At 43.2% G+C, this 61,870-nt stretch overlaps 4 protein-coding genes across 12 annotated transcripts; 2 read left to right on the top strand and 2 right to left on the bottom strand.

Moving 5' to 3' along the window:
* Positions 1-1,905: 1,905 nt before the first annotated feature.
* On the bottom strand, positions 1,906-17,100 carry matk (megakaryocyte-associated tyrosine kinase). Of its 2 annotated transcripts, XM_026157872.1 has the most exons (13): positions 16,887-17,100; positions 16,649-16,746; positions 14,193-14,306; positions 13,975-14,090; positions 13,409-13,628; positions 11,983-12,076; positions 11,775-11,840; positions 11,572-11,671; positions 11,325-11,409; positions 10,481-10,554; positions 10,138-10,333; positions 9,868-9,954; positions 2,257-3,782 (listed from the first exon to the last, which is right to left on the bottom strand). In XM_026157872.1, exons 2-13 carry the CDS (start codon positions 16,655-16,657, stop codon positions 3,567-3,569), a joined length of 1,377 nt encoding a protein of 458 aa, XP_026013657.1. In that variant the 5' UTR covers positions 16,658-16,746; positions 16,887-17,100; the 3' UTR covers positions 2,257-3,566. The 2 variants fall into 2 exon arrangements, with proteins under 2 accessions (XP_026013656.1, XP_026013657.1); XM_026157871.1 differs by lacking the exons at positions 16,649-16,746; positions 16,887-17,100 and adding an exon at positions 16,059-16,310 and having other exon boundaries at positions 1,906-3,782.
* Positions 17,101-17,168: 68 nt separating this feature from the next.
* On the bottom strand, positions 17,169-40,651 carry zfr2 (zinc finger RNA binding protein 2). 6 transcript variants are annotated; one of them, XM_026157864.1, is made up of 19 exons: positions 40,482-40,651; positions 35,511-35,757; positions 35,194-35,311; positions 33,838-34,065; positions 32,950-33,296; positions 31,239-31,427; positions 30,736-30,991; positions 29,324-29,517; positions 28,911-29,030; positions 28,227-28,372; positions 27,696-27,822; positions 27,388-27,590; positions 27,079-27,247; positions 24,713-24,887; positions 21,629-21,717; positions 20,135-20,230; positions 19,762-19,873; positions 19,539-19,636; positions 17,169-18,547 (listed from the first exon to the last, which is right to left on the bottom strand). In XM_026157864.1, the coding sequence occupies exons 1-19, from the start codon at positions 40,532-40,534 to the stop codon at positions 18,374-18,376; spliced, it is 3,141 nt and encodes a 1,046-aa protein (XP_026013649.1). In that variant the 5' UTR covers positions 40,535-40,651; the 3' UTR covers positions 17,169-18,373. The 6 variants fall into 6 exon arrangements, with proteins under 6 accessions (XP_026013649.1, XP_026013650.1, XP_026013651.1 ...); XM_026157865.1 differs by having other exon boundaries at positions 33,838-34,062; XM_026157866.1 differs by having other exon boundaries at positions 35,194-35,308.
* A 966-nt stretch (positions 40,652-41,617) lies between these two features.
* Positions 41,618-53,510, top strand: atcaya (ATCAY kinesin light chain interacting caytaxin a). Of its 2 annotated transcripts, XM_026159689.1 has the most exons (13): positions 41,618-42,750; positions 43,855-43,954; positions 45,548-45,606; positions 45,720-45,974; positions 46,310-46,483; positions 47,022-47,124; positions 47,229-47,360; positions 47,690-47,776; positions 48,280-48,378; positions 48,604-48,639; positions 48,877-48,945; positions 49,048-49,100; positions 51,620-53,510. In XM_026159689.1, the coding sequence occupies exons 2-12, from the start codon at positions 43,878-43,880 to the stop codon at positions 49,079-49,081; spliced, it is 1,125 nt and encodes a 374-aa protein (XP_026015474.1). In that variant the 5' UTR covers positions 41,618-42,750; positions 43,855-43,877; the 3' UTR covers positions 49,082-49,100; positions 51,620-53,510. The 2 variants fall into 2 exon arrangements, with proteins under 2 accessions (XP_026015474.1, XP_026015475.1); XM_026159690.1 differs by lacking the exons at positions 41,618-42,750; positions 43,855-43,954 and adding an exon at positions 43,984-44,568.
* Positions 53,511-56,404: 2,894 nt separating this feature from the next.
* mibp (muscle-specific beta 1 integrin binding protein) lies at positions 56,405-59,869 on the top strand. Of its 2 annotated transcripts, XM_026159845.1 has the most exons (8): positions 56,405-56,624; positions 57,323-57,413; positions 57,992-58,040; positions 58,301-58,475; positions 58,908-58,979; positions 59,059-59,165; positions 59,261-59,346; positions 59,575-59,869. In XM_026159845.1, the coding sequence occupies exons 1-7, from the start codon at positions 56,599-56,601 to the stop codon at positions 59,344-59,346; spliced, it is 606 nt and encodes a 201-aa protein (XP_026015630.1). In that variant the 5' UTR covers positions 56,405-56,598; the 3' UTR covers positions 59,575-59,869. The 2 variants fall into 2 exon arrangements, with proteins under 2 accessions (XP_026015630.1, XP_026015631.1); XM_026159846.1 differs by lacking the exons at positions 56,405-56,624; positions 57,992-58,040 and having other exon boundaries at positions 57,350-57,413.
* The last annotated feature ends 2,001 nt before the right edge of the window (positions 59,870-61,870 follow it).

Genomic DNA, 61,870 nt, shown 5'->3' with positions numbered 1-61,870 from the left:
TTTTGTTGTACAGTTATTTTATTTTCAACTTTAATTTATATATTTTATCTTATTCTTTCCCAGTTACATTTACCCTTCATTCTAATTTGTGTTGTACAGTTATTTCATTTTTTAACCTTAATTTTTTATATTTTATTCCTTCCTAGTTAAATTTACCCTTTTTAATTTTTCATATTTATTTCCTATCTTATTCATAGCCTTTTCCTTTTTTTTTTCTTTAGGTCACGAGCAGTTGTCTAAGCATTTCACTGCATATCGTACTGTGTATGACTGTGTACGTGACAAATAAAATTTGAATTTGAATTTGAACCGGCAACCTTCCGATTACAAGACGAACTGCCAACTCTTGAGCCACGATCGCCCCCAGTTTAAATGTTAATGATCTAACACACAGAACCACAAACAAAATATTTTCACTTTATAAGCATATCACTGAGCCCGATGGCACACGGTTGGATGGGGTTATAGTTAATTGCAGAGAAAAGTGGTTTTCCTGGAATTTGTAGCTGCGAGGATGATAGCTTTTTCTATGAAGAGCATCTTATGTCTAATACCTCAATTGGTTCAAGGAGCTTGGTTGGTGCTTCGATTCTGACCTTAGACCATCTGAACTGACCACAATCCACTTAAATCACTCCAAGATAAACCCTCTTAGGTCAGTCCCCATGATCCCTTTTCACACTGCTGAACCTATACAGATTGTTGGGTGGGGCAGAAACCGGGGATTGTTCACTAACACATGCACGGCGAATTAAAGTCCACATGGAAAAGTACCAGTGGATTCACCAAACGTCCATATAAGTTATTAGTGTATTAGGAGCCGCAGGGACACCGGCAACCAAAGCAGTGAATGTTGTCTCTGGTTGATGCAAAGTAATAATAACAATAATCATTATTAATATTATTCAATAAGACCACTGGACTAACGTTCACACAGTTTCCAGGACAACAGCAAGACATTAAACTATTACTAATAACAATGTAACTATTTGTGTTGTATGATTCATTCATTTATCATTTGCATGACTTTGAGCCAGCTCTACGTGTATGTTAGAAAGCAGATATGGCTTCAGCTCCCTTTGATGTTAACGCATCACACATGACAAAACATTATGTATACGCAACAAATCTGATGCCCCCAGAAATGTTTGTAGTGCGACTGTTAATACACGTGTCTCGTTTTTGATGTACATTCCAGCAAATTATATTCTGAAAGGAAGCAATGATGACACCGGAGCTTTAATCTTTATGTTGAGGGTTCAGGAAAAAGTTGATTCCGTTCATCTGGACGTAGCGTATTCAGTGGGAGAAACTTCATCATTTATCCAGCTTTTTTGTGATTTGGATGATTTGTCATGTGTCAAGACATTTAATTTGACGGTTGTTACAGCCATATTTAACACTATAGCTTAAAAACTGTTTTTTTGTTTTGTTTTAGAAATTCTTAATGAAGCTGGAAAATTCAAATACAATACAAATACAAACAAAATTTAGACTACAGACAAAAAGGCTCTGCAAACAGAAATATGAGGGCGTTACAGCTAATTTGCCCAATATGAGATGGTTACGTTTTAATTGGAGGACTGCAGCCTGTGCAAAGCTGAAAGTCAATGCTTCAAGCTCTCATGTGAGGTCAGAGAGTTAGGAACAAAAATGTGGGACTGCATGGTATTGTGCGCCTAACTTTCCCTATCCTGGAACAGCTGAAGCCAACAGCTGAGTCCCTATCAATTCTGCTTCAGCAGATTAGCTGTTGGCTAAGTGTTACTAGAACGTGCACCTTAGAAAGCTTTAGGTTCTCTGAGAAAAACGTATCAGCTCACCCAGCGACATATGGACACCTGGATGAAAGCTCAGTCACACCTAAACACACACGAGCAGAAAAACATGTGATGCTCGTGAAAAAACCTTTCAATTATGTTTAAATCATTCTCAGCAGAGGAAGCACATTTCAACATTTGCTTCTTTTATAAATCCTTTCGCAGAAAATTGCTGCTCATCCTGTTACACAGAGCAGATTGAACAAATCGCAGAGGATAACAAGGATAACAAGAGATGGAGGATCAAGCCTCAATTTGCGATTCGTCTCTTGGGACAGTACCAGGCTTACCAAGACTTAAATCAAATGACATCTTAAATTTGGTCGTGTGACACAACAATAATCCAAAAAGAGGCTGCATTTTGCTCCAAGATTTGCTTTTAGTAATACCAAGAAATCTCTAAACTAAAAAAAAAAAATCACAGCTGACAATCACGTGGTGAAAAACAGGTCATATGTGCACTTTAATAAATAGAACATGAAAGAAACACATGCAGTTGTTCCATAGATTTAAAAATATGATTTTTCTGAATTTAGGGTCTAATTTCTGTTTGCTGATTTAAATTCTTGAGTCCCTTTGAAAAGAAATGTAATGAGTTCCTCGTGTTGTGAAGGTTTCCTGTTGTTACTCTGTAATCACACGTTATTTTGGGGATTTCTCTTTAATATGCTTGAGTTGTGTTTACAGGTTTGGCATGCACTCCCAGTTAGAAGAGATGCTTCTGACCTGAAATGGCTGATGAGTAATGCACAAAGGCCTAAAAGACAAAAATCAACAAGAATGAAAGAAAAAAATTACTCTGACCAATTAAGTGGTGTTTCAGGAGTTATCTTAAAAGATAAGATGGATAAGATTATATTATAAGATTATAGGATTATAAATAAGAGAGCTGCTTTTGAAAGCTAGCTTAGCCCGTAACAATAATTGACTATAACAGCATTTGTCCAAGATATTATTTGGTCCCTAAGTAGAATTTCTTAAATATCTCTAAAGGCACCCATTAAAAAAAATCTTAAAGTTGTTATTTTCTTTTTCTACTGGAAGTAAATGCTCGTGTATTTCAAATACTGAAAATTTGACCCTAATTTCAGGAAAAAATGACAAATTTGGGGAAATTGCACCATAAATCAGTGCCTGTATAATGAAGAGCAACCAAATGAGCTCCTTACAGGTACATCAGAGTCACAGTCTCGTCCCTGCGCAGATATTTTGTTCTCTGTTTGTGTCCTCTTAGACATGTGACCTGAAAGCTCCTGTCCTCTTTCTGTGGACAGTGAAAGCTGCTTAATCTGGACTCGGAGTACACATATTCTTTCAAAACCCCTAAAACTGACAACCGGCTATAAAAGAAGCAGAAACTCAGACAGGCTGAATCCTGTAAACACCACTCTGTTGTTACTGCTCTGAAAAATGTACATAGTGTTGCTTTAAGGGTTTACCAAAATTATAACAATCCATCCTGAGAGGAACATAAATATCTGCACTAAATATTATTGCAATCCATTCAACAGCTGTCGTGACAAAAGTCAAGCGTTTCACGGTTTATTCCGTAGTTTATCAGGTTAGGTAGGCCATCGAGACCCAAAAGGTGAAGTTTGGTGTAGTCATGGCTCCAACCATTTTGCATCACATACATTCATGATCAGAGTTCATGGTCTTTTCTCTCAGTAAAACTCTTGTGGCTCTAAAACTCAACGGTCCAACAGCTTGTATTTGTATCCCAGACTGCAGGGCAATAATTCAGGATCAAGATCCGGTCTGATCTTGAGACTTTGACCCAGAGCCCGGGCTGAGTTTTTCCATCTCTCGGTCCAGTTTCTCCCTCAGCTTGTGAAATCCGGGTCTTTTCCGAGGTTCCTGCTCCCAGCAAACCCTCATCAGGGAGTAAACACTTGGAGGACAGTCTTCTGGAGCTTCCATGCGATAGCCTTGTTCCACTTTGTCTTTCACCTCCTGCAGAGACTAAAGCAGAGGAGCAATGGGAAAATGTTTGACATAGGAAGTGATTACCTCAGAAGATTAATACATTAAATGTGTTAAACGGGTTTTCATGGTGACTAAAATCAATTGCAGAGTATTAAGAAACAATCCAAACTTAAACAATGATAGCTGCACTTTATGCAGAACTGCAATCATTGTCTGTTGTATTTAAAGCACTGAGGGACGGACACCTGCACTGTTGATGTGAAGCAACAACAAAACCACTGTGGGGGTGGAGTGCAGGTTTTGGCCAGGCTGTCAGGGAAGAGGTGAGGCAGAAGGATTTAGGGAGTAGGGTCGGCTGAGGTAAGTGACACACCTCAAGTGCATCAGCCAATTAACCACATCTTGATATAGTGCAGGTCAGAGAGGACAAACAACCACATGCTTGCCCTTCCTCCAAGGAGAAGCCAAAAGCCGAAAGAAGCTTGAGTTTCTATTTACGTTGCATGTCAGGAACCCGCAAAGGCGCCGTGGGATGTACAGTGTGCGTAAGTCAACACTGTAAATCAGCGGTTCCCAAACTTTTTCGCTGGCCCCCCTTTGTTTTACAGAAAAATGTTCGCGCCCCCCCCCCCCTCGCGCGCGCACACACACACAAACACATCCTCCAACCACACACACCCACATTTACTCAATTGCGGTTTATTTCACACCTCAAACATTTAGTGAACAATTAAGCAAATACAAGTAACCTGCAGGTAGTAAGAAAATAAACTACAAACTCTTTTACGCTGCGTCCGCACCTACACGGGTATTTTTGAAAACGCAGCTGTGTCGTCCACGTAAACGATGTTTCGAATCACCGAAAACAGATTTTTTAAAAACTCCTTTTTTTGCGTTTACGTGTGGACGAGGAACACAGAGTTCGTCAGGCAACGTCAAAGGTACGTGCCTTTATTCGGGTCACGCTGTGGCCACGTCATTGTTTACATGAGAGGAATTGCAGAATAGCAGATTAACAGTATTTTGTCTCTATCTTCAGGTTTTACACGCTTACATATAAACACTCAGTTACTGTCCCTCTATTTACAAAGGCAGAGGCGTCACGGTGTCATTATTTTACATGTAGTTGTTTTTTCCTGTGTAATAATGTTCAACATTGCTATCAATAATTTTTTTTTTGAAAAAATGTCTCTCTGTGCAAAATGGGTTTAAAAACATAAACAGCTGTGGGATCCTGTTTGTCTGTGATTTAGACAGGGGGAACAAATCGTGGCAGGATCAGCCTGATGTTATTTGTATCCCGCTGTAACTTTACTGTATAAAGAGCAAACATCTCCAAACTGTCAGGAGTAGTTAGTCATTACAACAAGTGTTTGTGAACTAAAAATCAAGAATGTGGGATCCTGTTTGTCTGTGATTTGGAGAACCCAGGGAAAACCAACCCTGCAGGGAGACCTACCTCGGCACCTGTGCAGGTGAAGCCAAAGGGCAGATTTGCTTCACCATTAGGGCTGCCACGATTAGTCGACTAGTCACGATTACGTCGACTATCAAAATCGTCGACGACTAATTTAATAGTCGACGCATCGTTTGAAGCTTTGTAAGATCACAAAAGACGCAGGAATCAGTAGCAGGATTTAAGACTGTAATAACGGACTGAAACAGAAGATGGCAGCACTGCATGTCCAAGGATGCCAGCTGCCGTTAAACCCCGAAGAAGAAGAAACTGTGTCCCAGAATTCATAGCGCGGCCCTGCTCAGTTTCCAACAATGGCGGCAGCTAGTTAGTTTTAATGTTACTCTTATTATTCTTTCTGGGTCACAAAAGAAACATTTAACATATTTTCAGGCGAGAATGTAGCTGTGTAAACCTCAAATATCTGCTCAGTTTATCAGGACACCACATATTTTCAAAAGCGCCCCGACGTTTTCGGAGACATCTGTTACCCACTAGCTCGATAGCTAGCCGGGGGCTAGGTCACTAGAGCCGTGAGAACACCGGACTCCCGGCAAATCGTTTTCAAACCCACCGCCGTCTTTCGCTACTCCGGTTAAACATGATATATGAGTCACTTAGATAACTTCAAAATGTTGTTTGGCTTTTTTCAGTGTTTTATTTGTTCCTGAGTAAATCGGTTTGGCTGAGATTAAAGTTATAGTTTTTACACAGCTGAATAAACGTCAAGCAGACAGCTGATTATCAGAAGTGTGAGATGCTCCAGAATTTACTCTGGTGTCCTGTTAGATTTTAGATAGCAAGGAGTTTATTAAACTCCACCGAAACAATCTGCAAATTTCATTAAAATTTAATAAACTATCATCTTGTCTTTATTTTTAGTTAGCACCGTAAACACTTAAAGCTGTAAGCTAATGATAGTTATATAAGAGCAGATGCTGCTGGTGCAATAAGCTGCTGGTGCAATAAGCTGCTGGTGCAATAAGCTGCTGGTGCAATAAGCTGTACGCTGTATGTTCAATGGATGATGATCTGATTAGTCGACTAATCGCAAAAGTAATCGCTGACTAGTCGACTATCAAAATAATCGTTTGTGGCAGCCCTATTCACCATATTTTCTCGTCTTTGGCTTAGAATGAAGTTGGTTTGGAAACATATTCAGCGACGCTTCATCTCCTGCTTTGCGTTTCTGTGGGCGCCCGTGCTAGCAGAGTCCAAGCGTTGTTGTCCCCCCCCCAGCAATAGCTCTGCGCCCCCCCTAGGGGGCGGGCCCCACACTTTGGGAAGGTCTGCTGTAAATGAAAGACCTGTTGTTGACCAAGTTTGAAGCCATGAGCGCTGTGGAGCAGGTTTTCGGGTTTTGACCACTCGGCTTTCCCCTTCAGATGTTCCTCAGCCCATGGGCTTGTGCTCCTTCTACCTAATGTTTCTGTTCACTGGGATTCTCAACAACCACTATGTCTGCTTGGCTGACCAGCAGCTGCTTGTTTGTCTGGAACATTAGGTCCCAATACCTTAACCCTGTTGTTCTCAACCACCTCATCAGGACTTTGGGACTTCTAATCCGTATGTGACACAGACGTTCCTGTACACTGTCCCAGCTTGTATCTGAAATTCCACTATTATACGTTCAATATCTCCAAAGCACCTTTGCACAGCCTGTAACTTGGGTCCTGTCAGTTGTGGTAGACTCCTGCCTCCGTGGATCTGGTGTCTTGGGCCCGTCCTGGCACCGGCTGTGTTGTCCATTAGGCCAGCTTTTTCTAGCCACTGGTAGATTTCTTGAGCTACCTCTCTCTGTCGCTGCCTTTTTTTCAGCTGCCCGAGGTACTCTTGGAGCAGCCGATCTCTTGGGGACAGATTCCTGATGTACTCATGGATGTTTCCTCCTGCATTGTGGTTCTGGTTTCTGTGGCAGTGGTAAATATTAGTTTGACTGAATCTGGTGTTGATGATAGTGAGTTGAGCTGTGCGCTCATGTCTGCAAGCATCTGTGAGTTCATCTGTAAGCTGGGGCAGTGGTGCCCTTGGTTGTGTGGATGCTTTGAGTCTGGCCACAATCTCCATCCTGTAGTTCAGCTGCATCTTCTACCAGAGGCGACTCATTACTCATTATTATTATTCCCATTGTGGCGTAGCCTCTGGATCTCCAGATGTTACTGCGCGAGGCAACCAAGTACTTCATAGTCAGTGTAAATGTGGGTCTTCTGCTTATCCATAGTTCCCATATGCACTGGCTATAACAGCTCTTACTGGGTCAGCTGGTATTACATCAATTCCCTGTCTTGTTACAGACACATACATGGAAAATGAGATGTTCTCGGTTGGGGAACAATGACGTACTTCTCATCAGTATGTCCTGACATCGAGCTTGTTAAGGCAGAAGATGTCCGAGCCAGTATGGCAATAGTTAACAACTTCAACAACTACTGGACTAAAAAGAGGGAATATATGTAGGGCTGTGCGATATGACCAAAACCTCATATCCCGATATGAGACATCTATCGTCCGATAACCATATAAATCACAACAATGGAACATTTTCTGTAAATTCTGTGAATCTCGGGCAGCTCGACTTGCGTGAAGTGTTTCCAGCTGCGCGTCGTGTAGCTGGAGTCGAGTGTTTTAACCGATGCATGAAACGATAGATTTTTAGACATAAGTTGTAACGGCGCCGTTTTCTTTGTGAGTATTTATTACATGGCGTGCTGCTGGCGGCTCTTTTTTAATTCTCATCCGTAAATAATCTGCATCTTTCACGTGATTCAGTTTATTTTGAAAAGTCTCAACAGGATCTTGAGCTTTATTGTGAAAGGTTTACGTGGAACATAAACAAGCGGACACGCGATGCTGTTACTGTAGTTGTTGCTAACGACAACGCATAAAAACAGGCGCTTGTCCGTCTGTAGTGTGGTTATATCAAATATAAGAGAAAGAGAGAACTTTAATAAATTAATATAAACACTACAGTGACATCAGAACCATGAACAAATATTGCTGTAAACAGTTTATTTTGTGACACCACGAAACAAACGACAGCATAAAATGAAACGATGGACGTTTTTATATCGTCATCCGATATATATGGTTATATCGAACAGCCCTAAATATATGAACAATCTTCAGGCTTTCTTCTTTGCTTTTATCCTTGAATTCAACTGAAGGAGCTAGAAAAGAGCCGCTCAGATAACACAGCATAGCCAAAACACCAAACCTGTAACCTCAATAGTCATATTTAAGTCAAACACATGCTCCTCCCAGCAGTGCCAATGTGCTTCACATCAACTGTGAAGGAAGCTGCTCACCCTGCATGCTAAATGGTGTTTACTAATTTAGCAAAGACTGAAGTCTTCAACCATTTAATGCACGTAGGTAAACGTAGCCTTTGTGTCAGAGCTCATGTATTTCTACTCTATAAATACAGATACAGTTATCACAACAAACAAAGTTCTGGTTCCTTCAGTGTCAGACACATTATAGTGAGGTTCACCATGAACATGACCACTGCTGATATCAATCTGACCCTAACCCACCCGTGGGTAAACCAGCCTTAAATATAACAATTTACAACCTGCAATGAAGACTTGTCATTCTCTCAGTGGAGGCTGTCTTCAAGATAACGTGAGCAGAGTTTTGTCTGTACTGCATAGTGGAGTTCACACAGACACAATTACACTCTCGTTGTTAGTTTGTGCTCTTTGCCAAGTGTTAACTAATTAGATGTAGTGTTTAATTGAAGCTAAAACAAACTTACTTAAATAATCAACCCGTGTATTTGTTAAACAAGCTGTAATTGGTAGGTAATCATGTTCGTTTAAAAAGACACCACCTGAAGTACGATGGAAAAGAGATGGAGGACTCTGTGTTTAATTCTGCCTGATCCTACTGATCCCGTCTTCCTCACTAAACTGCTAAGATGCAAATCACCTTGGAGGTCGGGGATCAAATATTACCTGACGGGGATTAGAGTGATAAACAAGGCTGTGTTTAAGCAGCGTGGTTCCTCCCTTTCACAATCTGTCTGTTTGCTCTTTGCAGCTTCCTGTACTGCACAAGTTCAGAGAGCAGGTTTTTCTCTACATGCTGTAAAGTTAGAGCAATCAAATTCAATTTTTTTGTAACACAGTAACACAACAATCAGCTGATTTGAAATTGTGCGCTCAGAGGAGGAACTGGTGGACTGATCTACACAGCAACATAGACATTACACTTTTACTGCACAAAAAGACAAGAGCACGAAATACAAACTGTCCGTAACCAAACCAGTCCCATTATGCTGCTAACACAGCTTTGACTATTTGCTAGCATCTGCACAGACAGCATGCTAACGCTAAGGCATGCTGTTTCTACATATTCACGTTTCTAAAGTAGAATCACCTTTAAAGTGTCTTTGTGGGCTGGATTTCATCTTTGCTTTGTGTTTACATGTAAAACTGGTGCATCCTGATTCTGACAGGGGTTTGTGTTGGTGTGTAAAACTGTAGTCTCAGGTTTATCGTGTTCATTGGTGAGTACGGCGAAAGTAAAGTAATGCTTTTAAGAAAATTAACAAGTAATGTGTAGCACTTTTGTTTTTTGAGTAATGACCACAACTAACATGCGTGTAAAGCACCACTGTAAACACACACATATACACTGATAGCAGACTGCACTGGTGCTACTTACCATCTTGGGGTAAGGCTGACGACCGTATGAGAAGATCTCCCACAGAAGAATGCCGTAACTCCAAACATCTGACTTTGTGCTGAATTTCTGCCGGATGAGGACAAAAATGTGCAAAATGTAAAGCAGCTTTCTATTAGGACATACTTTTTAAATCAGTTTAGTCCTTCCTGTCTTTAATTTGATTGATTCTTTAATTTGAAAAGTAATATTTTAGAATTTATCCAAAAAACATGTAAAAGACGAGCATAGTGCATTCCTTCTTAAACTGACCTCTTTCTTTAGCGCTTCAGGTGCCGTCCATTTCACCGGCAGTTTGGCTTTATCTGACACCTTGGAATCCACTTTGGTTAGGCCGAAGTCGCTCACCTTGGCTACATTGTCATCAGAAATTAGGACATTACGAGCTGCCAGATCTCTGTGAACCAGCTTCTTTGACTCCAGGTAATCCATCCCCTCACACACATCACTAACAACAGACACACACATATAAAAAAATATTAAAAATACACTATTAAACACACACGCTGTACAGCAGACTGATTAACAATCTGTGCACTGATGCACACACTATAGATTTTGCTAATGAAAGGCCATTTTTGATGTTCGCACTCACAGAGAAAAGCGAAGCAGCTGAACAGAGTTTACAACCGAACGCCCCCGTGTCCTGAGAAAGTTAACGAGGTTTCCCTGCAACAGACAAACACGCAGCGCTCAAAAAAGTCAAATCAAACAAAGTGTGTAATGTTCAAACATACATATTAAATATGGGAGAAAGGCTGAGGCTGTCAAAGTAGACCCAACGTTGCAAACGATGACGTTTTCATGTTTCCTCACCACCTGCTGCACAAAAGCTTTTTGCACCACATTTATCTTTAGTTGCTTAGCCCAGCTGTTTATTTACACCAGCACAGCCTGAAAATGAACTTTCAGCGTAACAATCAATGAAACGATCTGTGAGAAAACAACCTGAAGCTCCCCACCGGTGACTCACATACTAGTTTTACTTCCTCTATGTTTCACAGTTATGCTGACTTTAGCTTTATCGTTGCCTAATATTTATTTACACGTTATTCATGCCTTTGGTTCATCTACGCTTGACTTTTGTAATTCACTGTTTTTCACTCTCTAGTTCAAAATGCTGGAGCTAGACTTTTAACTGGTGCTAGAACCAAGATTGTATCACTGATACTGGTTTCCTGTTCATATTAGAATTCAGTTTAAGATTTTCTATCATTGGTTTTTAAAGCTCTCAGTGGTCGGACCCCACCAATACCATCTCTCTTATTCACTTTCTCAAACGCAGCTGCAAAACGGTGGAACCAGCTCTACGTGTCAAATATCGCTGTTTATAAATCTTGCTTGGTAATCTATTGACTAAAACTGCGACCGGTGGTTGTTGTCTTCCTTCATATATGGGGCCAATGATAAACTGCTAATTGTAAACATGTTGGCTGTACCTTAGTCATGAGCTCTGTGACAATGTGAAGCCCTTTGTGAAGGATGACTCCCAACAGCCGCACCAGATTTTTATGCTGCAGCTTCCTGGAAGAAGTGAGTCCACGTTAAAAATAAGAATTTAGCAGCATAACGGGAAATGCAGGCTTACAGATGCATTACATTTAAAACAAGATCACAATGCATTCATTCTTTTTCACTCGTGTTGTTTTCAATATTGTCAGAATTTGCAGAAATCTTGGGACTCACGTCATAACTGTGGTCTCCTGCAGGAACGCCTGAGCTGTGACATCACATTTAATGGTCTTCACTGCCACCCTCTGGCCCATGTACACCCCTTCATAAACAGCTGGAGGTTGAATCACACACTCGCCGTTTAACCAACCTATTGCATCTTTAACTATCTGCCGTTCCTGATGCTTTTTAAAGGGAAATTAAAACCGAAAACTCACCACCAAACTCCCCTTCGCCGATATTCTCTCCCAGAGTGAGCTTCTCAATGTCCAACAGCCATCCACCTAAAATGAGCACATACGTAAAGAAGATAACCTCTCACGCATGTTTCCATTATCATTGCTATAAATACTTCACATACATGACTCATCCCCACACAGCAGCTCACCTCTTTTCTTAGGAAGCACATACTGATGTTAAACTTACTTTTAGACAGCTCCAACTCAGCTGACTTGGTTCCCTGTTTCTGTTTGGGTTTCAGAAGAGTCGTAGCGATCGAGCCTTTATTCTTTGAATAGAACTGCAAAGATGGAAGATTCAGTCAACACAATTTCAGCTTTTTATCTTATTTTCCACCCCATGTGATCATGCTTGGTTTACCTGTGAATTACTGACTCATTAAGATCAAGTACATTTTTGGGGGGGGTTAAGATGGAAAAATCTCACTTAAACTTGAACAGAGAGCTGTGAAAAAATAACTCATCTTAGTAATTCAGGAAACCTAAATGTGGCCACAGCTGTAGGTTTAAGTGCAAACACATAAAGGGTAGTCCTATGAATAGACTGCACTCCACAAAGAGCAATACTGAATTAAATCCAGCACTGAACTCGATGTATTATACAAATATAATAGATTATGTGACATACTGCTCTATGAGCACCGGACAAACAATCCAGCTCAAATATTTGGCCGTTCTTCCTTTTCCTGCAGGAGTAAGTCAGCTGGTCTGACTCAGGCCTGGAGCCATCTGTAGCTCTCTGATAAGCTGCTGAACGAGCGCTGCCATCTCTGTGGAGTCTCCAAACTCTGACTGCACCCTCACACAAAGACCGGCTCAATGCTGATAAACCATAAAAGGGCTGAATTTGATTATCTCATCCTGATTTTGACACGAGAACTAAATATATTTTTCCTCTGCTGTCACTGATGATACACTGATGAGGCTTCAGGCTGACAAACAGCTTGAATACAGCAGGCCTGCAGTGTCTATTAAACGGAGACTGAGACAATAATACTGAAATGAATTTTGGTGCACACGTTCTTCTCATCTTAGGGGATTTTGATAGCACTCCTCTTTCTCTTCCTTTCTTGCCAGCATTCCCATCGCCCTTATTTTATGGTCAAAGCTAATTAGCTGGTGCTAACTAGGAACACTGGCAGTGCCACATTACTGTTTCCCTCAAGTGCAGGCTCTTTATTTTGGAAAGGCTGGAGTGAGGAAATCATCCAATTTTTTATTTAAAAAAAAAGCTGAACAGAAAGCCAGTCAGGTGACTTTCCCCTGGGGAGAAGGAGGATACGCATGAATTGAATTATGAGTGGACGGTTAAGCTTGTGTCCTCCTTCCAGATAATTTCATAAGCATTACTAGCTGAACCCCCAAGGCAATTTTAATTCTGCATGCACTTTAGGGCGGCTGGATCTGCACCTCCAGCTGTGCAATCTTGCATTGCATAATGATAATTAAATGATCTTGAATGTTGTAAATCGATAAACGGTGCAGAGAGTGCAGGCGGATCTGTCAGAAGGTGGACTTAATAAACTACATGTAGCTCTTTCACATATAGAGTCGTATCCACGTTAAACAGAATCTGTAACAGAAACGTGTCCAGTGAGCTCATTTCCTCCTACCTCTATCATATCGATGAGGTTGTAGAAATACTGGGTTTTATCGATGGTCAGCTTGTTGTCCTGATAAATGACCCTGTAGTGAATGACCTCTCCGGAGATGCTCACGCACAGGACGTAGTCGCCAGGATGACGGATGCTCTCTCGCACCAGGAACAGGCCATCCTCGGCTGGCTGTAGCTTAGACACAGCTTCTGGACCGGAGATCTTTCCGTGAAACCAGCTGAGGAAAGACAACGCACGCTGAGTCGCATAAACTAATCGTTCCTCGTGAACGTAATGCCAAATATGACATTTTTTAAATCACTCAACAGGCAGGAAGTGGTTACATACATTTATCAAGCATTCAGGTATTAACATCTCTGAAAAAGGAACTTGGGGTGAATACTCCAGAGACCATGTTTGTTTGCATGTCTAAGATGTGTGATCACGAGTTAAGGGCTGACCACAATGGAAACTAAATAAAGAGACGAGCATCACACTGCATGTGATCGCTGTGAAAACAAGAGGGAAACACACCCACGTGAGCCCTCAGTACCTTCATGTGAGAGAAAAACAAGGTGACTTACGGCATGAGGCTGAGGCTGGGGTCGACTCGCAGAGCCTCTCTTTCACGCACATTGGTGGCGTTGATGATTCCTTCTTCTCCTGTGGTGTTGTGTCTGGCTCTGTAGCATCCCTTCTTCTAGAAAAGAGCAACGTTCGCTTTATCAGTTTCAGTTTCTTCCAAATAAAAATCCTCTAAAGCTCTGCAGCATCTGTAAAACATGACGGTGAGTGACGGTACCGTGGTTGTGTCAACAATAGTGAGGATGTCTCCTTTGCGGTACAGCAGTTCTCCAGGTTTGGGTTTTTTGTGATCCCCCTTGGCTACACACTGAGTACCGGCAGCCCAACTCATCTAAGGAGGCAAAGGAAAATTATGAGAAGGGCACGGACCCATGACTGTGAGTCACACTTTGAGTTTGCTTTGCTAAACTTGCTGTTTTAGGACTCACAAGTGTTATTGTACGTTTTTACTTGTCGTGTATCGTAGTGATGATTTGTGAGACCACTGAACAACCAGCATAAAACCAAAGCATTTGAACATATCTCTTTTGGACACCCACAGCCCGTCTTGGTTTGGTGGTTGGTTGTCGACTTTATTCTGGTCGGCGTAAAAAATACACCAACAAAATGAGAATTTCCTTTTTTTGGAGGTCGGATCTTTTGGCCAAGAATTTTAGTAAATATATCTACCGGCGACAAATATTGGACCTTCATGAAATGATCAACTGATTTCCTTTTATTGACCAATGACCTTTGCCTGATTTCCATCAGAATTAAATGTTATTATCTGCTACTGGTATCTGCAAAATCTGAGAACGATATCTTGAAAACTGTGGACAGACTGCGAACAAACAGACAGAGAAACAAATGGAAACGATGACAGACTCCCTCCGTTTGGGGGAGAATGATAGCCTACGCATCAAGTTCTCAAAGAGTTTGTGACATATGAGCATCATTTTTGAAACACTGCATGGTAAGGTAGAGAAAACATGAGTTAAGAAATTTAAGTTTTCTCGGTTGACGTCATCTCAGGATGAGATGAGAAGTCTTGTTCGTAGCATTCCCAGAATATTTAATTTTGTCTAATAAAATATTAACATTTAGTGTCCCTGTATTGATACAATATTGCCACATTATGATGTATCATTTCTGTCCCCACACTGAATAAATATGAACTCTGACATTTTGCACTGCCAGTATTTCCATCCTGCCTTTGTTCATTTGTTCAAATAAGGTTAAAATCATGACTATTGAAGTGCTTTAATGGCAGTATTGTTAATGTAAAAGGACACATGTGATTCTCTGTTCCTTCATGCAAGTTCCTGATATTTCCAAAGGTTTTACATCGATTAATGCTGTTTAATACATTAAAGCCAAAAGATTCCTGGACACATTTGGCTTGACAAAGCCAACGTCCTAATTCAAAGCAAACTAATGGCTCAGTCATACAAGCAAAAACAGGACAACACCTTGCATAAACAATTAGACAGATTAATTAATTTAAAAAAAATAGATATCTGTGGCTGTGTGCTGATTGTACTTAAATTTGTCACATTCATCCAGTTGATCGCAAGATAACTGCACAGGTCGCCTGACAGGAGGAAACCTTTCTGCAAACAGTCGCAGTCTGACTTGGACTCATTCTCTGGGAGACTGTTGAATAACTGCTGTTTAAATTATAAATGCAGACAGATTCTCAACATGTTGCGGTCAGTTTGAATGAGTCAGCGACTGAGTGCCAGCTGGTTGTATTCAGGTTGTATCCCTACAGAACAGGAAGGATGCTGAGAAACTTTTCTGTGTACGTAGACAGTAACAGATATGTGATTTCTGACAGTCTGTCACAGTTTACGGCTGTATTACCAGGAACGCATTGCGTGTGATTGCCAACTTGACCTCATTCAAACGGAGATTGATATCAGACTGACTCGATGTTATGGCAGATTTAGTGACAGAGTCGGCGGTGAGCTGGTGCCAGCTCTGATATTTATCATCTGTTTCTGTGAAACACAATAAAGTCCATAACATTATTTGTAACGGAACTGCATGTTACATTTTTAAAAAATATATATCAAAAATTAGAAAAATCTCATATGAAACTCACTGAGAAAATTGCCCGTGGAGCAATACCGCAGAACTCTATCTGCAGCAGTATCAGAATCATCAGGACTACTTCAGCTCGTCCTGAATCCTTACACGCACATATAGAATTCAAAATAGTGCTGAAGTCACTTTATTGGGGAAAAAACCCTTTTATTAGTTCATAACGCACTCAAAGGGTTTGGCCACCAGTTCATCTCTGAGTTGCGCAGTCAGACCTGAGCAGGTTGAGATCTTTTAACTGTCCCGAGAATCAGATCTCAGCTGAGGGCGCTTTCGGTAATTTGGCGCAAGCTGCCTGCTGATCTGAGGTCAGTTACATCTGTGTTTACGGTTCAAAAGATTTAAATTCTGACAGGCTTACAGTTCATAACTGTGTGTTTGTGTTGACTTGTATCCTACTTGTTTGGTTTATTGCCTGACTACACGGTTTGTGGTTTTATGGTTTACGTGTAATTAAATGTGCCGTATAAATAAAGCCGACACTCGGGTGTAAATTTGGATTAAGACATGAGTACTTAGTACATACTTTATCAATCACATTAGCGTTAGCCTATAATCTGAAATACAGCTGCACACATCTGCAGTACGTACCTTTGCCATCAGCAGGGCTGGCTGGATAATTCTTTGAACACCTGGCCGAGCAAACAAGGTCTCCGAACAGCCAGGAAAGATAAAAAGCGCCGTCTGTCCTGTAATAAAACGCAAACAGATGCAGTACAATTCAAAGCTGCTGTTCGATAAATCCGCCTCTGTCGAAGTCAAAGCCAGAAGATGAACGCCCAGACAGCGCCGTCCGTCCGAGTCCTCGTCGGCATAAATGTTTCAGTACCTGCGGCTCTTTGGGGAGAGCCTGTCAGCAGGAGAAACCACCAGGCTCCAGGCCTCCTCAGCGGGCACTCTCCGTCAAACTTATTTTCGGCTGAATTTCTTCATCGTCTCCAGCCCGTCCGCAGCCGCTCCTCGTCTTTATTCACATCTCAGAGCCTTGTGAGCGCTCGCGGTGGCGCGCGCTCAATGTCCGCGTGAACCACTTCCTCAATATTTAGGAAAGCGCAGTTTGAGACACAGCGACGCTTTTTATTACATCACAAGACAGAAAAAGCCCGAAGAGTGTTTTTTTCCTCTTTATTTTTAGTATCTCCCCTCAACTTTAGGCAACACTACAAAGACATTCAAATAATAGGACAGAGAGGTTCACGCTTCCCGTTTCAACAATACAAAAAACAGACCGCAGCATCCCTCGGAAATAAAATAAGCAAGTAGCATACTGTGATGCTGTTGGTAAATGAAGATAAAACTAAAAATGCGCATCAACTCTGAGCCAGAGGTGCGTAAAACGTCGGCTCCTTTGTCTCTGTGACATACCGCTCATCAAGATTCAAACCAGACAAAACCCATAATTGTTCCTCTTAATCAGTAATACATAACATGAGGCAGGCACAAGGAAGAAAGTCAAAAGGACTATAACGATTTAGTCATTTCAGTAAGTATTCAGTCTCATTTTCTCTCTTCTTCTAACCATACTCTGGAAGAAAAAAGATTACTAGGTAATATTATTTAAATTATACAATTATGGCTGCATACAGTGCTTCAGTCCCTCAGCATGCTACTGAACTGCACCAAGGAAGATTTCTCCCTTCAGAGGCAGATTAACTATCACCAGAGAAAGCCACCTTTGGTGGGCCGGTTATTTTAGACTTATTTGGAAACAGGGGGATTTTTTTTGTGTGTTACCCTTAAGCAAAGTAAAGATCACTTCATGTACTGTGCTCGCTCACTCTTATCTGACCTCCCTCACAGTTTCAAAGCTTCCTGCCCACTTTTCACAATCTTAGAAACCAGTTTCAGCAGCAAGTATTCTGCACCAGTGTTAATTCAAGAGTCGGGATGATAAAACTGAACTCGCCCGAAGAGCAGCAGCGTCCAGCTTTTTCTTCACGGAGAAAAGCTGCAAATAAAGTTTAAGGTGCTGATGTTTAAACTGCACTGGAGGCTTTAACATCATAGCAAACAACACAACGGCACACAAATTAGTGGTGGTTCGTATACTGCGTGTAAAAAAAGGAGTTTACTCCCTTTATTCACTCCGCACACTGAAATCAGAAGGAATTGCAACCAATCGTCAGTCCCTTCCCTCCTTCCGAAGCTTCATCCCCCACAGTTTAAGGGTAGATGTGTAACATGTAGAGTCAAAGTTATATTTGTACGTGTATAGCTGCGTGTTAAGATTGTTTTTCGAGAAAAGAAAGAACGTTTAATGTTGTGACATTCTACCAGTCTCTAAACTAGTAAATGCCTCTGCTCCGGAGGCAGAGGTCAAGCACTCGCCGCCTCTTCCTTCTTGTCTTTTTTGCCTTCCCCCTCGCCTTCGCCCGTCTCGCTGACATCCCGTCGACGCTTGCGGTTACGTGCGCTGGCCTTGGATGCTGGCAGGGACTCCATGCCCAGGACCTTGTGGATCTGACGGAAAGCAAGCAGCCGCAGAGCATGCTGGGAACAGAGAGGATACAATCGATAGATAGACAAAGTTAAAGTGCTTACTAAGAGCCTCATACTATGAGAGATGCTTATACATAATTAACAGTGATAAAACAGAAAATTGAGTAAAAATTACGTTTAAAAAGTGAGACTGATACTGTGTGAGAGTCGTGCAAATTGCATTAATATATAATATGCACAATAAGAAAGCATGAAGGTATAATAGAGAAACACAGGTGTGTTCACCTGTCACAGAACGAGAAGTTATTAGTTTTACAGAGGATGTTATGAACAACTTCCTGAATGTTCTTTATGGCAGTGGGGTTGAACATGAGAAGTCTGAGCAGGAATGGGAATCCAGTACTCTACTTCCTTGGACTTATTAGCCTGCCTGCCTGTGAATCCTGCTCACTGGTTCCAGTTGTGCTACAATCAGTCGATTTCAGACGCATCAGAGGAGAAAAATATGGACATTACTTTTATTTTTACTGCACAAAGGGACGACAGCACAATGGCAAACTGAACCCAGGACAGAAACAACTGCATCGTACTGCTAACACACACAACGTTGGCTCTTTGCAAGCATCTGCACAGACGGCATGCTAACGCTAAGCTAGCCAAGAACCCAGAGTAAAAGCTGAGCGAACGCCGACCCCGGGCTGCAGCTCAGCTTCTACCTGTTGGTGTTGCTAAAGTAGAATCGCCATGGCGATCGCATTAAAGCGTCTTTGTGCTGGTTCTTATTTTTGCTTTACGTTTTCCCACCTAAATGCTAAGACAAAGGTCACACGTGTGTCCTCATTAGGACAGGGATTTGTGTTAATCTGCATGAATGATGAACGCAACGTCTTTTTGATATGTTGCTTAGCAACGGTGACTCTCAAAGCGGAGCGATAAGACAACGAGAAGGGACTGAATCAATATTGGAATCGGGTTCGCTAAATTCCCATCCCTACTTGTTAGTGCCTATGATGGTCTCAGGTGTACAGCTGTGTGTGGGTACCTGTGCACTGGCAGTGACGTCCTCTCTCGCTTGAAGTTCCATGCTTTCCAAAGCATCTGTTGGCTCCTTCTCACAGGGGTCCATCAGACCTGGTCCATCTGAGTGAAGGGAGGAGAAAGAGAGTTAATCGCTATTTTGTAGCAGCTCAAAGGGAAGCAAATGCGACTAAGTTCTGCACGTGGCATTCATCGACTGCTTTCCTTAGCGCGCGTGTGTGTGTGACCTGGCAGCAGGATGCCGGTGGAGATGCACTCCAGGACTCTGCGCATTGCCTCCCCTGGACTAAGTGGGCCTGTGGCACTGCTGATAACCTTCTCCACCAGCAGCTCCATCGCCTGGAAGAAGAAACAGTCAAATGGAAGAAGACATCACATGTCACGTGTATACTGTCGTACTGCCTGTCCATTAAACACCAGCTTAGGACATTTGAAACTATCGCCTCCCACACAGTCCAATCGAGTCTGACCGAGTTATGAATGCTCAGCATGCTTTGCATAATGTTCCTTCGTAGATCGACCAAGCAGACAAACAACAAGACAAATGAAAGAGAGAAAACCTCATCAATAAGCAAAAACAGGATAAACGAAGCCACTTACCCAGCAGGGGATCTTCCCCCAGGTGGGAACCCGCTGACATAAATCTCTCAACACCCGAATGATGATCACACAGGACTGCAGACCGTTGGCACGAGCCTCCAGAAACAAAGCAGACAAAAAAGCCTATGCAGTCATGTTCAAAAGGATGTCTGAGGATATAATAAAAATATCAGCTTCTAAATTATTTACATGCAACCTGAGATGGACAACAACGCGACATATTGCACAGTCATCACTTATTTAACAAAAAAAACTAAAAGCAATGACTCAGTAGATTGTAGAAATATATTTAGCTTCAATAAATAGAAGTGGTGGCTTTCTGTATGACTTTGTAAGTCTGCTGCGTGGGAATTTTTGGTGCAACGTATCTCGATGTTCGCTGGTCTGCAACGCTGCAAAGCTAAGCTCGTGTTCTCTCTGCAGAGAAGAAATGTTCTCGAAACAAGCCGTACCACACTTTTTCTAACTGTACGGTCATGAACGTTAACGTCTCACATGCTGAGTGAGGCCTGCAGAGTCTGAGGTGTGGCTTATGGGTTTTCTGCAATTTCTGAGCATTGTACGTCTGAATGCTTCCATTACAGTTCAGTTATCTCGGTAAAGCTCTGAATCGCAACAACAGCCTCTTGCAGCCGTTTGTAGAGAATCACCTTCCCTTCTTATACTGGACCAAGTGTACCTGTTCATCTGTTGCAGACACCGAGCGTGCTCAGACGCTGCACCCTGCATTTGTTTTTCTTTTCTTTCTGCAACTACAGCTGCTGTGATAAAGGAAGGATGGGACTTTTGCCCAAAGATACAGTCTGTCAAACCAAGAAAATGTCTCATCATGGTAAAGTTATCTGGTTAAACAGAATTACTCCTGTGATGAAACAGAAATTAGAACACTTATCACTGCAGAGGAACAACACAGAGCGATGTGAAGCACCTGAGAAGTAACGAAACAGCAGCACAAACCACAGAGAGAGCAGCCAGTGGGCTGGCAGCATCTTCCTCTTATCAGAAACCACCGGTGAAACAAAATCTCACAATCTGTTTCACCAGCACCTTTATGAACATAGCTCAGAGATAACGGCATGTCATGGGAAAAGCCTGGGTGGCAGCCTCGCGTGCTTGAAAACAAAAACAGGCGATTCAATCCCGGCTCGTAGCTCCGCTCATGTGACCTCAGCAGCTTACAAACAGCGTGGGGAAACGTCTCACACACCTTGACCGCCGCAACCGGAAATGACCCAGATTTTGTTTCATGCACCGGCTCATCATGTGACGACTCACATGATTAACTGTGGATCAACGACTCTCAGAGGGGACCGCTCGGGAGCCGCTCGGATGACACGTGAAAATCTCTTCGCGAATCAAAAAATAAGTCCAACTGCCTTAATTTCAAACACTCACCACGGCCATAATCACTAAAAGCTGCTTTAAGTGTCTTTCATTTAACTGCACAGCTTATCAGAACAGTTAAAGGGAAACTGAACGTACACACACACATACCTGAAACCATTTAGCATGGCGCAGAGCAGCTAGATATTCCAGGCATTTCTTCTTATTCAGGAGATCAGGAGGATCCTTCTCAGCCACATCTGTAGGAGATAACGTACTGACTTCATGACTTACAGCCAAACCAGCGCAAAGCCCACATACTGACTGCACTACCTAAGTGTAGGTGTTGTATCTCTTGACGTACAGTCACTGATCAGAGATGTAAGAGTGAGAGTACCTCACAAGGAGAAACATTTCCATCAGTCCTTAAATTCTCTGGTTTGAAGTTGATGGATGAGAAAATGAATGAGGGGGAAAGATGAATGAGAAGGGAGGCATCGAATAAGAATACAGGCACGTGTAAACCAGGAGGAAATCCAAAGGATGCTTTTTACATGACGACTAATTCCCGCTCAGTTTAATGCCGACTTGTGTACGCTCACAGTCCGAGTGCTGCTGTCTTTGGTGAAACTCTGGTGGACTTTGAGGCATGGAGAATTAAAAAAACCTGTATGCTACAAAGCCCACCGAAGCTGGTTTTCCTCCCCCTGCACATACACTCATGCCACTTTATTAGGTATACCTCAGCAGTACTGCGCTGGAGCCCTTTTGCTCAGCCGCGACTCTTCATAGCATAGATTGACTAATGTGCTGGAAACATTGCTACAGTTGCTGCAGATTATCAGGTGCACATTTACGAGGTGGCTCCCTTTGCACCACATCCTCAAGGTGCCCTACTTCTACTGCAATCTGATGGTTATGGAGGTTATTTGAGTACCATGCACTCGCTGTCATGTTCTGCTGAAAGCAGCAATCAAAGCGCGCCCACAAAATATCCCCTACCCCATTACACCACCAGCCTAATGGGGTGGGGGCGTAATGTGCACTGAGAGGTGCTCTTCTGCACACCGTGTTTTGGTTTTCGTTTGTTTTTTTAAATTTAGCGTTGGCTTCCTGTTAGCTCGAGGCAGTCTGGCCATTTCTCTGAGAACCCAGAGAACTGCTGAATCCCAGCAGATCAACACTTTGTGAAATGCCCAAACCAGTAAAACCATTTCCTGTTCAAAAGTCACTTAAGTCACCTGTCTTCCCCGTTCTTGAGTTTCTAAATATGATTGGCTAATTAGATATTTGTATCGTTGAGCAGCAGAAAAGGTGTACCTAATGAAGTGGCCAGTGAGTGTAATTCTGTCTCGCTACAATTACAAGAAAAAGAAAATATTTAAACACAAATCTGTGTCTTTCTTCGAGTCCTGATCAGACAGCGGTCTTATTATTCAGTAATATTAATAAGTATTAACAATCTTCCAAACTGAGGAAGTGAGAGAAACTGGCACAAAGTGAAAAACAGCAAAATCCAGTCAAAGTGCAGCACACTCCCACCAGTGATCACCAGACTTTTAGAAGTTTTCCATGATGGACTCGGAGCTGTGACTGCTGGATTTCCCCTGTTTGCCTTTGACGTTGGATGACTAACAAAAAGTTACTAAAAAAAAGTGTCTGATTATATCTTTTTGAACTTTTTAACTCAAACTTTAGTTTGGAAAGTTTATCATTCTGTAACAAATGTCTCAACTTTGGTTCCGCACTGCTTGGTTTCCTTTAATCTGTCCTAATTGTCTTTATAGCTAAGTAATCAAGCAGCCATAGGGACAAAAGTAAGGACTGTCACTTCACTTCATATTTTAGGACAATATCAACGTCAATAAGCAAACAACAACAACAACAAAAACAAGAAGATGAACGTAATTAGTTGTGGAGTGACGGAGCCTGTGTCTGTGGTGGATTTAGATCGTGAAGAAAGAAAAAGGACAAAAAAGGTGGAGAAATTTTGAGGACATTTTTAAGACTAGCCATCTAAAAATGACACATGGTGGTCTTCTCCAGAGCACTCCAGATGAGGTTACTGATGGCTGTAATGAAGTAATACTGGGGCTTTCCACACTTCCATGTTCACTAGAACTGTAGCAACAACAAAGGAGATTAGCTTTCTCACAGGGCAAATGCAGAACATAAAGCAAGCAACTTTTATTTTGAAGTCTACACTCGCATACCACCTCGAAAGACAGACCCACATTTATCACAGCTCTCAGAGTGGGAGCTCAGTGTCAGTGAACAGGAGGGCGATCCTCCTCTGAGAAGCTTCATAAAAGTGGGTGAACTTCTCAGTGGTATGTGTACTCCAGTGTGGCTTCAGACGAGCCTTCGGCTTGCCCAGGTCTGCTGATACAGAATCGGATGCACTGATCAACAAACCCAAACAAAAAAACAAAAGACAGCGGCCACAGAAAACATCTCTAACATGTTTTCCAAATGTGAAAAAACACATTGCAATGCTGACATTTACTGGAGCGGGTGGAGGAGTGTTTGCAACACAATGATCTTAGACAACTTTGTTGTTTTGTGGGGGGAAATAAATGCAACGCTTCGCTAATGTCAGCTTAAAATTCCTCGATCATTGTGAGGCGGCGAAAGGACACTCCAGCACCGTATCATCGATAATGCCACACGATGATGCAAGGATGAGACGCGAGGGAACGGGAAGTCGCTGGACCTCAAAATCCCCTCAGTGGTATCGTCGCAAAGACGGCGAGAGAAGCAGAACTGCACCGGTGTGTATACGTGAGGCTTTTTGTAAACGTTTATTTGAACCGTTTCCATCCTTGGGCATTATCTGGACAGCTCCCTGAAGGTTTTATCTGAGCATGTGTTCACAGGATAAACACACAGCTCAGTGGCACAGAAAGGTCGGAGAGCCCGGCTTTTGGTTCCCATGTTGTGGAAAAGAAATAAAGAAGTTGGGGACTATTGCAGCTGCAAAAATAAAAAATAAAAAAATGGGGAAATGAAAGGCGTGGGACAAATGAATGCGTGATTTAATTCTTATTTCAGGGGCTGAGAAAAGACAGAAAAAAGGAGAAATCTCGACTGTGGGCTTAGTTAAAAGTCCCACATGAATTCTTGTGTAATTTTTAAGCCTAAAAATTCAGGCTGCTATTGGGTGGAAAGGGAGGGGGCGGGGTCTCTATATATAAGTGTATTACACACATAGCCAACATTTGGTCGTCTGGTACTGAAAGCTTTGGCTTCTCTAACCTTTCTCAGCCGCTTTTCCTCCTGCCTGCTTGTCCTTCTCAGCAGCAGGGTCCTCCCTCATCAGCGGCGAGGTGAGAGATATGGTCACCTGCATTTTGGGCTCCTTGCTTGAAAATATCACGATGTTCGCCTCCTCGGGGTGAGCCTGCACCTCATACTGATCTTCAGAAAAAGTCTGCCGGTTAAAAGGACACTTGGGATTACTCACTACAGAGGAGAAGTGGCGTAGGGACAATGAATAGCCTTGTTTGGCAGTAATACAGGGACGGACTGAAATATTTTAACTCGACTTCTTTCTTTCTTTTTTGTCCCCTTCAAGACAATTTAGTTCCCTTATTTAGCTCAAAAGCTGTTCATCGACAGTAACTTTGTAGCCATAATGCTTATTAAAAGAAAGGGGCTGCTAAGGAAGAAAAGTCCCATCTCACTCTGTAGGGTTCAGGTGTCATAACCAGGCAGTAAGTCTAAAGATCAGTGAAAAGCACCTGCAGTCAAACACTCGTGGCAGCTACAGCAGGAGGAAGAAATGGTGAATAATTACAACACATCGCAACCTCGTTTCCTCTGTCTTGCGAACGTTACTCTGAAAGCAGCAACAATTTAAAAATGCACACTGGTCTTCCCGCTCGGCCTCTGGCAGCTCGGCCGTGAACATGAAAGGACCTCCCCCAAAGCCACAAATCACACAGTATCCCCACAAAGTTGTGTCTCTGAAATTGAACGAATTGAAAGCTTTACTCTTTAACGCGACATTCGTTAAATTCTCGCTGCAAAGACGTTTTTAATTTCGTGCAGTCACGTTAAAAATAAAAGCACACTTTCTTTAGCTTATACAGCTTCACTTATCAGGACTTAATCTGGTCATTAGGTCTTAATTTAAACACAATCTCAGAATGACATCACATATTACTCAGTGTCAGTATTTATTTAACAAAACATTTATCCAAATGCAGAAGCTGTGCGTGGAAATCTTACTCCACCCTCGCTGCTTTCACAATAATTAGCCAAGTATGAAGCATTCATACGCGTCATCACAGTCCTCCCAGGAGCTCGAATACATTCATACGTCAAGACTCTACGGGCTTGAGTCAGCTTGTGAAATGTTAAAGTCTGTGTCAGTATAATTATAAGAAGACTGAGTGCAGGTTGCCAGGAGACTCTTATCTCTAAAATCTTTTTGCAACGCTGCGTCTGAGGAAACCACATGACTTGGAACGAATTATCTCAGAGGCGTTTGACCACAATGCACAGCACCGTGTTTGATGAAAACCAAACGTATCAGCGAAAGCCCCTCAAACCAGCTGTTAAACGCAGCTGATGATTTGGGCTTGTTTCGCAGCCACAGCACCCAGGAAACCATGAGGGCAGATATACGTCCCCACAAAGGTTTCTCAGATCAGCTGTCCTGTCCCTCCTTGCTGTCCCCAAACTGAGAGTGTGGGTGTTAATATTGTTTACGGTACTGTTACTTTCCTTCTTGGTTAAGATGTCTTTTTGTATTTTATTACAGTCTTTTAACTGGACCGCACCTCGGTCGGCTGTGTTGGATTGGCGCCGTCTGCCTGACCGCCAAAGCTTGCCCAAATATTGGAGTCGTGCAACAGGACAGTGACCCAAAGAGCAGAATGACCGACAAGAGAAGGTGCACAGACGTTAGCCTTAAGAGAGCTGTGCACAAACCTCAATGAGGTGAAGCGATGCTGGAAAGACGAGTGAACCAAAATGCCTCTACAATGACGTAAAGGACTGACAGTCATACAGAAATGATTGAATCATAGGGTGTCCTACATGTTTCCACACTCTGCTTCTGCATTTTAATTTCATTTTTGTTAAACAGACGAACACGCAATGCACTACGACACGCTTTGTTGCTCATCCCTCTAAGGACACGAGGATTTTTATTACGTCCTGACAAGTATAACCGCGGCCCGGGTGTACTTTCCTCTTATCACGACTGTACGTGTGGATGACAAACTGCTCTTTTTTCTGGCTCTGGGGGACACGTGCATACAGTCACCTGCTCTGTACCTGATGAGCTGCAGTGGGATTGGTATTCGAGTTGCTAAAACCTCGTTTCCTCTTGTATAACAAAAACTATTACAAGTGAAAACTTCCGGTTTTCTGTCTTTTTCTTGCACAACCGTGAAACCTCAGGGTCCAGGCCTTATGACTAAAGTCATAAGTCAGTGATGACAAACAATAAAATATCCACAGCGCCTGATAACTCGACTGCATATCGAAATATTTCTGTTCTGCTTTTTAATCCCACATACAGTAACTGTCAAAATAACTCAGGATCAAAGTCCCACGCATCACAGAAAGATGAAACCGTTGCCTAAAGCGTGTCTTTTGTGAGATTTGCTTACCGCCAGCTCCTTTGGCAGCTGCTTGGCGATGCTCTTCAGTAACGAGATGGTGGGTTTCTTTGCAGTCAGCAGGATGAGCTCCACATTTCTGTCTCCGCGAAGCAGCAAGCCTTTGGCCAGGATTCCCACCCTCATCACGCCTTTCAGCAGCCGGGCCGGGCTCTCGGTCCTGCCAGGCAGACACACAGACACAGGCTTTGATTTGTTTCTGTTCTTCTGCTTTGGGAACTATTAGAAACACGCAGCACGTAAAATAAATAAATAAAAATCACATGCTGGATAAATGGGAATTATCTGCCAGGTTTTTACCCTTTTTCATCTCCTCCTTCAGCAGCACCATCATCAGTCAGTGCTTCCTTCTCCAGCAGAGAGTCTGACACCAGTTTCAGGGCTCTCTCCGAGTGGGAGACGATCCTCTGAACAGCCTGCAGCTCCTCTTCCACTGGGTAAATAGTGGAGTGCTTGGCCATGATGTGGCGGTCGTCGAGCGAGTCAGGACGACGCACACAAGACTGAAGCGAGACGGGAGGAGGAAGTGGAATCAGATCTTGTTTTTCTTGTTGTTGTTGTTTTTCCAGGTAACAGATGAACAAGAAAGATGCTGTTTCAATGCTCACCAGTAGAGGGGGCACTGGCATCCCGGGGCGGCTCATCAGAGGTGGAGGTGCCATCCTGCGTCTCTGCTCCCCCCAGTACATCTGCTCCTCCTCCACTCTCCTCCAGTACAAGTCCTCCTCATATCGCCTGCAGGAGGAGGAAAGGATTCGAATGCCATTCGTCAAGAATAATTTTTTCCAGCGGACAGAGGCGCACGCTCTGTCTGCCATTAATAATACATCAGACTTATAAAAAGTCCTGCACCAAAATCTAGAGCATCGCCTAAGATTCAGCTGAAGTGAACCTGAGAATGTGAACAGGGAACTTTTTAATCGGGTGAAACGATGAAATCTGAAAAAGTCTGATTTCACTGTAACGTTTCTCTGGGGGTCAGTGATATCAGAAACTTAATACGAGTGTAAAAATAAGATGAAAAAATTACATTTTTCCACGCATTCATGCAAATCTGCCAGTCAGCTACTCAAATTTGGCACATCCTCTTTGGTTTTACCTGTACGCGTGCCCCCCCCAGGCTAACGTCTGACTCTGACCTCATCTCCATGTGCCAGCGCTGCTCGTCATCTCTCTGCCGCTTCAGCACCGCCTTCTGCTTCTGCTTCTTCAGCTTGCTCTCCTGTAGCTTCCTGGCCCGGTTACTGGGTTTGATCTCCACAGGAAGCTCCGGGTTCACTTTCTTCTACAGAGGGACAGAAAGCATGTGATGAACATGTTCTCTTCTACTCTGTCTCTTCACAGATTACCCGACAGCGTTTTTCTTTCCATTTCAAGTTTCCATAACGGACTTAAACCTCCGTTTGGTTCTGGACAGCTGAGATGGAACGACTCCGCTTAGAACCAGATTTCATACAAATACATTTGAAAATGATCCTCATTTGATTTCATACCTCAGCGCTCTCTCTTTAGCACCACCCCATGTCCACTTTGTAAACGACGGTCCGTTATAATAGCAGAGACAGCAGGGTATGCTACTTTGTGGCTGACAAGATTAGATTACAGTCTCGCTCAGTCGGAATCCATCACATCATATTTGGTGCTCAAAAACATCCATAAAGAAAATTCCCTGGCATATCTCAGCGGAGCTGGTTGGGAATCACAGCTAAACTGTCATTTAAGCGTGTGCTATTACTTCACAACAGACACATGGTTTCAGTGAGGATTGTCAAACTCTGTTCCAGAATATGCAGCTTTGGCTCAGCAATGCTCTTTATTTCTACCTTGTATTGCAGCCTGTGCCTTCTTCCCTTCAGGTGCATGTCTTTCGCGTTGGGGTCATTGAAGCTGCACTCGCACAGTTTACAGTGGAATCGAATCACTTTTCCATCATCATTACGAACCTGAAAACGAAGAGAACTGGCATGAGTTTGAAACAGTAATGAAACCTTTATAAATGCAGCTCATAACAACGGGAAATGACGTGTAATGTTGTCACAATTAGGCTCCATGTCAGTCCTGATAACTGCTACAACAATCACCTTCACTAATATTAGAGATCTCTTGGTTAACCCGAATGCTGCTGTGTCCCATGATGACTGGAAACTGCCGGCAGGATAAAGCTGGTAAATATAACCTCAGCATTTCACAGCTGCCGTCCGTCACTGGACTGCCATCAAACCCTTTTGCCGCCTACCTCTTCTACATAGTCGTGTCCCACTGGCTGGATGTCTCCCTGGCCTCCAGCTCTGTCTCCATCCTCATCCTCGCTCTGCGGTTCCATCTTCTGGACTGACGGCTGCGCAGGCTCCTCGACCTTGGCTGCAGCCACCACCACCGGCGCCGCTGCTGTTGCTGCTGCTGCAGCGGCAGTGCTGGCTGGCTTATTGGCTGTGAAGCAGGGCAAATGTTAACACTTTCAGGAGGTCGCTGAAGGCATACTCGAGGCTCGTTTAATGGAAGACGCAGCTCTTCTACTTCCAGTTTGATCCCCAAGTTTAACAACAGTTTCACAACTACAGGAATTACTAAGAAAGGATATCCAAGAAGCAAGCGTTAAATGAAACGGCTATGGAGAGATACACGACTGACTAATAAACACTAAACATCGTTCAATGTGAACTAATTTAACGCAACCACAAAGAGAACACAGAATTAGCCTTTTCTGTCCTTGCAGGTGACATTTCTCTGCAAACCGTTAAAGAGCTGTTAAATCTTCCTCATCTTATCGTTTTTATTCTCATCGTTTATTTTTACAGGTTCTAGTCATCGTATTGTTTGCATAGCGTGCCTTTGTCATGTGCGCAGCGCTGTGCGCCGTCTAAGTCAAGTTGCTTAAAACAAATAGTCCCCACAGCTGCATGAATAGACTGCACTTCATTTTACTGATTTATAGAAACTAAACACTACAGTTGCAGCTGCACTGCAAACGTGTTCAGTGTGAAATTGCATTTCAGTTTATTTTGTTTACGCTGGTACGATCTGCCTGCAGAGAGGAGACCACCCTGACCTATGGCTCCTGGTGCGATGTTGGTTTTTAGTTCTAGTTTTATTTTAGTTGATTTTATCTTATTTGTAAATAAAGCGCTGTTTTAATTTTTATGTATTATGTGTTTTATTTAATGCCGTCAGCGTTAATCTCGTTAAAATGACGTTAACACCATAACTGCATTAAAGCGGCAAATCTCCGTTAGCGAGTTAGCGCGGATCGCCCCATGCGTGGGGCTGCACGGCGTCAACGCCTTAGCACGGTTAGCTCGTTGACGGCGTGCAGCACTAGTTTTATTTTTTACTGTTTTGTTTTATTCTGTCGGTCTTAACGTATTTCCTGTAGAGCTCGTTGGTCCTGTGCTGGGGTGTTAAAGTAATAAAGATGGATCAGATATGCTGTCGATGAAGAGGCGCTACTTAGATCATCTGTGAAATCACCCAAAACATAAATATAGATTTAAACCAGACAAACCTGCTAAAGCAAATGTTTTTCCTTTGAATTATTTTTATTATGGTTGTTATTATTATCATTCTTAAGGTAAGTGTGCACTGTTCATCTGAATTAGTGAACACTGAATATTAAAGATCCAACATTTTATAACAGCTGAACAAACTTACAAATGACAGTTATTCTGGAAGGCGGGGGCTTCTTGACTGGTGTTGCTGTTTTAGCCGTGCTGTTTGCAGCCACCGGTTTGGGAGCTGCAGCAGGAGTTGCAGTGGTCGATGCAGAAGTGGAGGAGGACAAGGAGGAGGAGGAGGAGGGGACTGAAGGCTTCCCGGCTGTCGTGGTTGTGACAACTGGAGTAGAATTCACTAACACTGGCTCAGTGGAAGGTATAGGTTTCCCCAGCTTGGTGTGAAGTTTCACCACCTTTCCGAGGTCGACAAAGACAGACACAAGGAGACAGACCCATTTAAGGCTGCTGATACTTAATCCCACCCCAAATCCCTCTGGGAGGTTTTGTTCCAGGACTTGGCAGGTCAAGTGGAACATCACATGTGTACGCCACAGTCACGATCACTACTGAAAGCATGTCAGCTGCTTATTTTATTCCTTTAATAACAGCAAATATGGACAGACAGAAAGATGGGGAGAAAAGCCCCACAGGGATGCGTACCTTCTGATGTTTGGACCCACGGATATGAGCAGCATAAGCATCCACTCCTGTGCAGGAGACGTCACATAACTCACAGCGTAACTGCGTCTGGACCCCTCTGGGGCCGTTGCTGGGCCCCGTCTGCCCTCCAGACTTTAGGGCTGCTTCCTTTTTCTTGTGCTTCTGGCCCTCCAGATGCTCCCGGTACGTCTAATGCAGTAAATAAAGATGAAGCCAGTCAACAACACGAAGCATCTAAAACAGTCGTGGACGCTTTCATTGATATACACCTTTGAAGCAAACGCTAATATTCTAACGTCTTTTTTTGCTTGTATTTTAGTGATTTAATACAAGGCATTATATAAATTAGAATTACCGTAATTGTCGGGCTATAAGCCGCTACTTTTTGCACAAGCCTTGAAGCTTTTAGTCAGGTGCGGCTTTTCTATGGATTGTCCGTGATTTTTGTCATATCGTAAGACGATTTGTTTTGTTTGTTCCGCTGTTGTACGGCACTACGTTGCCTGGCGGAAGGATCGGGGTTCAAGAGTGGTATGTTGGTCACATGTCCATCCGCCAGGCAACGTAGTGCCGTACGAAGTAGCGCGAAAAACAAACTTCAAAGTAGCGCTACGCGTTCAGCGGGAGGCGTGGATGACGAGTGGCAATAAACTTGCGAAAAGCAAGTTATGCCCAACTCCACCGGTGGATTCTGACAGCGTGGAAAAGTGTGAAAACATCCACGATCACCAACGGGTTTCGAAGGGCTGGACTGCTGCATGATGGAGAGGAGGACACCGCCACGGCCCTTCAGAGGGTGTTTGACTCTGACAACGAGGATTTGTTTGGTTTTGAAAGTGACAACGAAGGAGAGAAGCTGAGAGTGGATGACGAAGCCATCCTGAGCCTGTTCGTTTCTGACACTGGAGGAGAGGACTTTGGTGGTTTTAGTGGCAGGAAGAAGAGGAAGATGGTGAATGACTGACTTTTCTTCTTGTTAAAGCCGTGTCACTGCACCTGAGCCTAAAAGGTAGTCTGAATCTATTTTTCTGGTGTGCTGCAGGTTATTGTTATGTACTACATTTGTTACTCATTTATGAAGCACAGTACATGTTTCCTACTTGTAATTACCGCTACTTGTACATATACCTAAAAAGTTATGCAAATATGTACCCATAACTTGTTTTTCAAAATATTAATAAAAGGGGTGTGTCTCCAAACAGCCGTCTCTTTCCTGATTCGCTTTGTGCATATTCTCTTACATATGATAAGTCAACATTGAAACACCTGCGGCTTTTAGTCAGGTGCGGCTAATGTATGTACAAAACAGGATTTTCCCCTGATTTTAGCTTGTGCGGCTAATATTCAGGTGCGCTTTGTAGTCCGGGAAATACGGTAATAAGGTGCTCCTATTTGGCGCTGTGTTACTACTACACAACTTCACTGCTCAGCAGCCTCCGTAAGCTTGAACACTGGGACAGGAACATATTCTCTACTGGCCCTACTGGCGCTCCAGCTCACTGCAGACTTCCAGAGTAGCAGGAGGACATCTGTTACTAGCTTCAAGGTCCTTTATAAGAAGGCAGCAAAATAGTCACGACAACAGCAGCAATAACTCATCTAATAGAGCCGTGCGGCCGCCGCAGATAACGTGTCGAAAATACTGAAAACACATCAGGGAAGCTTCAGAAACACAAAATTAAACATGTTTTCCTCATTTCTGATGGCCTACCTGAGGGCCTGCACAGCTGATCTTGCAAATGTCACAGTAATGAAGCTGCGGCTGCTTGGGAGGCCCTTTGGGCTTCTGCAGCTTGCTCTGGTGAAACGTGGGCTTTTTGTAGGCGTTTCCAGTCGGAGCGGTCACCATGTTGCTGCCCGAGTTACTCCAGGACGAGCTGGTCAGCTGCTTGGGTGGCGGCTGAACGGGGGCCTGCGGCTGCTGCGGCTGCTGCGGCTGCTGAGGTTGCTGTGACGGCTGCGGCTGCGGCTGGGACAGAGTCTGCTGGGGCGGCTGATAATAGGTGGGGGTGGATGCCGAGGTGTAGCCGACTGAATCATAACCAGAGTAGCTAATGCCTGAGGGGTGAGAGAGCAGAGAGAGGGACACGAAAGCAAGCAGGATATGGGTCAAACAGTCAGCAGTCATTCAGGAAATAAGCTGCATTCAGTTTCATCCACTCTGCTTTCACATCTGAGCTTCAGCTTTACAGATGTCAGTGATGTAACACATCATCCACCAATGAAAGGCAAAAATTTATTCACTGTAAAATCATTTAGTCTGAGTTTGCTTTCATTTGAATAATCTGTGTAACATTTACCGTGTTTCCCTGTCAGCTACATTAGCTTCTACCTCGCTTCTTGTTTTCCACATCCAACATGTCTGAGCTTCAGCTTTGATGAGTAATATCAGATTGTATGTAACTCAGCACGAATTAGCACGAGCCTGTGTGCAGTCACAGTTAAACGTGCAGCTAATTAAACAGGTTTTCTAGCTTTAGCCGATAGCTTATCGTTGTTCAGTTCTACCTGTAACAAAAACACATAAAAAGACATAACAACAAGTTGGCTGAAATGTTAGCAGCTTTAAAGCGCGTCTATAAACCGATGTTGACGTCACCTGAGTAGGAGGTGGCTGCGACGCTGGAGCTGAACGAGGAGCCGAGCGTGTACGACGAAACTGGCGTTAGAGGCTGCTGGACGCTCGTGGACACTGGGTAGATGTTGTAGCTGGTAGACACAGAGCTGGAGGGGGCGAGGGGTTTCAGTGCTGTCACCTGCCTCTGGGGGGGAGGCGGCTGGTTGTACACAGTGGAGGTGGCTGGACTGTAAGCATTCTTCACTCCTACTGATACAGAAAAATGCGACAGAATTGAGGGGTGAAGGAAAACAGAGGAGCAGCAGCACAGGTGGAGAGGAAGGACAGAGAGAGCTGAAGGATATGAGTCATAGAGTTCGTGTTCAAGAGAGTTTCTGGCAGAGCAGGCAGGATCTTCATTTCACTAACAAATGAGTGGCAGAGACGTGCACACAGAGAACAGTGCAGACGTTTTAGGCACTTATCGGGCATAAGGCATTGTTCTGCATCACATCCGGCGTTTCATCTCTGTGCCACGCTCACAAAGAGTCAATCAATACATTTCTGCTTCAATGATTTCCAGGAACAAAATAAAGACAATAAAGCTGCCGATGTTATCGGCAACTCGAAGGAGCTCAGGGGATGTATGTGAGCCATCGAAAGCTGCTATCTGGTTTTGAAGGACATTTATAGAAGGAAAAACAGCTTGTAGGGATCCGAAGATGCTGTTCATACGATCAATAACAGCTGCACCACCACAGCAGCATCCAGCAGTCATCAAAAGTCTAAAGGCTCGTGACATTTCTAGACTAAAGTATCACTGATGAGTCACAGGACGCTGCTCCCAATCGAGCCGCTGCACCGAAAATCGAACCAAAGAAGAAGCAGAACTCGCTCAGCTGCTGGACTATATTTCTTCCAAACTGAGAAACTGTGACTGATATCGACGTCTTATTTAAAAGGAAAACTGTAACAAGGGCATCAAGAGCTACGTTAGATCACAGCCTGACTCGTGTTTCTTGGACACAACATGCTATATTAAAAAAAATGACCACACTGGTCAACTTCCTGTACCAGTCAGTCTTTTCTTTTATTCACAGATCTTTGTTTCTTTATTCACTGAAACCAAATGAGGTTAAACTTCCACGCTGAACCTTTTTAATCGTGGAGAACGTAACAGGCTATGTGTCATGAAAAGTTCTCCCAGACGATGAATAGAGTTGAAAAAGTGAGAAATCATAGCAAAGAAAAATAATCACAGGTTCCCTGCAGGGAAGGCAAAGATGGTTTAAAATGAAATCAGCTGGTTTACATGCACCAACCTAATATTATTGTCCATAAGAAGCAGAAATCAACTCATTTTACACTGTTTGGACACTGGGAATGAAAAAGACTCACCAGTCTGGTAGTAACTCTCTGTAGGCGTCCTTTGAGCCGTTGCTATACTCGTCTGGTAGTACTGTTTATTGTCATAGGTAGTCACTGCAGCAGGACGCCCGTAATTGTAGTTGTCCTGCTGGTGTTCACAAGAGAGCATCCAACCCACACATATTAAAACTTGAGCAATGCAGACAATTTAATCGTGCACAGATTCTCTCTCAGGTTAAATCATCTGAATTCTAAAATTCCTCAAAACAAAACCTGCTTTGCAAAAATCCGGCATGCAAAATGAAACAGAAGAGCAGAAATCATAAGAGAAGCGCAAAGAAACTGACCGTGTCTGAGTATACCTGGTACGTCTGTGGGGTAGTGGTTGGCTGCGGGGGATCGGGCTGTCTGTAGGTGTAGTCCGGGGGCGCCTGGTGGCTTTGGTAGGCCGGGTAAGGGGCCGAGACCACAGGCCGGGCGGCCTGGACCGGAGCTGGAGAGTATGAGGCGGTCACAGCGTGAGCCACAGCCGGAGCCTGCTGGACGCTGTAACTCGCTGTGGAGGGATGGGAGTAAGCTGGTGGAGGCTGGGTACTGCAGGACGGGAGAGGGAAGAAAGGAAGACGCGACATTTAAATGACTCAAAACATTCTGACATATCTTGTCACACCCACGCTGTCAGGTATTTACCACAGGAACGTGACAAACCAAGTATTCAGTCCAAAATATCCTTGTTAGCTGAAGCACAGACCACAGAGGTGAGTCACTAACATCAACATCCGGTGCAAAAAGGAAACCGCTATCACTTATCTTAGTTATTTAAACTGCAGCCAAGAAACAGCAGGACTCATTAATAATATGCAAAAAGCACGGTCACGACCACAGTGGTGATAATTTTACTCAGTTTACTTTACATGTATGCATAAGCATGCACCTCACTGCGTTTGGCACCGCTTAAATGCTAAACTGCATTTTTGTTTTTGGAGTCAGCACGCTGTGCAGCACCAACAACGCTGAGATGAATTTAAACCGAAACGTTTATTACAGCAGAAATAAAGATGATAATCAAACACAGTTAAGAAGTAACTACAGAATACTTCTCATTGATGATTACAGTGAACAAACTAATCCGAGCGCTAACAGACTCAAAAGCCACCTGACGAAAAGCAAAGAATAATGATACACACCCTCACTGAAACCAGTGCGGTGAATAAATATGTAATTCATGATTTATTTATTCATTTTGCCTTTTTAGCTCATTGTTTCTCTTGCAGTAACACGGATATTGTGATGCATCCCTGTAGACCGAGCTGCAATGTCTGCATCGTGTTTTAGAAAATGAGAAAAGAGGAGCCGGGGAAACACCCTTCAACCTTGTTATGAGTGCTGACATTGCACAGCTGGTCCACCAGAGGGCACTGTGCAGCTGTTCTGCTGAATCTGGAGAGGCCACAAACAAGAAGCTGACTGAGAAGCGACAGAGAGAGTAAACAAGTGCTTGTTAATGAAAATCTGTTTATTACTGTGCACCTCAAAAAAAGAAAGAAAAAAAAGACAATTTTAGCTTTTTAAATCAAATATTAGTAACTAAAAATCCAATATTGGTCAGATTCTAGTATTATGACATCATATGGATATTAAGTCGTGGTGAAGAGGGAGCTGAGTGTAAAAGCGAAGCTCTCAATTTACCGGTCGATCTACGTCCCTACCCTCACCTATGGCCACGAGCTGTGGGTAGTGACCGAAAGAACGAGATCGCGGATACAAGCGGCAGAAATGAGCTTCCTCCGAAGGGTGGCTGGCCTCTCCCTTAGAGATAGGGTGAGAAGTTCGGCCATCCGGGAGGGGCTCAGAGTAGAGCCGCTGCTGCTCCACATCAAAAGGAGCCAGCTGAGGTGGTTCGGGCATCTGACAAGGATCCCTCCTGGGTGCCTCCTGGGGTTGGTTTTCGGGCATGTCCCACCGGGAGGAGGACTCGGGGCAGACCCAGGACACGCTGGAGAGATTATATCTCTCGGCTGGCCTGGGAACGCCTTGGTGTTCCCCCGGATAAGCTGGAGGAGGTGGCTGGGGAGAGGGAGGTCTGGGCCTCTTTGCTTAGGCTGCTGCCCCCGCCACTCGGCCTCGGATAAAGCGGATGAAGATGGATGGATATTGATTCTTAGCTCTTATCTCATCAGGTCCAGTCCAAAAAGGCTCGGCAGTGCCTGTACCACCTCCGACAACTGAGGAAGTTCAGGATCTCTCCAGTGATCCTCAGGACTTTCTATGCAAGTGCTGTGGAGAGCATCCTCACACAGAGCATCGCATCCTGGTTTGGGAACCAAAAAGCTCTTCAGAGAGTGACCCGTACGGCACACTGCTGCAGGACTGCTCTCCCCTCCCTTCAGGACACCTACATCAGGAGATGCTGAACTACAGCAGCTCAGCTATTGAAGGACCCGTCCCATCCCGGCAACAGGCAGAAGGTTCTGCGCCATCCGGAGGAGCTTCTATCCTCAAGCCATCCAGGTCCTAAACCAGAACATGCCCCCCACCCCCCCTCAGCATCCATAAGTGACTGAGACAGCACTTACTCCTCTAACACACCCCAGCCTGACTCTTCTAGACACTTTAACACCCACTTGCACAATGTACATTTTTCAGATTTTCAAATGTAAATTTCCAGATTTTTAAAAATTATTTATTTAATTCATTTAATGTACATAATTCATTTACTTACTGCACATAATGTCCTCCTGTATATATTCACTAAATGTATATAATGTCCTTCTCTCCTTTTGCACAGTCGAGGAGCGCGTCAGGATCCACTTCACTGCATGTTGTACTCCTATAACTATGAATGTGGCAAATAAAGAATCTTGAATCTGTATCATTACCAATCACTTTAAAATACATGCATGGCTGCTCAGCATGTTTGCATGTTTTTGAAGGCACAGTAATTATAGGCAATGACATCAGTGACTCCAGCTGACAGCCTTCAGTGTCAGTCTGGACGAGAACATTAGTGGGCTTAAATTAAATGATGCCTTAAAGGCAGAGGTGTCACATTCATTGTCACTAATGGTCACACAGAGGACCTGAGCAACAGTGACATATTTATACAGTTCACTGATATTTTTATGTTATAAATAAATCCAGGCAAAGTAATGAATTTTTAATGTTGTTCTGCAGATTTGTCTGCAAGTCTTATGCAGCCTGTGGAGAAGGTTTCATATAACGCAAAAACATTCATGAGGCGGATTAACTGTGCAGTACAGAAACTGGATGTACACTAAAGTACAGCCAGCCTTTCCTGCTCCAAACGATGCGACTAGTTTAGGAAAAGACTCACAGCGCTGCAGCTGCACGCATCCGTCTGTCACGCCTTATCTTTGTTTGTTTGGGGTTCAAACTTCAAACCAGCCATGTGAATTATATTCTTTGAAAATACAGCAAACAGATACACAGCACTCTCTGTGCAAACAGTCCATCTCCCACGTCAGTGGAAACTTTGCTTTCGCTGCAGTCAAAGCTCCACTCAAACCCGACCTGCACTTCCCTGGAAATGTAGCTACATGCTGTGCAAACAATGGCCAATTTCTCCTGTGCATCTCCAGCTACGTTTCACTGCAGTTTGTTTTATTTATCAGTGAGAGAATATCAATTAACACCTTAGTATAAGGAATAGTAATCATAGTCGCAACATAGGGACTCGACATAGGGACATAGGGATGTCAACAAACTCCTGGAGGGAGATTGCAGAAACTACCGGAATGACTGTGAGGGAACGCACAAAGAAGTGTAAAAAACTTCCCAGGACTTGGGAAGTAAGAAAGTCCCAGCCTTTCATTTGTTTGTTTCGGGGCTGGCACTGAAACCACACACAAGCACAAATGTGTGGAGGGTCACGCCGTGGGCTCTGCAAAGATTCAGCTGTTAGTCAGCTTGTTAGATTGCACAAGCTGTGGAAGCACGCCTGTCTATTTAGTCTCGCATGGGTGCAAGGTTCACGACACACAGCTACGACCTAAATTATGAAGCAGCTAAAGTAACGGGTGGGCCAGATTAAAATCTGTGAAGAGCAGGATTTGGTCCAGCTCGTAAGGTCACAAAAGAGCACACGTGTAAATCTATAGCACGATTTTAATTAAAAGTACAAAACAAAAGCTCTGTGTGTTTCTTGACAGAGGAATTCCTGACAGCCCTTCAAACAGGTTTCAACACAGCCAAAAGAAAACTGCTGCAAGCTCAGTTTATTTAGTGAAACTTTAAAAAAATGTCTGCACGTCAAATGGTCTGAATCAACCGACTTCTGCCAGAAATTTAGAGAAAACTTTAAAGAACATCACACCATGTGCTCCCACAGATTTCCCCAAAAATGATTGGGAACCCAACTCGGTGTCTTTAGTCGGGCACGACACTGCTGCCCTAAATCCAGGTCAAAATATTCGGAGACTCCTCTCGGCCTGTGAGTGTGCTGTAGATGTTTGGATCACTGCCCTGACGTGATGAAGAGCATAGTGAACTGGTAACTCCTGCCTATAACCAGTTTATCAGCACAGATGTGGTGTGCAGCATAAGGTTAAATACTGCATATTTTATCAGTGCTGGTGGCAGAGAATGACAGGGGTGAATTTTAATACAGGTATAAAAGGCACAAAGAGGCCGCAGAGGAAAGCAGTCCGGTTTGTCAGGTTTGTTGGCTTAATGCAGCACAACAGACAAGGCATGAAAACCTTCACAGTTCACTAACCGCAGGATGATGGCTCCATCACATCACTAATTGATTACCTGTCAAATTCAAAGGCTAAATTAGGCAGGCAAACTTAGCCAAATTATGCAAATGCTGCTGCTGCTGCTTTTCCGAGGGCCTCTTTGCTCTGTATGGCTGCATGTCAGAGAAGTCAGAGAATGACGTTTGGGGATACAAGACCGTCAGTGGTGTCAGATCAGAGTTGGCCCTCTTTAATCCTAAACGCCGGCCAAAATCTAACCCGTCACAGCTGCAGCCAGCTCGGTTTCGTTACCCGGCTAAAACACTTCTTTCTACTGACCCCGTTTAATTATGTTACAGCACAGAAAGTGTTGAAGCATCGAACCAACTGGTGCAGCTGTATAGCGCTGTGGTTCACCTAATGTCAAGCTGCAAGCGCTGGCCTGCGATCTCGGCCAGCTAATGTTAGCTAACCGAACCAAGCGGGTCAAGCTAGCCGTGTATCCCTGCGCTGCCACGCAGCAAAACCCCACGGGTGACCGTGTCTCCGCCGATACACCTCGGCAGCTGACACCTGCGGCTCAACGCGCTCGCTGACACCAACCCACGTCACATGAATTACCTGTACTGCGGACCGGCACCATGTGTGAAGCCGAAATAGTTGCTTGCAGCCATCTTGGCATCTCCGGTACAGTACAGTGTGCTGACAAACAGCAGCGGAGCGGTGACACCGAAACTCAAGATAGTTCCCCCCCTCGACTGCTGCTAACGGTCACATACCGGAACTGGATCGGAAAGACACGAAACGGTTACAAACAGGGAGCTTTCAGCGAGGAACTCCGTGTGCGCCATGTAAAGTCTGCGGTCAGTGTATAATTTCTATATATATATGATATCCTTGTTAATATATATAGATTTTCATAACTTCTCCACTCAATCGCCACACGCATGCGCACTAACCCCCCCCCCCGCTGAGATTAAAAATAATCCTTCTTCTTCTCATTATTATTATTATTATTATTATTATTATTATTATTATTATTATTAATATTATTATTATAGCGCTAAATGACACCGTATATCTGTGTCTTAAACACTATTCAGGTATGGCTCAAAACTGTATGCCAGTGTAATGATAAACCCAACCTGAAACTGCTGAGATAATAGTGTCATAACAGAGAATGCGTGAGCTGTGGCATGAGAACACGCGAACAAACTTTAGCAATAGTGCTAGAAATATAATATATTTAACCTTTACATGCTAATTGACAATCTAGTGACATCCACAACTTACAATAGTAAGTTGTGGATGTTTATATTTATGTTAACATATTTATGTTCTCCTTTGCCCCACACAAACTTAATGCCCTACATATAGTTTTTTGGATCTGGTCTTATTTTAAATTTCAACAAACAGATCATATTTAAAAAAAAAACTGTAATTAAAAAAAGTCAATTTAACTAATTAACTCCAGTTTTATGCTTTAGTAAAGGCACTGCTTTATTTTGTTTCCTTCTCTTTTCTGCTTTTTATCTCTTTTACATTTTGTACTGATTTGTATAATTATTATTTGTTATACCAATTTTATGAACGATTAATTGATATATACGTAAATAAATAAATTTTAGCGGAGACGGAAGTACGTTGGAGTGAATGCTCTCGCTTTGCTTAATACTCTGGGTGTGAATGGCTGGGTGATTGGACGGGTGTTGCGTGCCTCTGATAATTGAGGTACAGTCTAATGTTAACCCAGCTGCCTGGGGTGAGTCATACCAAGCACCATCACATTCAGCTCTTCTGGACGTTTCGTATAAAGGTGCACTATGTCCACGATGCTAAAAAGCATCGTTTGACCTTGGGGGTTTTAAAGGCATCAGCTCAGGATCCGTACAAAAAAAAAGAAGAAGAGGAAAACCCTTATTATGCATAAGAGGGACACAAATATTTGTTAAAAGCTTTTTCTCGCGGGTAATTACTCACGAGGCCTTATGGACAGAGTAAAAGAGACCTTTTAGGAATGTGCAGAACAAGTATTTTCAGCCATAGTATGCGGTGAAGCTGTAGGGGTGATATGATTGGCTGGCAGAAAGTGAAGTAAGGGTCTGAATAATTCATGTTGTGGGGTAGCAGGTATGAAAGAGGCACGAGCAAGGAGGCATAGAGGCTGAAGAGAGGCTATGGATGGAGAGAGATGCTGTTGCCAGGGAACAGCAGCCACACAGACCACCACTGAAAACAACAGCAGGATTATCTGATGGGACTAAAAGGAGACAGAGGCTGGTGCTTATTTTTCCCAAGTTGCTGCAGGGATAAATAAGCTACTTCCATGGAGGAATGTAAATACAGTGGAAGCCCAAAGAAGCTTTTCAATTGATACTGTGGTGAGAAGAAAAAGCTTCTCCAAAGGTATTTGGGTCCACATTAAGGGAGAAGAGAGGGGGGGTCGATATATATATAGAGAGAGAGATCACGATGCCAGAGCAGATGCGTTCCCATTAAAGGAATTTTGTGTCTCGGTGGTGTGGAAGTAAGAGCTGAGAGGCAAGGCTGTCGGCTCGCTCTTCACGGCCAGTCTTCCCCCAACAAAGGTGACCAGAGGCGGAGGAGAGGAGAGGGGGGTCCAGAACAGAGGTGCCCCCTGTCCTCAGACACCTGCTGCTGGCGAGCCGCGGACATCGAGGACAGTGTATGACTGTGTCCGTGCACAAGTGCGCGTGCGTGACTCCGAACGAATGAATGAGAGACGGAGAGAGAAAGAGGAGGAGGAATTTTAGACTGACCCACGCTTTTCTGTTGATGTGGAGCAGCGGGGCGGTCTCCCCTCAAATCTGTGCATCTGTGACTGAGGACGAAGAAGACGCTCCACATCGGGAGATCTCACGCCGCTCGTGTGAGTTTAACATCCTTGCATTTATTTTATGCATGGTCACACAGCTTGCACACGCATGCACGATTGTCCGTTAATGTGAGAAATCTTTTCTGTTGGATGCTCCACTTGGGGTGACCTAGAAAGGCTGTGGAGCCATTTTACTGCACCTTTTGGTGCTGATTGGCTTTGCAGAAATCATTGATGTTCACATCTGAAGACCGGGAAGAAACAACCCGCTCACAGTTACATGGTGTTTATTTATTTTTTTATAAACATGATTTTGCGATTTACGCCTGCTGGCTTGCCTCCACACAATAATTTTTCTTGTGCATAATAAAACAAAACATGTGGAAACAAATTATTTCCTTTGTTAGTTATTTGGCTGCCTTCCATTTCATACACAGCCACAAGTGCTGCTGCCAAAACCACACCACTCCTAGCGATTATATCACAGTGTTGCTATTATTTCGGTATGCACTGCTGAATGTCATCATCGCACTGGGGCTGGTTGTACTACAGCACATTTTTTGTGGCTAAACACACCTTTTCATTCTGTTTCTAAGTGCAACCTGCAACCCAAGAGTGGAAATGCTTCCATCGCTCTGTGGAACAGGCTCGGAAAAGCATGAGGAAAGCAGAACTTTAGGACTCGTGCAGTTGACTGAGAATTCTCTCTAAGCTCTTAAGCACAAATTAATTCATGCTTTTCAGGTTTTCTATTTAATTGTGTTAGTGCCTGGAAGCCTGAGAAAGCAGAGGTGTGGTAGACTTAAAGAGGAGTCAGTTTTGTCCTCCACGTCTGCCTGTGGAATTCCAGGCGAGGCCAAAGTCAATTTTCATATTTGACTTTTGAAGGATTTCTGAGCGCAGAAAAGCGAGCTCAGTCCGATCCAGTCACATGCCTCTCACATGTGCTCCGGTGGGCCGGGGGGATGAAAACCACGTGAGCTGCAGTGACTTAAGCCCCCTAATTATAATGAAAGAGAGTCAATTATTTGGGAGAAATCTGACTTTTCCCTCAGCATACAGGCCAAAACACATGTTCCTGCAGTGCAGCAATGTGTGACACCTTTGGTCTGTGACTGCGAGTGCTATTGCTCATAAAAACTCTCTGCACACCTCCAGGCCCCTGCTCTCCTCTCTGAGGGATGGGCACCACAGAGGCGACTCTACGAATGGAGAACATGGAAGTAAAAGACGAGTGGCAGGATGAAGACTTCCCCAGGTATGATCCTTCCACTTTTTAAAGGCATCTAATGCGCGGTCGTGTTGATGTGATGATGAAAACTGATTGTAAGATTTTAAAAAAAAATCCACTTATTCTCCTTTAAATCCTCAGCTGATTGGTAATTTTCCACAACAGGATAAGATCTGCGATATTGTTTATAATTATGGGAATTTGATGAGCAGTGGCTGAAATTCAGAGCTTAATGAGCAGAAAATAAGTGGCAGGAAAGTGTGATGAAAATCAGCACTGGGCTCCATCCTCCTCCTTCTGCTCCTCCTCCTCCCTTTTCCCTCCTCCTTTGTTGGATGGGGGAGGCAGGAAGCCAGGGAGCAGGTGCAGCGCCGTCTTGGAAGCGGTGTCGGGCAACGTCATGTGACGCAACGGCAGTCGCTGATCAACAACACCAGTTCAGGAATATGGTGGCAGGTTGTGGTTAAAGACGGAGGGTCAGTCAGTTATTAAAGAAGAATCAGAGTGATGCTCTGCTCCGGTTTGGCTCACACCAGCTGAGAGGACAGGGAATGAGCCCAAACACAGAGGTGTGTGAGGTAAAAGATAAAGATCATTAAGGATCGGCTTGGACAAAAGCAGCCCCGCGCTGTCTCCGTAAGGTAAGCATCAGTGGTTCGTGCTGATCTTAAGAGATAATGCAGACATAAACAGATGAGCTTGAGCTCGCCCCCCTCGTCAGTTTGCATTTCTATAAAAAAAAGAGCTTCATTTGTGACAAAGGAAGCGGCGGATCAGTAGTCACTGCAGGGGTCCTCGGGGAATAGAGGCACAGTGTCTGTTTCTGTGGGCTGAAGCGTGATTGTTGGCTCAGGAGGAGCCCGCACTGTCACACAACTGTCCTCCCGCGAATGGGAGGATGAGACGGTTGGCTTTCACGGGAATGCAGCTAAGACCCTCTCTGCTGAACAACACTGCGCTAGAGCTCTCTCCTCCTCCCAGTTTTTTTTAACCAGTGAGAGCACAGCTGTGCACTCAGCTCCTCGGTTGTTCCTCGGGTTTTATTGCCGACAGATAACACATGCAGGTGCAAGCACGTTTGCCCCCATTTGCTTGCTTTTTCTGCTTTAGACACATTTGACAAGGAGGGAAGAAGAGGAAGATGTTGATGTCCTCCCATCCTCTCCTCCTTCTGTGCAGAGTGTAAACAGAAGCAGAAATGCAGACACTTTGTTTGCATGCAAACTGTTTCTCCACCCCTCCATCATCCGCTCTGACTCACACCCTGCCCGGCGGCGCTGTAATCTTCGTCTCTCCCCGGAGACAAGTTAATAACCATCTCTATCCTCTTCTGCGTGCTCTTCTTTTCAGCGCTTAGCCAGATTAGTGACAACACCCATGCCTAGCTTGGACCTTTTAACACGGTCCTAATCACATGGATCCATTTTATTATGAGGTCATAGTTACAAAGTAGGGCGTGCTTTAGGATGCATTTATCTCAGCTGAGGAAAAATGATGGGTTTTTGTACTGTGTGGCTGAACCTTTACTCTCTGCAGCATCACAACTTCCTCTCTGTCGTGTAATAGATTGGGCAAACACAGCGCTAGATGCTTACATAGTGTATGCATGTTTCCAACCAGACCACTACCAGAGTACGGAGACATGGACCCCTCCTGTGGTCTCACAGATGACAGAACCTGTAAGTAACACCAACAAGTCGGGGGTCACCGAATGATCATTATTGATGACAAACCCCTCTCTGTGTGGCATGAATCACAGTCTCTTTCCTCCTGCCCTCTGGTCTCACTGTAGCTCATCCTACCTCCCTGAACGTGAGCTCACCGGGAGGAGGAGGCAGCGGCGGTGTGTCCTCATCCCACCGGAAGAGGCGTACGTTGATCGCCCCGGAGATGAACCTCTCCCTGGATCAAAGTGAAGGTTCTTTGTTGTCAGATGACTTCCTGGACACGCCGGATGACCTGGACATAAACGTTGACGACATCGACACTCCAGATGAAACCGACTCACTCGAGTTCATCACGAATGGCAATGACCTGGAGTGGGAAGGTTAGCAGATCCATAACAGGTCACTGTTTTTACTCCTGATATTAATCCATCAGCTTCAAAAAGCTAGTTGAGGCTGAACTTTAGGCAAAAAGGGTTTTTTGTTGCTATTTAAGCTGAAAATTCACTACATGTATCCATGCACGTACCATAAAATGTCAGCTGAGAAGTTACACTGTGCTCTTTAACCTAAACATACTAATACATGTCGATTTTTACAGAGACTTTGCAAAAGGAAAGGATCTGTAACACAACCTAACTTAAAAGGAGCTTACACATATTATGATCAATGTTTCCCTTCGACTAAAATGATTCAGCATAACTCTGTTCGTGCCCAGATGACACACCGGTGGCATCAGCGAAAGCAAATCCCGTTGACAGATCCGGAGAGGTGGGCGAGGATGGGAATGCCAACAACGGACGCCTCTGGAGAACAGTGATCATCGGAGAACAGGAACATCGCATCGACATGCAGGTCATCAGACCTTACCTTCGGGTCATCACACACGGAGGTGAGAGTCAGAAAAAGCTCTCAATTAGCAATAAAATAATCCTTAAAATCCTTATATATATATATATATATATATATATATATATATATATATATATATATATATATATATATATATATATATATATATATATATATATATATATATATATATATATATATATATATATGGTGTGATCGTGTGCACAGGCAGTGATTTGTGGATGCAGTGATTTCCATGACAGACTGACGCCTGAACACCTGACGCTCATCATGAACTTTCCCCTTGTTGCCTGCATGCAGAGATTTTTCTGGGTTTTCTGAATTGTTGGTGATATAATGTACTGTAGAGGATGAGATATTCAAAGTCTTCACAATTTTATGTTTTGTAGATGCATTTTTTGCAAACTGGTGAAACTGAGATGCTCTCTTTATAACCAGTCATGTGTAAAAATGACTTTCAGGAAGTAGTAAAATGTCTCAGTTTAAACATTCAATATGTTTCCTCTGGTTTGTTGTGAAGATTTCCATGACAGTAAGCTTAAACTCTCTCTCCTCAGGTTATTACGGCGAAGGCCTGAATGCCATCATTGTGTTTTCTGCTTGTTACCTGCCTGACAGCAGCTGTGCAGATTACCACTACATCATGGAAAACCTCTTCCTGTGCGTCTCTCAGTCAGAGCCAACTTACTCGCACTTTTAAGCCCTGTATATCAACACATTTTGAACTGCACCCAACAGGAAATCATAACTCTCGTGCCCTCCAGGTATGTGGTGAGCAGTCTGGAGATGCTCGTTGCCGAGGATTACCTGATTATTTACATGAACGGAGCAACTCCTCGGAACAAGATGCCTGGCATCAGCTGGCTGAAGAAATGCTACCAAATGATCGACAGAAGGTCAGAAAAAAGTTCAATACATTGATTGATATCTAGCGTATTGGGAATTTCTTTATATAGATCTTTTTGGAGATGTTCACATCAGCGCTGAACTCTGGCTCATCTCCATCATCCCACATACACGATGCTGATATTGACAGATATGAAAGGGAGAGAAATAAATGTTTTCTCAAGCTGTCAGTCAGTGAAAGCTTGTCGATGGCTCTGAGTCCTGTTTGGCAGTTGGGAATAAAATTGGAATAAACTTTTAAGCACACACACACAAAGCATAAACGTGTGAACAACGATGCAGCTCTGTTAACAAACGTTTTCTTTCTGTTTTCTGGCAGATTGAGGAAGAACCTGAAGTCTCTAGTCATTGCTCATCCCACGTGGTTTATACGCACCGTCCTGGCTATATCGAGGCCTTTTATCAGGTGATACGAACAAGCTGAATATCAAACACTGAACGTTTTCCATTAAGACCTGAAGGTTAATCGATACAGGCCACACGATGTCTTTTGACCTCCCGAGAACTGAGTCCTTGTTTGGGATGTGCTTTTTATTTTTCTGATAGCTATTTGAGATCAGACAGTCCTGTCAAGTCTATAAACTAAGCTCACTTGTTACTTTGTTACATAGTTGCTACTAACTATGTCCCCATATGGGTAAATGGGTTAATTTTACAGAATAATACAATAAAATCAAGATTTCATAGTAAGTATAAAGCCGGGTCGAGCAGAATGAAGTGCAATGTGCAGGAAAGGAAACATCCCTGAGACGGGAGGTCTGACACAGAGCGACTATAATAACTTTAATCTGTTTCTCATTTAAAATATCAGTTTGACAGCGTGGATCTGTTTGCTGCAGATTTTTTTTATTGTTTGTCTTTTTGTGTATCTGTGTAACTGTTGTGTTGCTTTTCTCTCGTCCTCTGCAGTGTGAAGTTCATGAATAAGATCCAGTACGTCCACAGCCTGGACGAACTGGCAGAAATGGTGCCCATGGAGCACGTCCATGTCCCCGAGTGTGTGGTGCAGTAAGTATCTGTGACCACTAGATGGAGAACGTGAGCTTTACCTGCAGGCAGCGGTTAATCCTTTTTTCTTTTTTTAAAGTTATTACTCATTTAAACCAAACCGAGAACAAGACTGCTGTTTGAATAAATATAAAATAAGATTATTGCCTCAGTTCCTAAAAAGAGGACTTAGATGGCAGGATTTACTGTGTGATGTGAGGATATAACAGCACCTCTCGTTTTCAGATTTGACGAGGAGAGGATTAAAGCGCGGAGGGAAAGGTAAGATATAGCTTTGTGCAGTTTTAAATAGCATTACGCGCCAACCTCGTGCATATTATTATATACATATAACTGTGTGCAGAATTAAGAGTGGCTTAAGCACTTAGAACTGGATAATTGGCTACACAAGACTCCCATCGAATAACTCTGTGTATGTAACTCTGTGTGTGTGTGTGTGTGTGTGTGTGTGTGTGTGTGTGTGTGTGTGTGTGTGTGTGTGTGTGTGTGTGTGTGTAGGATTGAGCAGGAGCAGAGACAGCAGCAACAGCATCCAGCCCCACAGGAGCCCGTGAAAAAGTCTGAGAGGTAGAGGTCCTCTAACCACATTTTAATGTGTGACAACAAACTCAGAAGCTCATCAGGTTTCAGTTCGTTATCACAGCTCTTACCTTTACTTTTATTTTTCAGGCCAAAATCAATGATTGTAGGTCAAGGGTTCTGAGACGGACGGAGATTTGAAGGTAACGTTGCACTTCTTATTTCAGCCACAAGATGGTGCTCTGCTCTCACACGAGTTTACCGCATCGCCCATTAAGCCTCTGCAGACGTGACAACAGATTCCAGTTTATGTTTATAGAAGTACATCACTCTGGGTCTATGATGTGTCCTAATTTTGGATTAATGTTCTATGATGACAGGTTCGTCTGTTGCACATTGTCAGGGTCACAAACTGAAAAAATATTCATCTGATTGCTTTGGTGCTAAAAGTAGAACTGAGCAGGACGCAGTTTCACAGTTTGCACGGTGTGAGTTGGTACTCGTGTGATGTGTGCTTCTTCGCTGCCTTTAAATACTGAGGTTCTGTCATTAGCTGAGCTTTTCTCCTTCAGTGTTTCTTTCTCTACGTTTGCTTGATTCTGTCTGGTGCAGCTTCTTTTCTGCTTTCTAAAGTTACAGCTGTGAAACAACATTTCTCAGTTTCTCGTGTACTTCAGAGATTCTTATAATCTCATATTTTGTGTTAACTTAACCCAGCTGATGGTCACGTACATATTCTGTATCTTCCACGTCATTTAAGTGATGTGATGAGGGAACAAACTTTGCTTTGTTTTTAGATTTTAGGGGTATTTTACATATTTCACCAAACTTTAGCCTTACACAGTTTGTGCTGTATCTCTGGATGAAGTTTCCTGGATTTCAAACAATTTTGGTGTTTTTATCATCAACATATGGCTGACTGAAGAGGTTAATACTGTTCATTTTAAGTCATATTGTCAGTCCTTGAGGTAGATAACTCCTGTACAGAACCTGATTCAGGCTAAAATTTCAGTGGATAGTTTGTTTGTTTGTTTTAATCGATAATATCCTTACAGGCTGCTAATGTGGCAGCACATGCTGGTAGAAACCAGGTGGCTGAAGGTTGTATAGAGTAGTGACCTGTGACTGTCCGGCTGATATGCTCAGAGAGACAGTGTGCTAATGCTACACATCACTGAGATGCAGAAGCAAGATTCTTGTCAATTTTTTAAACTACTTGAAAAGAGATCATTTTTAGTTTAGGACTGACCCATCATACACTCATACAGGCCACTTCATTAGGTACACTCCTTCAACTGCCTTAATGCAAATTTCGAATCACCCAATCACGTGGCAGTAGTTCGATACACTGTGGCATGTTGACGTAGTCGAGTCAAACTGCTGAAGTTTAAACCCATACAAGTGGGTAAAATGCCTTGTTGATGCCAGAGGTCAAAGGTCATGACCAGACATCTGTGAGCTGATAGGAAGGCAGCAGTAAGTGAAATAACCACTGCAGGTGGTACACGGCAGCAGAAGACCACACTGCTGCTCCTGTGAGCTGTGAACAGGAAACCGAGGCTACAGTTCTCACAGGCTCGCCAAAACAGGACCACAGCAGATTGTCTGTGTACGTTCTCTGTTATCTGGGTCAGTTTTTAGCGCTTGAGGAAAAGGAAACTGGACCTCGTATTCAAGAACCTTTTTCAGTTCAAAAACAACTGGTGGAAAATCCTTGGTACTCAATTTCTAGTGGGATTCTCCCTTTGGACATAATCCTGGGAATTATTGGCCCACTGTTAATGAAGCAAGTCGTTAAGGGTCATTTCCACCAAGTTGTTAATTGTTCGTGAGACTTTGCTCCATCGCGCTCTTCATTATGTGAGCGTGGGTTGAATCAGCTTGCAAAGAGACTCCAAAACTGCATTGTGGGTGGCTGATTCCTGATGCTGTAAGGCACCATCTCTGTTAAACGATTTATACTTAATGAAAACGTCTCCTCTGTCTTCTTGCTCCAAAATGGGAACATTAGCATAACCAAACATGTCCTCCCTCTTTTACAAGTGCAGATATCCAGCTGAATCTCGTCCTACTGAGGTGGTTCTCCTGTGCTGTGCTATGCATATGTGGAGTAGGTCTGTGTAACGGTCCAAGCATTCCTCACTGCATAGACTACACTGTGTATGCTGTGCAATGTGCAGTGCTTGTGTTTTGTCAGCTGGGCGAGTGTTTTGTCAAGATTTCTGCAGTGACATTCAGCTGGTAGGGTCAGAATGTGGCAAAAACATCACGAGAGCATGGATCCATCCTGCCTCATATAGTGGTGGTGCAGACTGGTGTGACGGAGGTGTGGGGGATGGCCTGTCAGCATGAATGGACCCATCTGCATATGGGTGCTTACAACAGGATAATGTGCCGTGCAACAAAACTCAGAACTGGTTTCTTGAACATGACAAGTTTACTGGATTGAGATCTGGTGACTGCGGAGACCATTCGAGTGCAGTGAAGCACCTTTGGGATGTGGTTGAACGGGAGATGGACATCATGGATGTTCAACCAACAAATCTACTGCAGCTGTCTGATGTTATTGTGTCAGTATAGACCCACATCTCTAGGAAATGCTTCCAGCACACAGTGTGGGCCTTTTCTGTCCCTCATAGACAGCTGCACTGTCTAAAATAACACTTACATGTTTTTATTGTGCAGACATGATAGTTCTTTGTGCTCTTTTCTGTTTGTGCAGGGCTCACCTGAAGTGGAGCGTCAACGTCCAGCAAGTCTACACAAGCTTCGTGTCATCATCCCGCTGACGATTTGTGCCGTCGTTGTCCGATCAAAACAAAATAAATGCTCCGTCCCATAATGCCACTGGGAACTCACCCCTCCTCTATCCCAGAGGGGTTTTATGGCCACACTAAATGAAGTCACTACTCTGTTACCAGATTTGATTTAAAACCTGAAACCGCTGCTCGATTCGTTCATTCTTTAATCTGCTGTTAGGGAGCTCGTGCTGGATTATAATGAGCCTCCTTGTTCCTCGTTGTTCGAGTCAGAGATTACAGGCTTGAAGTTAATGAGGGCAAAATTACCTGAAAATCGTGACAGTTTAAAAACACGAGCGAATCTTGAAGCTCCTTTAACTGAGATCTGGGTCAGTACGAGACCACTGGAACAAACTCACATTTATATTCGTGCCGGTTCATGTGAATGTCGTGTGCGTCAGATGTAGATAACAAGGCTTTTCCAATGTATCAGATGCTTTATTTTATTTTTTTACCTCATAGCTGCTGCATCATAAGGCCCTTTGAAGCGCTCTCATATGCTGTTCTGACATGTCAACATGTGCTAACGTTTGCTGGTGCGGGGGTCCTTTAGCTCTGTGAAGTTTCCTTTGATCGCCTCCACTTACTCTGTACCCGGTGTCATTATGTGCCTCAGTCATCCTGAGTGTTTAAAAGAAAAGGCAGGAACGTGAGCGCTTACTGCAGTTTGTGACCCATACTGGAAAATCTACAGGAGTCCCTGTGGATTGTAAAATTATTTAGGTAAGTTCAAGCAATATATTGTTTATTTTGTGTAACATAGTCACATAAACAGCCTTCATACAACACTGAATGCTTTGTATTTAGATAATATTTTGGCTAAACTCCATATTACAGGTTCCCATAAATGTAATACTAACACGTGTGCAAAGTATCTACAACAAATTTGTATAGATTCTGTAAAGATGTGATGAAAGTCAAGACATAAAGCAGACAAAGTTTGACAAACTGCACATGAAGCAGTGACGCTTTCTCTCGGACGGGGTCGCAATTAATACGTCTGAATTTAATTCCAGATTAATGAGTGAATGTTTTGGTCATTCAGAAACGTCCTCAGTGATCAGCAGTGTCAGCACCTCTGGACGGTTTAACTCTGGTTCTTTGTGTCTTCCATTTTTTCAAATTATTGTAGCAGGAAGACTGAAGCATAGGATTACTTCTGTGTGGACTTCATGACTTGATTGTCTGTAAACTGCTCGTATGTTTTGCACTATTGAATTTGGGTAGTTTAAGACTATGATAGATTTATGCATTTTGAGCTGTTGTTAGTATGACTTGTGTTTTTGTAGGTTGTGGGCATTCTTATGCATTTTTGGTACAGAAAATCTGACCAATGAAAAGTCTGTTTATAAAGTGCCGACTTACTTTACTCCTCTTCTGTTGCCTTTCCAGAGTGGCAAAGTTGGACAAAAAGCTTGAACTTTTCTTTTTGTGATCCTTTAAGAGTGTTTTTCACTGGCAAACCCGACCTGGCAGCGTCCCGTCTTCATTCTGCGAGGGGGACGCCTCTCGCTGGTCGTTTGTTGGTTGAACCGAGTGCCTATTGTCGAACCAAATGCTTCGGGGAAATCTGGAAAAATGAAGGAATGTACAGTGTAGCATTTTACTTTTTGGTTATGTTTTTTATTTGAGTCACACTCGTGCATAAACTGTTCATTCTGACTATAAAAGCACAAAATCTGTAATGTTTCAACCCATAAACCGACCATACCTGCTGTAAAATGTTTGCTCACATATGAACTGTTTCACTCTCCTGAAGCTTCCATGATTGTTTCTGCCTGTAAATATGACTGAATAAATTGTTCCTCATCATATGTTCTCTGTTTGTTGCTTAGAGCACTGCCTGGGCTTAAATTGGTTACATGCGTGTTAAACTACTGTATGTTCTCTGAGCTGTTTGCAAATATTGGCTTGACTTCCTGGGTGTCACATGGAGGTGGGTGTGTGGCGGCTTTTTCACAGAACAACGTGTAACAGGGCGACTCTTTCTCAGCACCAAAACAGTAGTGTGTGACGTGATGCAACGACAGTTCTGAAAAGTGTTTACATGTACAATATACACTCACTGGCCACATCATTAGGTATACCTGCTCCCTGAGACGTATGTGGCACCGATTCAGTGCACATGCGAAGCAGATGTGTTACAGCAGCAGAAGAGCACATGGTGTGCCAGTCCTGTCAGCAAAGAACAGGAAACTGAGGTTACGGTCACCACGGCTTACTAAAATTAGACAACAGAAGATGTTTGTGTAGGTTTCTCAGTCACCCAGGTCATTTTTTGAGCAAGTGGACTTTTTTCTGTCTCTCTCTCTCTCTATCTAAGAGACCTTTTCAGTTCCAAAACAACTAAACGAGAGTTCCAGATATCATTTAACCCGTGGTGGGATTCTCCCCTTCGAGGTGCTTCTGAGAATCTTTGACCCTCTGTTAATCATTTAATAAGCTAACGGTCGTTACCGCCAAGGTATGAACAGTTTGTGAGACACTGTCCCACCCTGCAATCATAGGATCTATTCAGATGTGCCGAGGTGTCATTATAGGTGGCTGATAGCTGGCGGTGTAGGCCATTACTGTTTACTCCTCTCACGCTGCCTCGTTTTAATGATTCATGCTGGTGGTGATGGTGGTGTGGGGTACGTTTTCTTGCCATGCTTTTGGCCAAAAGTTTGAGCAGTGTTTAAATAAAACAGCTTACCTGTCTGTTGTTCCTGCCCATGTCCAGACCTGCATGACCACACTGTGTCACGAAGCTCAAACTGGTTCCTTGAACATTACAGTGAGTTCACTGTGATCATGTGGCCTTTAAAGTCACCGCATCTCAGTCCAGTAGAGCACATTTGGGATGTGTGCGCTACTATCAATAAATATGGACCCAATTCTCTGAAGAATGTTTCCTGCACCCTGTTGAATCAACGCCATGATGAATCAAAGCAGACCATACTAATATATCTTAATCTATGGCCTCGCCTCTGCAGTGATACAGACATTTAAAAAAATGTTTATTTTAAGATGCTATATGCTGAAAAGCCAACTTACCTCGTATCTACTGAAATATTGACTTTAATGAAACCATTGCCAATGTTATTAATTCATCTCCTGCCCTTATTCTCTATTATATGTCAAAATATATGGAAAAAATACATTGATTTGGCCTTAAATTCAGAGCTAATAAAACAGTAGTTTCACAGTAGCATATTAAGAGTACAAACTGTCCTAACTATCTGGGGTCTACAGTGTCCCATAACTATGTTCATGGATGGCTCTTTGGTGTGAGCTTTTGTTTCCTTTGTCGTAATTGTTAGTTTAAAGTTACACAAACCAGCTCACACTGGATTTACAGTGTGACCCTCCCACTTGCAGGGATGGCCTGTAGCTGCTGAAGACTGCCGACACTCATGTGAAGGTTTCCTCGTTTTCTTGGATCTAGGAAGACTTGTAATTGCAACACAGCTAGAAGACTCGCCCATCACAACTTTATGATGTTCACTGTCGACTGTTGAGCCTCAACGTGCACGTGGACACAAACACATGTACTGGGAAACAGATCAAGGCCATAAACAACACTTTATGAAGGCTGTAATTCACATCTACTAGAACCTCCACGTGTTCTCTCGAAATATTCACTCATTTGTCTCTTACCTCATTTATGACACAACCTAGCAAGAACATTTGTGGCAGAAAGTAAACATCAGGCATGCTCCACTTCACAGCTGAACCTGTGACTTCTCCTTCGTCCTAATTAAGTTTTTTTTTTTATGTAGGTGCTGCTCGCTGGCTCACAATGGAGCTCACACTGCCCTCACACTCCTGACTAAAGCGCTATACAAATACATGCCATTTTTACCATCTGACACACTTCACACATGGATGCTCACTGGGATGATATATTATCAACAACCTCAGTTTGAAAATTAGTCAGAGACAAGAAGCATATTGCTCTTCATGCCAAAGAGTCAGATGATCTACTGTGGCTGCTTTTAATTTAATGAACATTAGTAGCAGACAAACTATGGTCCCAGCATTTTGTTCTTAAAATTTCACTGAAGTATGATAAAATAAAGGAAAAACTGAAGTACTTATAGGGAGCAGAACCCCAGACTCCAGTTTTCAGAGGGTGGGCATTTTGCCATGGCTTAGTATTAATATAATTATGGTTTTATTATCTTAAATCAGGTAAATGAAACAGTACCCGCTTTCTACAACTATCGTCAAAACATCAAATTAAAGAAAATCATATGTTGTACTGACTGTGTCACGTTTTTCCTTTAATTTCTCACCCCTAACTAGGTTCAATGACGTTCTAATTATTATTATTCCTCCTAATTTGACTTTCACCCGAGCACATGACCATACTGTAAAATATTAGTGTTATTTTTATGCATCCATTTGACACCATCAATGGTAGTTTTCCACAGGCCGCTGACTCTGCAGGTGGATTAGATGCTGAATGGAATAGTACGAGCGCCTCACCATCTGGCTCTCATATGGACATCAGTGAGCGAGGAAACAATAAGGAAATGGGTGAAAGTTACCAGCTTCTGATTGGCCGGCGAGGGGTTTGGGCGCTCTGCCCGCAGCTGATTGGCTGCTAAAAAGGTACACACAGAACGGCTCTGACGGCACGTAGCACGAGGTGGAAAAAGAGCACGAGCACGCCTGACCACGAGAACACACCACGCCCACGTTCGCTGTGACGTTGTAGAGCTCGGGCTGGATATAAATTAGCGCGCCTCCCGCTCGCAGTACTACAGAGAAACACGCTGAGAGCGAAAGGGAAGGTTTCCGGAAGTATTTTTGGATCGTTTAAAATTCTTATTTTTAAAATTTGGGATTTTCGTTCTTGGTGAAAGTTGTTCGTGACTGTTTGTTTGAACGAGACCTGTCCGGAAGAAGCGAGACGATGAAGTGCATTATAGGAATTGGCGGGTAAGTTTGGCTAGCTTATCGCATTTATTTAACTACCAAGTCAACGGTTTTAACGTTTCCTTTTATCCGTTAACGTGAAAAATGGCTGATGTAAGTCGACTAAACACAGTGACAGTGGAGCAGGGTCACGCTGCGGCGATGCTCTGACTGCACTGTGTGGTGCAGTTCACGTTATTGCTGGTGCAGGTTTGTTTTTGCCAAACTGGTGCTTCAGGGTTTTTGTTTTTTGTAATGGTGATTGTTTGTCTCAGATTCATAGATGTTATCATTTTTGGCCGCGTGTTTATCAGCTGCCCGCCACAAACCTGTTCAAAGTCACATCCGGTCCGGTCGGTTTGTTGTTATAAATCGAGCGGGACTTTTGAAAATTCACCGCGAGGTCAGCTCAAAAGTGGAGGGAGATCTGAGTTTAGTGTTGCCATAACACTTATTATTATTATTATTATTATTATTATTATTATTATACTTGTGCAACATATTTAATATTTAAATGTAACACATTTAAACTTAACTTGCTCCCAGAGTTTTTGTGTTTTCATTTGTTTCCTTTTAATAATGTACACAAATTTACTATGTTGAATATTAACAAAGCTCAATATAATGCATAAATACTCGCTGCCATAAAGCTAACGGAAGGTCATTAATTTTGCTGTGGTGATAGCGGGCATTTTTATCACCCTGTGCCTTTGTGTTTACAGGGTGACTAATGGTGGTAAAACCACTCTGACAAATAACTTGATCAAGACTTTGCCCAACTGCTGTGTCGTGCATCAGGATGACTTTTTCAAGGTGAGTGTAAGCTAGTGGATTGTTTTCGGTTTTTTGTTTTGTTTGGTTTCTTGTTTTGTTTTTTCCCCATGCTGCTTTCTCCTCTTTGGACACTGCGTGATATTTGCATTTCAACAAAATAGGAGGGCTTCCCTGAGGGGTACCCCACCACATCCCCCCACTTTTTGTTCTCCAGATTAGATCCAGAGTTGTGTCTTTCCCTTGTTGTCTCGCCTCACTGCTTCGGTCTTGTTTTCCCTTCCCCACATCCTTGAATTTATCCATTTATACTCCTCATCTACATTTTCTTAAGATAGCTGTTAACATCAACTTCTCTTGTTATTGAGTCTTTTCTTATTTCTCTCCGTATAAGCACTACTACATTAGATGATGTGTTTTGCTCCCTTTCCCCCCTCCCCCCCAGTTTAGTCACAGCTGCATACCTGTGTGAACGGCTTGCTTTGTTTTGTGCATGCCCCTTGCTGTGTACCCTCTGTACTCACTTGTTTGGCCTTAATAACTCTGGCATGTGAGTGGGATCTGCAAGTGTTCAGAGCTGTGAGGTTGCAGCAGTGTTTTATTGGTCACTGTTATTTCAGAAACCCGATCAGATAGAAGTCGGGGAGGACGGCTTTAAACAGTGGGATGGTAAGACTTCACCCGAAGACTGCCAGTGACTCATTAATCTTATATCCACATAGCTGCCCATTTTAACATAGTTTACCTCCACAATCCATAATTGCACACAACCGTAATCATGCACATCAAAAGTTTATTGTAGCCTTCAGTAGCTCGCAAACAACAACCACACATCCAATAAATTACATTGTTTGCTTGGGTTTGTTCTAATCTTTTTCTCTTCTTTCCATCATTTTTTTTTTTTTTTTGCCTCCAATCTTTCTTTATAGTTATCACGGCGTTGGATATGGAGGCCATGACCAACACGATAAAAGCCTGGATTGAGAACCCGGTGAAGTTTGCCAGATCTCACGGTGTCCCTTTGTCTTCTTCCTCCGATTTGGCCAACACTGACGAGCAGATCCACATCCTGATTGTGGAGGGCTTCCTGCTCTACAACTACCCGTAGGTCTAAAGCAGACTTTCATATCTTTTAATAAATGAAGTATTGTTCGCACTGTGAGCACATTTGGTTGATGATGAAAAAATAATGAGATATCTATATAGATATATATCTATATCTCTCATTATTTATTTATTTATTTTTAAATACACATTAGGCGGTATGATTTCTGCCGTGTCACATGTTGGTGTAGCGTGCTTACCACTCAGTCGTGTTCAGTGACGCCCACGTCGCCAGCTCAGGCAGGTCCTGCAGTTAGAGATAAGGCCTTCAGCAGAAAGATGCTGTCGAGGTGCAACTCTGACGCTGTTCAGTGCGCTAGTGATGACTGTCAGAGGTGTAGATAAGGCGCCATCTGAACAGTTGCATAACTGAACTCCTTTGACTCTGAAGATGTTGTACATCATTGCGTCACTTTTCTTTCTGCCTTCTAGGCCCCTGCTGGACGTCTTCGACAAGTGCTACTACATCTCGATACCCTACGAGGAGTGCAAGAGGAGAAGAAGGTGAACAATGAAAGATTTCACTCATACTGTTTTTCCTCTTTTCAAGTGGAAGTTCTCACTGTATTTTTGTCACTTTCAGTACGAGACAGTACACCGTCCCTGACCCTCCCGGCCTGTTCGATGGCCACGTGTGGCCCATGTACCTGAAACACAGGAAACAGATGGAGGACAGTGGCTTGAATATCGGTATGTAGCAGCTGGATTATGTGAGGACATCTTTGCCGTCCCTGTATGTTGGGAGTAAAAGCATTAAACGTATGACTAAATCATTTTCTTTGCAGTGTACCTCGATGGCTTGAAATCCAAACAGGAAATCTACAGCCAGGTGTATGAAGACATTCAGAACAACCTGCTCAATCGTTTATAGGTAAGGAGGTGGAGGGAGTGTGCCACTGTGTCACTAATGTCATAAACCGTACACAAGTTTAGACATTTGTCTCCTACTGGAGACAAATGGAGTTCAGTTGTTTGTACAGCTAAAACATTCAGATTTTGAAGAAGTAGATGCATCATACAACCTGTACAAATGTTGATGAAAATATTAAGTGTGGCGTATGCAGACTTGTTTAACAGTTTTGTTTTCTGTGTCTTGCAGCAGGAGGACTCGTCTCCACACCTGTACACAATCTGTAAATAGACCCAGTGATTTTTTTTTTTTTTTTTTTTTTTATGAAGGTTTTTTGTAATATTCATTTTTTTGGAAATGGACGAATGAATGTTAACTTATCGTTGTCTTTTTATCATTTTTCTGATGATCAATGTTTCAGTTATTTCTGTGAAGGTGATTGTTGAACTGCTCGTTACCATTACATTAAACAGCTTGTATTGGACCATTTATGTGCCAGCCACATTCACCTGTCAATAAAAGCATTATTTGCTGTTGAAGGGAACAAACGTGTTGTTGTTTCTGTCACAGTGACATAAAACGTCTGCAGATGACGTTGGTGTTGGATCACATACTGAATGTTATCAATGCTGCTTGTTGCCTTTCATCTTAAATCCTACAGCTGTGACTGCGCTGAGCTCTTAATAAGCCTGCCAGGGTCTATTAAAGCAGGCCTGCAGTGTGAAACTGATGACCGTGTGCTGGGCCGTTCTAAAATCAGCAGGCTTATGTGTTGTGTATAGCATTATGTAAGGAGGATGAAAATGAATCTTTCTGTGTTTAAAGAAGCAGCTCAGTGACACAGATTACTGGCTTATTTAGAAGAGATTAAGTATATAATGTAAATTTATGGATTTGGGGGCTTTTTAAAAATAAATAAATGTGAACAGGAAACACAGATGTAGCTATGGTCGTGGTGGATGTTAGTTGCTCAGCACCCAGTTTGTACTGTTTTTTTTTTTTTTTCTTTTTTTTTTTTTTTTTTTTTTTCTACATTTCTAATTATGTTTTTATTTAATTTGAATTTTAACATTTTTATAAAACTAATTTTCTCAGTTATACAGATTGCATTATGTGAAGGGTTTCTACTATCATCCAGCCCGTTACAGCAGGGGCGGCCAACTCCAGGCCTCGAGGGCTGGTGCCCTGCAGGTTTTAGATCTCACCCTGGGTCAACACACCTGACTCATGAGTTCATTACCAGGCCTCTGGAGAACTTCAAGACATGTTGAGGAGGTCATTTAGCCATTTCAATCAGCTGTGTTGGATCATCCGTTCCAAAATCAGTTTTGATTTGAGTTTTAATAATCTATAACCAATAATCAGTTGATTTGAGATGACAATGAAGACTTTGGAGGTTGTACTTTCTGGGAGCACCCAGAGCATGCTGCTACCATCACGCATGACCACTGGCATAGTGTTGTTTTTATACATGCATGCAAATCTTTTAATAAGTTGAGCTGAAGGTTCTAAAAATGGCTTTTAACCTGATGAGGTCAGAGCCCATTAAATTCTTGTTAGTGATCATGATTGGATACAGCTGGTGGTTTCTCTTTATCAGCATAAGAAGGATTCGTTTCACAGCATTCGCCAGTGACTGTCTAAAAAGGAGAATTGGACACAAGTTGGGAAAGTCTCTCTGAGTCATTTTTAAACAACTGCAGACTCCAAGAAGAAGCAGGAGTCATTCACACGCGTCACTACTTTGCCAAGGAAAACCCAAACTGTCACCCTGAGATGAAGGAATTTGGTTGTTTGATGGCAACTTTTCTTTATGGCTACCAAAAGGGGTTGAGGTGAAACTTGCTAAGGGGGATTTAACCAAATATTAGTGGGGTGTATGCATGCTTTTGACAATGAAAGTCAAAGTTGTGCACCCAGTTCCTGTTTTTAACATGATTAAAGATGTATGCTGTAGCATCATCCCACTCTGGAAAAAGAACAGTTCAAAGAAGTCATTAAAGGCTCAAACTCATGATGAGTGCATGTAAACGCAACTGTAAATATGGGACATGCCACTTTAGTAGCGGAGGTTGTTCAGATAGCTGAAGGGGAAGCAAGTGGTAGCTGAATTTATCTGTTTGCATAGCTATAATTCTTTGGTGACTCGGTGTAGCAGGCAGTGCACAACCTCTCTGAAGGAGTTGTTGAAGTTTTTGGGATCATAGCCTCAACACGGATAACCAGCTCTTTGTTTTGTCACTGAGTAAATGCTGGATTTCATGTAGCTCATTCCCAGCTAGACCCACAACAGTAGTGGGAAAACTCAGCAGCTCACAGTCATTTTTACAGTACACAAACCAAGGTGAGCCATTTTTGCCTGCATCTAATTTCTAAACAGGAAATGCCCTTTCAGACCCGTATATCTGCCCTCCTGCATGTTTGCACAACACTGCACCTCTGAAATAGCTCAAGAAGATGCCTGAGTGGGTCACGGACTAGCCACAAGATTGAGACTATTAGCACCAGATTTATAGCGCATGAGGCCCGGGACACGTGCTGACAT

Source organism: Astatotilapia calliptera, chromosome 23 (genome assembly GCF_900246225.1).
Source record: "Astatotilapia calliptera chromosome 23, fAstCal1.2, whole genome shotgun sequence".
Classification (NCBI taxonomy): domain Eukaryota; kingdom Metazoa; phylum Chordata; class Actinopteri; order Cichliformes; family Cichlidae; genus Astatotilapia; species Astatotilapia calliptera.
Note: the sequence above shows the minus strand (reverse complement) of the source record. Positions and strands in the feature narration are given on the sequence as shown.

Coding starts and splice junctions, on each gene's coding strand:
- mibp (XM_026159845.1), top strand. CDS start 56,599: ATGAAGTGCATTATAGGAATTGGCGG. Junction 56,625..57,322: donor TGCATTATAGGAATTGGCGG/GTAAGTTTGGCT, acceptor TTGTGTTTACAG/GGTGACTAATGGTGGTAAAA. Junction 59,166..59,260: donor GGACAGTGGCTTGAATATCG/GTATGTAGCAGC, acceptor TTTTCTTTGCAG/TGTACCTCGATGGCTTGAAA.
- atcaya (XM_026159689.1), top strand. CDS start 43,878: ATGGGCACCACAGAGGCGACTCTACGAATGGAGAACATGGAAGTAAAA. Junction 47,361..47,689: donor TACCAAATGATCGACAGAAG/GTCAGAAAAAAG, acceptor GTTTTCTGGCAG/ATTGAGGAAGAACCTGAAGT. Junction 48,946..49,047: donor CCCGTGAAAAAGTCTGAGAG/GTAGAGGTCCTC, acceptor TTTATTTTTCAG/GCCAAAATCAATGATTGTAG.
- zfr2 (XM_026157864.1), bottom strand. CDS start 40,534: ATGGCTGCAAGCAACTATTTCGGCTTCACACATGGTGCCGGTCCGCAG. Junction 30,992..31,238: donor GTGGGTCCAAACATCAGAAG/GTACGCATCCCT, acceptor GACCTCGGAAAG/GTGGTGAAACTTCACACCAA. Junction 20,231..21,628: donor GCCATGCTAAATGGTTTCAG/GTATGTGTGTGT, acceptor TTGTTTCTGGAG/GCTCGTGCCAACGGTCTGCA.
- matk (XM_026157871.1), bottom strand. CDS start 16,118: ATGATTCTGATACTGCTGCAGATAGAGTTCTGCGGTATTGCTCCACGG. Junction 14,307..16,058: donor CTCCACGGGCAATTTTCTCA/GTGAGTTTCATA, acceptor TTGCCTCCTTAG/ATGAGTTGGGCTGCCGGTAC. Junction 9,955..10,137: donor CTGAAGCGCTAAAGAAAGAG/GTCAGTTTAAGA, acceptor CTCATCCGGCAG/AAATTCAGCACAAAGTCAGA.